Genomic DNA, 72,089 nt, shown 5'->3' on the forward strand with positions numbered 1-72,089 from the left:
AAATATTAAATTGTCAATAGGAGTAAAACAAGGTTGTCCACTATCGGCATATCTATTTATTATGGCCATTGAAATGTTAGCTCTTAAAATCAGATCCAACAATAATATCAAGGGGCTGGAAATCCAGCACTCAAAAACAAAGGTGTCATTGTACCCTGATGATTCATGTTTTCTTTTAAATACACAATTTGGATCCCTCCATAGCCTCATAGAGGATCTAGATCATTTTTCTAACCTCTCTGGATTACAACCAAATGATGATAAATTTAATATATTACGTATTGGATCAATAAAAAATATAACTTTTACATCATCGTGTAAAATATTTAACTTTATCTGGTTTGCCAATCCCCAAAAAGTTACATTATTATTTTTTGCATGATTTTAAAAAGGCTTCTGGTGGAATCGGTACTTAAGACCCATGAATAAATGTGTAAACTGCGACCTCTCACTAGAGAATTTGTCAGTGTAATCTTCCCATGGATGTATAGGTGTTACCCTCTACACCAGTAGTCGCCAACTGGTCGATTGCAATCAACTGGTTGATCTTCAAGGCATTCCAAGTCAATCACCAAATATTTCTGTAGAAAAGCCAACGAACGACAAAGGCTTGCACTCCTTTTTAAAATCGTGTTGAGCTGTTTCCGGTAGGTGCACTTGATTTAAAAGTCCTGCGCACCGGGTAAGCAAAGTGTTCCCATGAGACAAGCTCCGCCTACCCAGCAGACCGGCAAATCTGTGACTAAATCGAGTGCATCTACTGCGCTACCCAATCGGATATTTCAAATCACCGTGGCTACAGAGATTCCACGACCCACCGCCAACTTTAAATGGCTACTAGCCTACGTAAGATTTAATAACTTTTAAAACCATGACCACAGAGAGACTGTCAATGAATACAGAAAAGACCTTCTGTTTTTATGAGTGAGTTCATGTTTAAGTTTATATTCAGCACTGTCTTTATTCAACATTATTACAAAACTCGATTCTCCGTACTTCCACTTGGGCTGCAGATGCAATGAATGAGTAGCCAAGTATCGATAGCCATGCGTTTTATTATTATTAGCAGCTCGTCGTGTTGATTTTAATATTAAGGAATATTTCACTTTCTCTGGTCATAAGAATATCATGAATTTGTGCATGAGGCAGATGCGGTGCAACTCGTGTTTCGCTTTCAGGTGGAAGACGGTGTCCCCTCTCTCTGGTCAGTCTCACCGGAGGAAAGGAAGGAGAGAGCAGGTGGAAGACGGTGTTCCCTCTCTCTGGTCAGTCTCACTGGAGGAAAGGAAGGAGAGAGCAGGGACCGTGAGAGGCGGTTGGGAAAAATAGTTTTGAATGGTCATCCAACTCGGAATTACAAGTCGGAAACTCGGGCATCTTTCTTGAGCTCCAACCTTTCAACCTGAAGATCACTGACGTTGTGATTTGACCTCGTTGACCATCAGATGCAGGTACCATCAGTCCAGTAAAATAAAAAAGCTAATTATTTCAAATCATCATAGCTCCACAGTACCTCACAAGTTCTAAACCCACTGATCAATTTTGTTATCAAAGCTTGAGTTTTAAAATATAATATGGTCTGATTAACAATATTGGCAGGCCAATCATATAGCCAATATGCTGTGATAATGTTTTAGGCCTACTGCCCAAACCTCATTCCTACAAAACTGTTTGTGTGAGGTTAATGTAAAAAAAAAATGTTTAATTTTTTTTTTTTTTAATCTGAGCAGTAGATCTCAGCTTGCTTTTTGACTGCAAAAGTGATCTTGACTCAGAAAAGGTTGTTGACCACTGCTCTACACAGTTTGAAAATACTATCTATTTTGCTAAGTTTCGATCAAAGTTAATAGTTGCAAGATCGCTATGAAATGTATGAAATTATTGATATGTTCATGTATTGGGCCTAGTTGTGGTGTACAAATTATTATAATTATTTTCCAGAACCCAGACAATTCGCTCCGACAAAAACCTAAATCTAGTTGCTTGCCCCTGGTTTATGAAACTACCCACATAGAATCAGTTTTCTTTTCTCACTGAATATCACACAATTAGCCCATGTCAGCTAACATTTTATAGATTTTTAGTTAAGTTAGTCTAGCCAGTTATCTAAACCTTGTACATGGCCGAATTACTGACCGGGCACGCAAGGCACGTGCCCACGGTCCCTGACCTCTACGGGGCCCTATTGTTTTTGTTAGTAATTGCATAACTAAGTCATGGCAAAATGTGTAGAACTGCAGGTAATTAGCTTTAAAATGGAACAATTTTCTCTCCATCCTATAGCAAAATGTTTAGAACTGCAGGAAATAGGCTCAAAAAAAAAAATGTACATTTTTCTCACAACCCTACAGCAGAATTTGTAGAACTTTCATTAATTCTGTCTTTGTTATTCACAACCCATGGATAACAATGTGTGGTGCTGCCATTATCTTCACTAAATCTAAATCCAGCATTAAGACTATCTGAGTGGATACGTTTACTCACGTGTGTGTGTGTGTGTGTGTGTGTGTGTGTGTGTGTGTGTGTGTGTGTGTGTGTGTGTGTGTGTGTGTGTGTGTGTGCACATTTTCCACTCAGATAGTCTTAATGCTGGATTTAGCTGGTAAAAAAAATATATATATAACCCACAAGGATAAACCAGCAGATCAGTTGATCTCCTGTTGTTACCGTGTCAAGTAATTATGATACCAGACACCTAGGTTTAGGTTCTCTACTCCCACCCCCAATGAAATATCAACCTATCAGGAGCATCAGAAACTGTAAGGTTAACGAATGTAAAACTAGTTATTAGAGTATAAGAATATAGAGTTAGTAGGCCTATATTTATTCAAACGTTCCACATTCAATGGTAAAATAATATAATTCATGTCATTTGAAATGTATTTATGAAGCCCTTTTTACATCAGCAGATGTCACAAAGTGCTTATACAGAAACCCAGCCTAAAACCCCAAACAGCAAGCAATGCAGATGTAGGAGAACGGTGGCTAGAAAAAACTCCCTAGAACGCAGGAACCTAGGAAGAAACCTAGAGAGGAACCAGACTCTGAAGGGTGGCTAGTCCTCTTCTGACTGCTGGTTGGGGATTATAGGAGTACATGGCCATTAAGGCCAGATCGTACTTCAAAATATTCAAATGTTCATTGAAGACCAGCAGGGTCAAATAATAATCACAGTGGTTGTAGAGGGTGCAACAGGTCAGCACCTCAGGAATAAATGTCATTTGTCTTTTCATAGCCAAGCATTCAGAGGTTGAGAGAGAGAGAGAGAGAGAGAGAGAGAGAGAGAGAGACGGACGGAGAGAGAGACTGACTGACTGACTGACTGACTGACTGACTGACTGACTGACTGACTGACTGACTGACTGACTGACTGACTGACTGACTGACTGACTGACTGACTGACTGACTGACTGACTGACTGACTGACTGACTGACTGACTGACTGACTGACTGACTGACTGACTGACTGACTGACTGACTGACTGACTGACTGACTGACTGACTGACTGACTGACTGACTGACTGACTGACTGACTGACTGACTGACTGACTGACTGACTGACTGACTGACTGACTGACTGACTGACTGACTGACTGACTGACTGACTGACTGACTGACTGACTGACTGACTGACTGACTGACTGACTGACTGGGGAAAAGAACAGCCAGGAGTCCTCAGGCCAGATAGTCCTGAGGCATAGTCCTAGGGCTCAGGTTCAGAGAGAGATGGGAGAGAGATGGGAGAATTAGAGGGAGCATACTTAAGTTCACACAGGACACCAGATAAGACATAAAAATGTAACCAGATAGGACAGACTGACCCTAGTCCCCCGACTATTGTAGCATAGGCTGAGACAGAGGGGGTCGGGGGACACTGCGGCCCTGTCCGTTGATACCCTCAGACAGGGCTAACCAGTATACCAACAGACCACAAACTTTCGACCCTGAGATAAGGCTGAGTATAGCCCAAAAAGATATCTTCGAACCCGAGGGGGCGCAACACCGGAAAAGAAGATCAGGTCAGTGACTCAACCTATTCAAGTTGAGTATAGCAAAAAAGTCCTGGCACGACATGACACACCCCTCCTAGGGACGGAATGGAATAGTACAAGTAAGCCAGTGACTCAGCCCCCATCATAGGGTCAGAGGCAGAGAATCCCAGTGCAGAGAGGGGAGCTGGCCAGGCAGAGACAGCAAGGGAGGTTCGTCACTCCAGTGCCTTGCCATTCACCTTTGCACCCCTGGGCCAGACTACACTCAATCATAGGACCTACCGTGTCTGCGTCCCTCTAAATGACTTCATTAGCCTACATTTTCATTGAATAAAAAATATAAATATAGATGGGGGGTGCAACTCTATAATAGGAAGGTGTTCCTAATAATTGGTATAGTCAGTGTACACCATCACTGATGTTTATGTCTAAAAATGTCCCTCTCTGTTAGACACCCTAAAAGAGTGCCCCACCTCAGCCTGCTGTAGACAACATCATTTAAATACACACCTTCCAACCATCCCTCCGTCCCTCTCTACCTTCCTCCCTCCACCCATTCCTCCCTCTCTATGTCTCTCCATCCATTCCTATCTCCCAGGTCAATACCCCTGAATTATTTAACTCCTCCCCAGTTAATTAGATATTTAATTGACTATCTGTAGACAAATAGCTGCCCCCCCCCCCCCCACACACACACACACACACATATACAAACACACACACACACACACACACACACACACACACACACACACACACACACACACACACACACACATGCACACACTCATAAATTCATGCAAATGAAGGCCCACTTGACCCAAGGGTAGATTAAGCGGCGTAGTCCTCAGGGTTAGAGTTCAACTAGAGGCTGCCAGGGTCAAGCCTGCAGCTTGCTCACTAATCACTACACTGCCACTGGACATGTGTATCAGTGGACAATGGAAGGATTATTCAATCAAACCTGGGTTTTAAAACTATTTAGGGTTATTTCAATTACTTTCAAAGACATTATTTGTTTATTTTTCAAATACTCGTTTAATATTGGAATGTATTCGGAAATACAGTATCGGCATGAAACTACTTGCATGTGTTTTGGCATGTATTTTCAAGTACAAATTATTAAAAAGACATGTATTTGAACCCAGATCTGTTGACAACACAAGCAAGGATCTAGTGTAACATCCACATCCTGCTCCCCAAAAAAACAAGATCTACAGTAACTTCCACATCATGCATCCCCAAAAACAAGATCCAGTGTAACGTCCACATCCTGCCCCCAAAAAACAAGATCTACAGTAACTTCCACATCCTGCTCCCCAATAACAGAGATGCCATCACAGGTGTCTGGGAATAAAGCTATGGTCATGGGAGAGATCAGGAATACTAAGCACATAATGGGGTTTGACAAAGTGAAAATTAACCCAACTCTCACAAACACATACTCCTTTCCTGCTGATAGCTGGTGTTGTTGATGCCCTAGTGATTAGGCTTTGTGTCTGAGAATATTCCCACCTCTTTCCCTCTTTCTCTCAAACACATACACAGGTTCACACACAAACACACACACACACCACCCTCTTCTGTCTCCACACCAGCCTTCTCTCTCATTCTCACCCAGACACTTACGTTGTGGTGTCCCCCCTCCTTTCCCCTCCTCTCCTCCAGCTCCCCTCCTCCCTCCATCCCTCCCCCTTTCTAGGTGTTTGTGTCCTCGGCATAAACATCCCTCTATCCCTCCTCCCTCTCTCTTTTCCCTTCTTCTCCACTGACTCCGCTTGCTTCAATGGACTTTCATGACAACTCATTCCATAAGGGTCCTTTTTTTTCTCTCCCTCCCTCTCTTTCTCTCTTTCTCTTTCTCCTTCTCTCTCTCCCCAGGTGAAATATTGATGGGTTTTTTATGAATAGCTATGAAAAATTCATTCAAATTCTGAAATGAAAAAGCGTAAACATTCCTGCATCTTTCCATGCCTCCTGCATTCATTATCCTCCACACCACCCTCCCTTTTCTTCTCCTCCTCCCTCCTTCTCCTCCCTCCTTCTCCCTCATCCCTTCCAGTCTACCTGGAAATGTCATGCCAATCTGTCTCTTTTCCCGCCACTTGGCCTAATTGCTTAATTTGACCTGCTTTCTCATCAATTAAAAGTCTGTCAGAAGGAGACAGATGGAGAATGGAGGGATGGGGGGGTTCGACGGACAGATCAATGACAGAAGAGATCAATAAGTGAATAGAGATTGGAAAAGGAAATGAGAGAGGAATGAAAAGAGGAGGAGAACAAATTGAACAGGCTTGTCTTGGCAAACAGCTACATCATCTACAAACTTTCTCTCTTTCTCTCTCTCTCTCTTAGTCTGTCTTTCTGTCTCTTTCAATTACATTTCAATTTAATAAGGGGCTTTATTGGCATGGGAAACATATGTTAACATTGCCAAAGCAAGTGACTTAAGTAATAAACAAAAGTGAAATAAACATAAAAAATTAACAGTAAACATTACACTCACAAAAGTTCCAAAAGAGTAAAGTAATTTCAAATGAGTTTCCACCTCATTTTGTGGGCAGTGTGCACATAGCCTGTCTTCTCTTGAGAGCCAGGTCTGCCTATGGCGGCCTTTCTCAATAACAAGGCTATGCTCACTGAGTTTGTACATAGTCAAAGCTTTCCTTAAGTTTGGGTCATTCACAGTGGTCAGGTATTCTGCCACTATTTACTCTCTGTTTAGGGCCAAATAGCATTCTAGTTTGCTCAGTTTTGTTGGTAATTCTTTCAAAATGCTTGGGACTAATTTGCTTGGGTCTAATTGTGTTGCTGTCCTGGAGCTCTGTGGGTTCTGTCTGTGTTTGTGAACAGAGACCCAGGACCAGCTTGCTTAGGGGACTCTTTTCCAGGTTCATCTCTCTGTAGGTGATGGCTTTGTTATGGAAGGTTTGAGAATCGCTTCCTTTTAGGTGGTCGTAGAATTGAAAGTCTATTTTCTGGATTTTGATAATTAGCAAGTATCGGCCGAATTCTGCTCTGCATGCATTAATTGGTGTTTTACGTTGTACACAGTGTCTTTTTCTCTCCCTCTCTTCCTATCCTTCTCAATTCAATTCAAAGAGCTTTATTGGCATGGTGAACACGTTTACATTGCCAAACAAATGGAATAGACAATAAACTAAAGGGAAACATTAGTAAACACTGCACTCACAATTTTTTTTAAAGAATATAGACATTTCAAATGTTATATTATTGGCTATGTGAGGTGTTGTAAATTGTGCAAGTAGTTGTAGTATGAAATGGAAAATAAATGAACAGATGCATTTGCATTCAAAACAGAGATTTTCACAATGTTGTTTGTGCTCCACTACACCGGCTCTGACGCTCGTCGGATGGCCTGGGCGACTGTGTGATCACGCTCTCGTCACGCTCTCCGTAGCCAATGTGAGTAAGACCTTTCAACAGGTTAACATTCACAATGTCACAACCTGATCTGTTTCACCTGTCTTTGTGCTTGTCTCTCCCCCCAACCAAGTGTCTACCATGTCCCCTCATTATCCTCTGTGTATTTATACCTGCGTGTATTTATACCAGCGTTTTCTGTTTGTCTATTGCCAGTTCGTCTTGTCTCGTCAAGTCCTACCAGAGTGTTCCCGTGTTTCCTGCGCGCTAGTTTTTGTTTTTCTTAGTCTTCCCATTTCTGACCTTTCTGCCTGTCCTGACCCTGATACTGCCGCCATCCTATACCTACCTGACTCTGATATGGATTACGACCGTTTGCCTGCCTTGACTTACCTTTTGCCTGCCTCTCGAACTATAAACAACTCTAAGACTCATACTATCTGCCTCCTGTGTCTGCATCTGGGTCTTAACCTGAGCCGTGATAGTACGAACTGGCCATGACTGACCAGCAGACTCAGACCAGCTCCACAACACTGTTTCCCAGCAAGGAGCCACCATTGGAAGACACAATAAGTTACTGCAATGGCTTATGGAGGGACTCCACACCCTGGCAGAACACCATGACCATTGATGGAGCAATTCCGCGGATTCCCTACTAGGCAGCAAGCCACACCAGTAATCCCCCCGCAACCAGCAGCGCTTCTTCCCAGCCTACCCCGTGTTTCCCGAGAACCTCGCTTACTTCCTCTGGAGCGTTACGCTGGAAATTCTGGTACCTGCCAGGCCTTTCTCTCCCAATGGTCCCTCAAATTTGAGCTGCAGCCTTCTTCGTTTCCCTCGGACTGCTCAAAGATAGCGTACCTCATAACGCTGATGTCCGGGAGGGCACTCACCTGGGCTATGGCGGTGTGCAAGCAACAGTCCAACGTTTGCCTCAGTCTGGAGGAGTTTGTGGCTGGGGTATGTAAGATGTTCAATTCTCCGTGGTCAGGGAAAGAGGTAAGCTGCTCCAGCTATGTCAAGATTCCCTTAGTGTGGCAGACTACGTGGTGGGTTTTCGTACGTTGGTGGCTGAGAGTGCCTGGAACCCTGAAGCATTGTTCGACATGTTCCTTCATGGATTATCGGAGGTGATTAAAAACAAGCTCGCAGCCCGGGAGCTGACCATGGACCTCGATTCCCTCATAGCCTTGACTATCCAGATCGATGGGCGGCTATGGGAACGTAGGAGGGAGAGGGAATCTGTTCCTGTTGCCCTCGCTCTTCCTCGATTCCCACCTCGCCTCTGAGGAATCAACGAGAGCTTTATGAACACTACCCTGATGTTGTAGCTGGGCATCTCCACTCAACCCCTTTGCATTCAGATGGACATCAGAGCTCTCTATTGCGAGTGTCAGGCAACCACAGTAAATCCATGCAGTTTCTGCTCCTGGAGTCTCCTCATGTACCCATGGTTTTTGGGGTTTTCATGGCTCCAGAGTCACAATCCCCTTATGGACTGGGTTACAGGGTCCATCATGGGCTGGAGCCCATTTTGCCATGTTAATTGTTGGAAGTCGGCACAACCTGTCCCGGGACATCTTCTTGCTGGCTTGGGAAAAACCTTGGATCTCTCCGCCGTTCCCGCGGATTAACAGGATTTACGGAAGGCTTTCAACTCTGCCCAAGCCAAATCTCTTCCGCCGCATCGACCCTACGACTATGCTATCAACCTTATCATAGGCCCTGTTATTCACTTGTTTCTATTTCACTATCTGCTACTGCCCGGGGTCCAAAAATGTTGCTGCCTGTACTGTGTGTGCACAGAACAAGACTCCGCGGCAAGCTCCGGCTGGCCTCCTTAAACCACTCCCTGACCCCCACCACCCCTGATCCCATATATCTCTGGACTTTGCTTCCCTCTATCAGATGGCACACCACCATCCTTACGGTGGTGGACAGTTTTTCCAAATCCACCCATTTTATTCCCCTTTCTAAGTTGCCCTCAGCTATGTAGACGGACCAGCTCACGGTGCAGCACATCTTCCGGATCCATGGACTACCGGTCGACATGGTCTCCGATCGCAGTCCTCAGTTCTCGTCCCGGTTCAGGAAGGTGTTCTGCACCCTCATTGGGTCGTCGGCTAGCCTGTCCTCTGGTTTTCATCCCCAGTCTAATGGCTAGTCAGAGCGAGACAATCAGGACCTGGAGATGACTCTTCGCTGCCTCGTCTCCACCAATCACACCACCTGGAGCCAGCAATTCATGTGGGTGGAATATGCACGCAACACCCTTCCCGGTTCTGCTACGGGTCTCTCACCTTTTGAGTGTTCCCTGGGATATCAGCCCCCACTCTTCTCGGAGCAAGAGGAAGAGGTCAGCATACCTTCTGCACAGATGTTCGTCCGTTGCTGTCGCCGTACCTGGAAGAGAGCCCGGGCCGCTCATCTCAAAATCCCCTCTAGGTATCGACAACAGGGGGACCACCTGCTCCCCGCTACCGTCTTGGGCAGAGGGTATGGCTGTCCACTCGGGATCTGCCCCTCCAGGTGGAGTCCAGCAAACTCCCCCCCGGACCTTTCCCATCATTAAAGTCCTTAGTCCCTCTACTGTTCGCCTTCTGTTTCCCCGCACTCTCCATATACATCCCACTTTTCATGTGTCTAGCATTAAGCCTGTCTCACAGCACTTTGTCTCCCGATTGTGAAGAACGACCACTCTCCCCCATCTCATTAACAGCCAACCGGCATACACGGTGAGGCGCCTCATGAGAGGTGCTGTGTCCCCGCTAGTGACATCCTGCACCTAGCCATCATAACTGAGTTCCACCGCCGGCACCCCGGTCAACCAGGTATGCTCCCAGGTGGGACGCCAGGTTGTGTCCCTAGAGGGGGGGTACTGTCACACCCTGAACTGTTTCACCTGTCTTTGTGCATGTCTCCACCCCCCACCAGGTGTCTCCCATCTCCCCTCATCATCCCCTGTGTATTTATACCTGCGTTTGTCTGTTGCCAGTTCGTCTTGTCCCGACAAGTCCTACCAGCGTGTTCCTGTGTTTCCTGTGCTCTAGTTTTTGTTTTTGTTAGTATTCCCAGTTCTATCCTTTCTGCCTGTCTGACCCTGATTTGGATTACGACACTTTGCCTGCCTTGACTTACCTTTTGCCTGCCCCTTGAACTATCAAAAACTCTGAGACTTTCTGTCTCCTGTGTCTGCATCTGGGTCTTAGCCTGAGCCGTGATACACATGCCCGCAGGGCCAGACGGATGACTAGAATGCGTACTCAGAGCATGTGCTGACCAGCTGGCAAGTGTCTCCACAGTCTATATGGAGGAGTTCAGAGACCTGGCCTCTCCCCCAATGTCAGCGGCCCTTGTTTGCGGATGTGAATCGGAATTATTAGCTTTTAAGATAAAATGTAATAAATATGAAAATATTTATTGTAGGGCTAGGTTAAAAGGACTATAGCATTAAAAACCTCCCTAGGTTCTCTATTGGAATAAGCTTATACGATCCTAAAATAATTACCCTTTCACATTTAAAAAATACATCTCAAAATAAAAAATGTGAAGGATGATTATTGTTCCGATACACACCGGCAAATGGATTAGGTATTGTCAACAGGGTTGTTGTCTCTATTAGTGGTTGAACAAACACAATAACTGGCTTATGGAAGGACTTCTCTAAACGAGAAAGAGGTATGTTATATATTTCCATAAAAGCTATTTATGCTACCTTTTTATATTCTTGATCCTAATGATTTAGCCCTAGGTGTAAAACAGACGAGGTGATAGAACAACGAACAACACTGGAATAAAAAACAAAATGTGTGGGTGGAGAGGGTTGGTTTTACAGGTTTACTCACTCTGGATTGTCAGTACTGCATGTATTCTTGGCTATCGTGCCATGGCTGTGTTAGAGTCGATTGTAAGTTAAACTTGTGTATTCCTTTATGGGCAGTGTGATGCCTAAGACACATTTGTATTTGCAGTCATTAGTGGCCATTAGAACAATTTTTCAAACAACTGAATTCAATGAAGTGAGCAGGCTGGGCTGGCATGCTTATAGCCTTGCTAGGACTTTCTAATATGAGCGTTCATTTATAAGATTGTGCTGTAATTATTTCTATCAATATGGTCTATTATTGTTACTATTAATTTTTTTCTGACTGTTTTCAGGTTGTTTGGTTAGTTCTCTTAAGCACCCTCATAGATATTTATGTTATCATGGGACTGCTCATTTTTCCCTCGTTTTTCCCTCCGGCCAAAGCCATAGACATGGTGGGAGGTTTTAGTGGGTGGAATATTAGGGCAAATATTATGGTACAGCTATATTGACACTTAATAATCATGGTGCTTTTTAATGGTACGTTTACAAACATTGGTTGTGGTAAGTATAATTTAAACTTGGGTATCATTATGGTAAGTGGGGAAATAAGTATAGCCAGTTATAATTGCAATGGCTTAGCAGATCATAAAAAATATAAAAAATGTACATGGATAAAAGAGAAAGAATATAATCTCTATTGTTTACAGGAAACTCATTCTACAAATATAGATAAGGGTGGGTGGAAAAAGGACTGGGAGGGAGAAATATATTTTTGTCATGGGCAAAGAAACTCAAAAAGGGTGATTATACTAATTAATACACATTTGATCTGATTGTACAAACTGCGCAAACTGTGCAAACAGATCCGCAACAGATCCAAAAACACAAATAACAAAAAAAGGAAGGTGGATTATTTTAAATATGCTATTGGACCAAAAACAGATCTGGCGAATGAATATATATGGGCCAAATAATGATGATCCACACTATAATAATCTATTGAGCTCACAAGCAACTAATTCATCTATTATTATGGTGGGAGATTATAATACGGTTTTAAGTACCTCAATGGTTTAGAAAGGAAATAATTCTACAAACTATCACCCTCAAGCACTTAAGGAGATCACAAATATCATGGATACATTAGAACTAGTGGATATATTTACAAATGACCTACATGTACAAATTACCTCAACTAACCTGTACCCCCGCACACTGACTTAGTACCGGTGCCCCCTGTGTATAACCTCATTATTGTTATTCATATTGTTACTTTTTCATTATTACTTTTTATTTTAGTCTACTTGGTAAATATTTTCTTAACTTAAGCATTTCACGGTAAAGTCTACACTTGTTGTATTCGGAACATGTGACAAATAAAGTTTGATTTGATTTGATGTGCTATATGGAGGCTGAAAAACCTGACCTAGTGAGATATACATGGAGGAGGCTTAAACAAGCTAGTCATCTTGATTACTTCCTAGTCTCATTCTTGCTGGCATGAAAAGTTTAAAAAGTATTAATAGGAGACCGAGTGTGATCGGACCACCATCTAACTGGCCTTGATATAACTCCACATGGACGGGGATATTGGACATTTAATCAAAGCCTATTGGATATCAATTTGTTCTTAATGAAGACAAAATAATTAATAATTTACTTTCTTTTTCTGCACAACATAGGTACAGCAGATCCCTTTATTGTAAGGGACACTTTTAAATGTGCTTTTAGAGGCCATTCAATACAATACTCAACATTAAAAGAAAAGCAGTTTAGGTCAAAAGAGATTAGACTAATAAAGGAAATATAGGAAGTAACAGCACAGGTAGATGGTAATGGAAAGTGTACTATAGAGGCACAGAATAGGTTAGAGGAACAACACAAAGAAATGGAGGTACTTATTCAATAACGATCAAGTGTAATGTATTACAAAAATAAAGCTTATTGGATGGAAAATGGTGAGAAATTCACAACATTTTTCATTTTTCATGAATCATTGACATAGAAATTATACCAGGAAGAATTTACAGAAACTCGTTAGAAATCTTGGAGTCATCCATGATTCACCAAATTCTATTTTGAAAAAGGAAGCAAAATATTTTAAGCATATGTTTTCTTTTCAATCTCCTCCATTTCCACTGAATGGTGTTAGCTGTAAGGATTTATTTCCTAATAATAATAATGTAAAATTAACACATTTTACAGAAAGACCTGTGAGAAGGCCAACTTACAGAAAAGGAACTTTTTGAGTCTAAATCTTTTCAGTCTGGAAAAACCCCAGGGCTTGACGGTATACCAGTAGAGGTATATCAGACCTCTTTAGCATGTTTTAATTACTATACAAATGGTAGACTTTCTGGTACTCAACAAGAAGGTCTGATTTCATTACTACTAAAACAGGACCCAGGTGGTAAGTATAAAGATCCAGTCAATTTAAAAAACTGGAGGTCTCTAAACACTTCAATGCTGTGATGTGAAAATCCTGACGAAATGCATAGCACATAGAATAAAAAAGTTTTTACCAGATATTGTTCATCCTGATCAGACAGGTTTTTACACGGACGATATATTGAAGATAATATATGACAATTACTTGAAACAATTAAACATTATGAAACATCAAAGATACCAGGCCTGGTCTTCATAGCAGATTTTGAAAAGGCGTTTGATAAAGTACGACTAGAATATACATATAAATTGCTGGATTACTTTATTTTTGGTGAATCTCTTATACAATGGGTTAAAGTTATTTACAGCAACCCCAGATGTAAAATAGTAAATAATGGTTACTTCCCAGAAAGTATTGAGCTTTTAAGAGGAGTTAAACAAGGCTGTCCATTGTCTCCATATCTATTTATTATGGCCATTGAAATGCAAGCTATTAAAATTAGATCCAACAAAAACATCAAGGGGTTAGAAATCAAGGGGATAAAAACAAAAGTGTCAATGTATGCCGATGAATATAGTTCTTTCTTAAGTCTGCAATCTGGATCCCTGCACAGTCTCATTGAAGATCTTGATCACTTTTCTAGCCTATCTGGATTAAAACCTAAAAAACCTTAAAAAAAAATATTACCTATTGGATCGTAAAAAAAAATACAGTGTTTACTCTACCTTGTAGTTTACCAAGAAAATGGGCAGATGGTGAAGTAGACATACACTACCGTTCAAATGTTTGGGGTCACTTAGAAATGTCCTTGTTTTTGAAAGAAAAGCACATTTTTGTCCGTTAAAATAACATCAAATTGATCAGAAATACAGTGTAGACATTGTTAATGTTGTAAATGACTGTTGTTGCTGGAAACTGCAGATTTTCTATGGAATATCTACATAGGCGTACAGAGGCCCATTATCAGCAACCATCACTCCTGTGTTCCAATTGTACGTTGTGTTAGCTAATCCAAGTTGATCATTTTAAAAGGTTAATTAATCATTAGAAAACCCTTTTGCAATTATGTTAGCACATCTGAAAACTGTTGTTCTGATTATAGAAGCAATATAACTGGCCTTCTATAGACTAGTTGAGTATCTGGAGCATCAGCATTTGATGGTTCAGTTACAGGCTCAAAATGCTTAGAAACAAATAACTTTCTTCTGAAACTCGTCAATTGACTCTTGTTCTGAGAAATGAAGGCTATTCCATGCGAGAAATTGCCAAGAAACTGAAGATCTTGAACAACGCTCAGAACAGTGCAAACTAGCTCTAACCAGAATAGAAAGAGGGGTGGGAGGACCTGGTGCACAACTGAGCAAGAGGACAAGTACATTAGAGTGTCACAGACACTGGACAGAGGAACTCTGCCTAGAAGGCCAGCATCCTGGAGACGCCTCTTCACTGTTGATGTTGAGACTGGTATTTTGTGGGTACTATTTAATTAAGCTGCCAGTTGAGGACTTGTGGGGCGTCTGTTTCTCAAACTAGACACTCTAATGTACTTGTCCTCTTGCTCAGTTGTGCACCGGGGCCTCCCACTCCTCTTTTTATTACTGCATTCCTCTTTCTTTTTCTAAATTTTTCGATTTTCTTTCTCTCTGTATTGTTGGGAAGAACATGTAAGGATTTCACAGTTAGTCCACACCTGTTGTGTCACACCTGCTCCCGCTCTTCCCCCCTGGTGCTCGAGGGCGCCTGGCTGCCCTGCATCACGCACTCCTGCCATCATCTATTACGCGCACCTGCCTTCCCTCGCATCAGCGATATTGGACTCACCTGGACTCACTCATCACCTGTTTATTACCTCCCCAATTCCCCAGCTCTGTACCCCGCTTCCGCATTCATTATTATTTGTCTGTGTTTCCCGCGTGCTGACGCTGTTCCTGTCTCGTTCTGTGTCCGTGTTGTCTACGAAGCATGTGACAAATAACATTTGATTTAATTTATCAAGCTAGTATTTTGTTTTTACAATAAACTTTTTAGCAGTTTTGAACTGCATCTATCTATTGTTGATATGGAAATTACATTAGAACCCTATTTATGATACGTGTCTGTAATAATATTTCACTTAATAATATTATGATAGGTGTGTTTGTGTGCTTGCACGCACCGTGTGCGGTGCTTTGGAATAATTGTCTGAGCTGTTGAGCCGTGTGTAGTTTTTCTTAATGATATGAAATATGCCGCCAACAGATGATACCGCTTATGTATTTTGGCTACATTGGTATTTACATTTGGTGAAAATTGTTCGACAATTTCGGTTAATAGCCTATATCACTCTGGTTGTTGGAGTAATCTGTTGTATGGTGAACTTGGGCTTAAGGTGTATTTTTGAGTATATCTGGCTTTGATTATAGCCCGTGTCTACCCAGCCACCGACCTCGCTGCATGTCACTGCTGTAGATTTACGTCACGTGTCTGAATGCATGTGATTTATTGTGGTGAGAAATACATCTCCCAATCCATAAAAGGAGGATTTCAATCAATGTGTCGTAGTGATGCTGTAAATCAGTATGTGCCTCCCACATACTCATTCACACATGCACAGACACACACACACACACATGCATGTAAAGTTGCACATGTAGATTATGAACAAACACACAAAGCACTTATACACACGCATATACAAAGACAAAGACAGGAAATACAGATACAGAGACAGATGGAGAGAAAAAATAAAAGAGAGTAAGGAGGAGAGAGAGAGAGAAAGAGACAGAGCAAGAGAGAGAAAGAGAAAGAAAGACATAGAGCAAAAGAGAGAGAGAGAGAGAGCAGCCAGGTTGTTCAAGATTGAAATTGGATGTCTATCCATGTCCTGAGGATGTCGGGAAATGCCTTAAAAACTGGCCACTGGGGCTACAGTGAGGCGCTGTTACCATCAAGTAGGCTTCAGCTTTGCTAGGGTGTTGTGGGGGGTTGGGGGGGGGAGAGAGAGAGAGAGAGAGAGAGGGAGAGCGAGAGAGAGCGAGAGAGAGAGAGAGAGAGAGAGAGAGAGAGAGAGAGCGAGGGAGAGCGAGAGAGAGCGAGAGAAAGAAAGTTGTGTTATTCTCCTCTTCATCACCTTGTTCTAATTAGTCCTCTCAGGAGAGTGAGACTCAGACCAATTAGAGTGCGTTATCAAAGAGGGTCTGGAGCAGGGTGCAGGCCCACCCTGACTCCCTCCCTCTACCTCACCCCTAGGGATAGGCCCTCATGAAAGGGCTCTCATACACACACACACACACGCACACACAGTCACACACGGTCACACACACACACAATCAAACACACACACAGTCACTTGCACGTGCATATTATTCACAAACACACACACACACACACACACACACACACACACACACACACACACACACACACACACACACACACACACACACACACACACACACACACACACACACACACACACACACACACACACACACAAATACAAACACACATACTTGAACAGACACACTGTGATAGCATCATACAATGAAATTATCCCAAACTACACTACTGTGAAATGCTGCAGAAACTTGTCTCCCAGGCAGGCAGGCAGGCAGGCAGGCAGGCAGGCAGGCAGGCAGGCAGGCAGGCAGGCAGGCAGGCAGGCAGGAAGGCAGGCAGGCAGGCAGGCATATTGTATTGAAAAACAGTTGTAGTAAGACCATCTCCAGTGTCCTCTCTCTGGGGCAAAAGCTGCCCTGACCTTTCATACTCTCTATTGAAGCCTCTAATAATGGAGACACTTCAGGTCATGAAGAAGAATTAGGTTATGAAACACTCATTCAACGTAGGCGAAGACTTGGCTGTGGAGACAATAGCATGAACAACATAGTGGAATCAGCCAGGAGGCCCAGGACACATGCACACAGACGCACACCCATGCATGGACATGCACACACACCTGATACGCATACACACACACACATGCAAACCCTCACACTTCCACACTCCAACACAAGGACACACACATCCCTGTTGACACGAGAGACGGATAAAAGTGTTGAATCTAGTCTGCGCTGGGAAACACAACCGTGTGTGTTTGTAACAGCTAGCTTGGTAACTATAGACAAATCATAAAGTAATTTTGTAATAACAGCTCTCAGTGATATGATGGCGTTCAGTGATTAGATTGTGAAAGGATGATAGCCCATATTGGTGTGGTTCCTCAGGGCTGCATATAGAAAGATGGTTCAGGGGTGACACTCCATGGGATCAATGTCACTCATAACAGCCATATTGAACAACCTATAGCCTTGCCTAGATAGTAAAACTCGCCCGGTGTGGGAGTGGGGAGGGTGGAGGCCCAAATGGAGCACCCACACAGAGTGAGTCTTTCCCCATCCAGGAACAACTCTGCTGGGCCAGAGTGGCAGGCTCTCAGGTGGTAGATGTGTAGAGGGGCCAGAGAAGTGACTTCCCTCAGACTTCATTAAAGTAATCATGGCACCGATACTAACCATGTTTGGGAGAGGGGCTGAGGGCAGCGCTGAAAAACGAGATGGAGTCTTATTAGATCATCAGCCAGAATAATCCTTTTTCCTCCTCATCACAACACACACACAGACACATCGAAAAACACACACTCCTTCAAATCAGAGAGACTAGGGAGATAATAATAAGGGATAGAAGAATAGGGAGATAGGTTAGGGAAAAGAGTGAGGCTGGATGGGAGAGACAGTGGAGAACAAGTGGGATGAAGGAGATCGAGAGAGAAGTTGGAGAGGGAAGGGGGGATGAGAGAGAGTATTTGTGTATGGGGGGGGGGGGGGGAAGAGGAGAAGGGAGTGCCATGTCGTTGTTAATCAAGTTTGTCTGTGGTAATCGTGTCAATGTCACTCTCAATCAGTGAGCCACAACTAGGGCTAACCAACTCCACTTTGATTGGCCTAGGCCTTGTCTTTAAAACGACCTCTACAGTGAGAGAAAGACAGAAGAAAGGAGAGAGAGAGAGAGAGAGAGAGAGACCGAAGGAGCTAGAGAGAGACCGAAGGAGATAGAGAGAGACTGAAGGAGATAGAGAGAGAGAGAGAGAGACCGAAGGAGATAGAGAGAGAGAGAGCGAAGGAGATAGAGAGAGAGAGAGAGAGAGAGAGAGAGAGACAGAGAGAGAGAGAGAGAGAGAGACCGAAGGAGATAGAGAGAGAGAGACCGAAGGAGATAGAGAGAGAGAGAGAGACCGAAGGAGATAGAGAGAGAGATAGAGAGAGAGAGACCGAAGGAGATAGAGAGAGAGAGACCGAAGGAGATAGAGAGAGAGAGAGAGAGAGAGACCGAAGGAGATAGAGAGAGAGATAGAGAGAGAGAGACCGAAGGATATAGAGAGAGAGAGACCGAAGGAGATAGAGAGAGAGAGAGAGAGAGACCGAAGGAGATAGAGAGAGAGAGACCGAAGGAGATAGAGAGAGATAGAGAGAGAGAGACCGAAGGAGATAGAGAGAGAGAGACCGAAGGAGATAGAGAGAGAGAGAGAGAGAGAGAGAGAGAGACCGAAGGAGATAGAGAGATAGCTAACCTCACCTGTCTGTCAATCTCAGTTTTGTTTCTTTCATTTCTTTGCTTTGTTACTGTGACAGTATCGATTACTCTCTCTTATTACTAAAAACAATAAAGGGTAGAGAGGAGTCAGTCTGGGTGTGCATTTGTGTGTGCGTGCGCATGAGTGTGTGTGTGTGGTGTGCACGGTATGCTTCACAAAAGCCTATATCCATTACCAGCAGACAGATAATTTCTTAACTCCACATAGCCAGACTCTTTGATTCTGCATAAAGTGAACTTTTAAAATGTCTGCCTGTTTCTGTCTGAGTGAGAGAGAGTGAGCAGGAGAGAGGGAGAGGGACAGAGAGAGAAAGAGAGAGAGAGAGAGAAAGAGAGAGAGAGAGAGAGAGAAGAAGAAGTTGATAGTGGGTAAAGGGCCGCCAATAGTGACATTCTCAGCAGTTTTCCCCACCACAACAGTATGGTAAAGAGTTTGGTGGGTTTTGGCCAAATTTGCTGGAATTGGCAGATTCACTTCCCTAGAACGTGCAGCCAAAACTCTACTTCCCTTCAACCTCTGACGTTCTTAAATCAGTCTTTGACCACAGCTACGTCAGTGTGTGTGTGTGTGTGTGTGTGTGTGTGTGTGTGTGTGTGTGTGTGTGTGTGTGTGTGTGTGTGTGTGTGTGTGTGTGTGTGTGTGTGTGAGTGTGTGCAAAACACCTGAACTTGAATCCCAGCTGTGTGTGTTTTCTTCTCTTTTCCACTAATAGAGGCTATTTTAAAGCTTTGTTTTGGTTGTATGAGGCTCTATTCTAAAGTCAAGTGGAGGTTCCCTGTCAATTTCGTTTCAATTAATCCTCATGCTGTGGCCTTCTCAGGAAACACCTTTCCACGAAAACAGACACACGATTTCGCACACACACACAGTCACACTCGCACTCACATACACACACATTTCCTCCCAGCCTACTCCCCTGTGCTCTAAATCAAGGGCAGTCCATAACCATTTAAAACCAGTAGATGGCGATTTCGCTGATGTCATCCACATATTCCTATGGAAAAGTCCCGATGACACATAAAGCCGGAAGTATTCGAATTTGAAGCACGCCATATTGCTGAATGGCGTTGAAGGGCACCGAAAAATCATTAAGGATCATGGTGAAAGTGGCTGGAAATAGCAAAGGATCATGGTCGATGTAGTCATTTTCATCCTCCATGAGATAGTCAACCGGGAGCCTCCTTGTAGGATTCCGGCCCGTGATTGGTCTGTGTCAGCATGTGGTCCTGTAAGTGGTCCTGTTGTCTGAATGGATCACTATTTTATGCAATATCTCCATTTGTAGCGAACTTTAAAATACTTCACCATGGGGTTTGAACTTAATCAAAATAAACTGATTTTAGAAGCCAAAATGGCAGTCTAAAAATATTGTTAGGCCATTCTGTTGATCATAATTTACATAGGCTTTCTAGGGCAGACCAGGACTTTTGGCACTGCTAGGTTGCTATGCAGCAGCCAACCAGCAGAGCTCATGACTTCACACTCCAGACCGGACATTGGGGCAGCCAGGCTAATGCATGGATCTATACTGCACAGCTCTGGCCTGAGTGAAATAAGGTTAGTAATAAGACATAATGGCTTTGATTGATCCTCTATGTCCCTGTCCACACCAGAAACTGGCAGGAGCTGGGGCTGGAGATGGGAATGGGGCTTGGGCAGGAACTGGGACAGGAACTGGGGCAGGAGCTGGGACTTGGGCTGGAGAAGGAGCTGGGGCAGGAGCTGGGGCTGAAGCAGGAGCTGGGGATGATCCTGGGGCAGCAGCAGGGGTTGGGCATGGGAATGGGGCTGGTAGAGAAGCTGTGGCTGGGACAGGAGCTGGGGCTGAAGCAGGAGCTGGGGATGAGCCTGGGGCAGGAGCAGGGGTTGGGCATGGGAATGGGGCTGGTAGAGAAGCTGTGGCTGGGGCTGGGGCTGGGACAGGAGCTGGGGCTGAAGCAGGAGCTGGAGATGAGCCTGGGGCAGGAGCAGGGGTTGGGCATGGGAATGGGGCTGGTAGAGAAGCTGTGGCTGGGGCTGGGACAGGAGCTTTGGAGGGGGCAGGAGGTGGGGCTGGGTATAGGGTATAAGGTATAGGGTATGAAGTATAAGGTAAGGGGTATGGCCTGTGTAATATAGTATGGGTGATATAGGGTGGGGTATAGGGTGAGGCCTGTGTTATGTAGTATGGAGGGTATAGGGTAAGGCCTGTGTTTTATAGTATGGATGGTATAGGGTGGGTTATAGGGTGAGGCCTGTGTTATGTAGTATGGAGGGTATAGGGAGGGGTATAGGGTAAGGCATGTGTTTTATAGTATGGAGGGTATAGGTTGGGATATTTATTTTTATTTTGTTTCACCTTTATTTAACCAGGTAGGCAAGTTGAGAACAAGTTCTCATTTACAATTGCGACCTGGCCAAGATAAAGCAAAGCAGTTCGACACATACAACGACACAGAGTTACACATGGAGTAAAACAAACATACAGTCAATAATACAGTAGAAACAAGTCTATATACGATGTGAGCAAATGAGGTGAGATAAGGGAGGTAAAGGAAAAAAAAGGCCATGGTGGCAAAGTAAATACAATATAGCAAGTACAACACTGGAATGGTAGATTTGCAGTGGAAGAATGTGCAAAGTAGAAATACAAATAATGGGGTGCAAAGGAGCAAAATAAATAAATAAAATAAATACAGTAGGGAAAGAGGTAGTTGTTTGGGCTAAATTATAGGTGGGCTATGTACAGGTGCAGTAATCTGTGAGCTGCTCTGACAGCTGGTGCTTAAAGCTAGTGAGGGAGATAAGTGTTTCCAATTTCAGAGATTTTTGTAGTTCGTTCCAGTCATTGGCAGCAGAGAACTGGAAGGAGAGGCGGACAAAGAAAGAATTGGTTTTGGGGGTGACCAGAGAGATATACCTGCTGGAGCGCTTGCTACAGGTGGGTGATGCTATGGTGACCAGCGAGCTGAGATAAGGGGGGACTTTACCTAGCAGGGTCTTGTAGATGACATGGAGCCAGTGGGTTTGGCGACGAGTATGAAGCGAGGGCCAGCCAACGAGAGCGTACAGGTCGCAATGGTGGGTAGTATATGGGGCTTTGGTGACAAAACGGATGGCACTGTGATAGGACCAAGTTCTCATTTACAACTGCGACCTGGCCAAGATAAAGCAAAGCAGTGCGACACAAACAACAACACAGAGTTACATATAGAATAAATAAACGTACAGTCAATAACACAATAGGAAAAAAATCTAGATACAGTGTGTGCAAATGAGGTAAGATTACGGAGGTAAGGCAATAAATAGGGTATAGGGTGGGGTATAAGGTAAGGCCTGTGTTAAATTGCATGGAGGCTATAGGGTGGGGTATAGGATAGGGTGAGGCCTGTGTTATATAGTATGGAGGGTATAGTGGGGTATAGGGTAAGATATGATTTATATAGAATGGAGGGTATAGTGGGGTATAAGGTAAGATATGATTTATATAGAATGGAGGGTATAGTGGGGTATAGGGTAAGATATGATTTATATAGAATGGAGGGTATAGTGGGGTATAGGGTAAGATATGATTTATATAGAATGGAGGGTATAGGGTGGGGTATAGGGTAAGATATGATTTATATAGAATGGAGGGTATAGTGGGGTATAGGGTAAGATATGATTTATATAGAATGGAGGGTATAGTGGGGTATAGGGTAAGATATGATTTATATAGAATGGAGGGTATAGTGGGGTATAGGGTAAGATATGATTTATATAGAATGGAGGGTATAGTGGGGTATAGGGTAAGATATGATTTATATAGAATGGAGGGTATAGGGTGGGGTATAGGGTAAGTCCTTTGTTATTTATAGTATGGAGGGTATAGTGGGGTGTTAGGTAAGGTCGTTGTTATATATTAAGGAGTTTATAGGGTGGGGTATAGGGCAAGGCCAGTGCTATATAGTATGGAGGGTTTAGGGTGGGGTGTAGGGTGAGGCCTGTTTTATATCGTATGTAAGGTATGTATATGGTGGTGTATAGAGTGGGGTATAGGGTATGATATGATTTATATAGAATGGAGGGTATAGGGTAAGATATGATTAATATAGAATGGAGGGTATAGGGTGGGGTATATGGTAAGATATGATTAATATAGAATGGAGGGTATAGGGTGGGGTATAGGGTAAGGTATGTGGTATATATTATGTAGGGTATAGGGTGGGGTATAGGGTGCGGCCTGTGTTATATAGTGTGGAGGGTATAGGGTGGGGTATAGGGTGAGTCATGTGTTATATTGTATGGAGGGTATAGTGTTTGGTGTAGGGTAAGGCCTGTGTTATATAGTATGGAGTGTACAGTGTGGGTTGCAGTGTTAGGCCTATGTTATATAGTATGGAGGGTATAGGGTTGGGTATAGGGTATGGCATGTGTTATATAGTATGGTGGGGTATAGGGTATAGATTCGGACACACCACCAGAAACACACTGGTTTGAAGAGCGAGGAACAAACACAGACAGACAGACAGACAGACAGACAGACAGACAGACAGACAGACAGACAGACAGACAGACAGACAGACAGACAGAGAGTATTATGTAATCTTTAATCATCCTTGGGCCAATAGACTGACTGAATGATAACTTGATCACACCCTACTTGGCTTGATGACACGGGACCAATAATCAGAACCATTTTGGGATGTTTTGGGAAAACTGATGAGTCCTGGAAAATGGTCAGTCATAGTCAGCGTATTAGTCTGGTTTCATGGATGTGTGATTGAGGCCAGACTGATTCACATACAGGTCCCCAAGGAGCCGGAGACACTCCATGTCTGTGCTGAATGCCGGAAGGCTACCAAGTACAAGCACACACGCAAAAGCACACACACACACATGCACACGCACATGCACACACACACACACACACACACTAGATTCTGGAGAAATATTCACCAGTTTATTAGTAACAGATTTTGTAGGCACATACACACAGAGGGACAAATAAAACTGAAAACACTGGTCAACTGGCAGACATCTAGAGACAGAAATACTTACAATTACATGTGCATGATGATCTCACCTGCTTTGCTGAATATACAATATTATGTAACTGATTCAATAATGACTATGGCTCATGGGATTGGCTCACACAGGCAGAGTGAGTGTCTGATGGACAGAAACTAACCATAACAGACACTGCACTTCCTATTCTCTGACTAACACAGCATGAGTGTGCCGGACCTCAGTGATCAGGGAGTATAATGATACACTCACACACACACTGATTAAAAAGGTAAAGAGAAAAATAATATCATAATACTGGACTATCGGACCAGCATCAAATTATCTTTGCTATCGCAACAAATTATCTGCTCAAACCCCAACCAAGGATCATCAAAAGCCGTGCTATAAATTTTCAGACAGCCCAAAGATACCTAGATGCCCTTCCAGACGTCGGAGTACAAACATCGGTTAACCACCTAACTGAGAATCTAAATGTAACCTTGCATAACACCCTAGATGCAGTCGAACCACTAAAAACAAAAAAAACTTTGTCACATAAAATTTTCTCCATGGTATACAGAAAATACCCGAGCCCTGAAGCAAGATTCCATAAAATTTGAACGGAATAGGCGCTCCATCTAACTGGAAGTCATCCGACTAGCTTGGAAAGACAGTACCATGCAATATCGAAGAGCCCTCACTGCTGCTCGAGCAATCTATTTTTCCAACCTAATTGAGAAGAATAACAGCAATCCCCCCCAAAAAAAATATTCTGTCGTGAAAGCTAACTAAAAAGCAGCATTCCCCAAGAGAGGATGGCTTTCACATCAGCAGTGATTAATGGCGTCAGACCAAGGCTCTGCATCTGTCCTCAGGCTCCTTCCTATACCTTAGTGCTTCTTTTGAAACAATTGATCACCACGTTCTTTTGGAAAAATTTGAAACACTAATTGGTATACACGGACAAGTTCTTGCCTGGTTTAGATCTTATCTGTCGGAAAGATATTTGTTTGTCTCTGTGAATGGTATGTCCTTTGTATGTTTTGGTGTTCCTCAAGGTTCCGTTTTAGGACCGTTTTTGCAGGTTCAAGGCTGACAAGGTAAAAATCTGTTGTTCTGCCCCTGAACAAGCAGTTAACCCACTGTTCCTAGGCCGTCATTGAAAATAAGAATGTGTTCTTAACTGACTTGCCTAGTTAAATAAAGGTCAAATAAATAATTAAACGAATGCAATGCTCTACTCTCCGGCTACCTGGATAAAGCTCAAAACAAATTTCAGTTAGTGCTAAACACAGCTGCTAGAACCAAATAATGTAATCATATTACTCCATTGCTAGCCTCTCTACACTGGCTTCCTGTTAGGGCTGATTTCAAGGTTTTACTGCTAACCTACAAAGCATTACATGGGCTTGCTCCTACCTATCTTATTTGGTCCTGCCATACATACCTACACGTACGCTACGGTCACAAGACGTATGCCTCCTTATTGTCCCTAGAATTTGTAAGCAAACAGCTGGAAGCAGGGCTTTTTCTTATAGAGATCCATTTTTATGGAATGGTCTGCTTATGCATGTGAAAAACACAGACTCAGGTCTCTGTCTTTAAGTATTTACTGAAGACTCATCTCATCAGCAGGTTGAGTGTAGTCTGACCCAGGTAGTCGAAGGTAAACAGCAATGCACTGGAGCTACGAAACACCCTTGCTGTCTCTGCCTGGTCTGCTTTCCTATCTTCACTGGAATTCTCTGCCTCTGACCGTATTACGGGAGCTGAGTCACTGGCTTAATAGTGCTCTTCCATGCCGTCCCTGGGAGGGGTGAGTCACTTGAGTGGGTTGAGACATAGACGTGATCTTTCTGTCCGGTCTTGTGCCCCCTCAGGCTTGTGCGGTGGAGGAGATCTTTGGGGGCTAAAGTCAGCCTTATATCAGGGTAGTAAGTTGGTGGTCTGTTGATATCCCTCTAGCGGTGTGGGGGCTGTGCTTTGGCAAAGTGGATGGGATTATATCCTGCCTGGTTGGCCCTGTCCAGGGATATTGTCGGACAGGGCCACAGTGTCCCCCCCCCCCCCCCCCCCCCCCTCATCTCAGCCTCCAGTATCTATGCTGCAGTAGTCTATGTGCCAGGGGGCTAGGCTCCGCCTGTTATGTTAGGTGTAATTCTCCTGTCTTATCTGGTGTCCTGTGTGAATTATGCTCCCTTTAATTATTTCTCTCTCCCTCTATCCCTCCCTCCCCTCCCTCACCTCCCTGAGGACCTAGGCCCTAGGACCATGCCTCAGGACTGCCTGCCCTGATGACTCCTGGCTGTCCCCAGTCCACCTGGTCATGCTGCTGCTCCAGTTTAAACTGTTCTGCCTGAGACCTGTTCACCGGATGTGCTACCGTGTCCCGGACCTGCTGTTTTTGACTCTCTCTACCGCACCAGCTGTCCCAAGGTCTGAATGGTTGGCTATGAAAACCCAACTGACATTTACTCCTGTTGCACCCTCTACAATCACTGTGATTATTATTTGACCCTGCTGGTCATCTATGAACATTTGAACATCTTGAAGAACAGTCTGTACTCTTATAATCTCCACCCGGGACAGCCAGAAGAGGACTGGTCACCCCTCAGAGCCTGGTTCCTCTCTAGATTTCTTCCTAGGTTCCTGCCTTTCTAGGGAGTTTTTCATAGCCACTGTGCTTCTACATTAAGATATATTTTTGTTTGGGGTTTTAGGCTGGGTTTCTTTATAGCACATTGTGACATCTGCCGATGTAAAAACAGCTTTATAAATACATTTGACTGAACATTTGATTGAAAAACACACACACAGGAAGATAGACAAAAAATGAAATACAGAGACACAAACAGAGACACATAAACAAAAACACACACACACACACACGCACACTCACACACACACACACACACACATGCACACACATTCACAAAAAATACAGAAGAATACAAAAGGCACCCACACACACATATTAGTGGGCCAGTAGGACTATTTCTGTATTTTACGGAGTCACAAAGACTGTTCCCCCAGCACCATACTATTCTCATATCAAATATCTGTTTACATGCAGACACAAAGCTTTGAAAGTGGGCCACAGCTCATAAAAACCTCTTTATATCTCTCACCACAGAAGAGCGAAACAATACATGAGCGCTCCAATGTGTTCTTATGTGATATTGTATATGCTGTGTATGCTGTAGGCATGTGTGTATTATTGTGCGTGCGCGTGTGTGTGTGTGTGTGTGTGTGTGTGTGTGTGTGTGTGTGTGTGTGTGTGTGTGTGTGTGTGTGTGTGTGTGTGTGTGTGTGTGTGTGTGTATTTCCCCCACTTTGAGTATAATAAAATGTGTAGGTGTTGTTTGAATACTCTCCACTGATTTTTACCAATCTTTTTTCCAGCTGACAGAATTTCCAGCCTCTCCACTCAGCTAACAGCCCTGCCTCAGCTTGGCTTCCTGAATCACAGCCTCTCCACTCAGCTAACAGCTCTGCCTCAGCCTGGCTTCCTGAATCACAGCCTCTCCACTCAGCTAACAGCCCTGTCTCAGCCTAGCTTCCTGAATCACAGCCTCTCCACTCAGCTAACAGCCCTGCCTCAGCCTGGCTTCCTGAATCACAGCCTCTCCACTCAGCTAACAGCCCTGCCTCAGCCTGGCTTCCTGAATCACAGTCTCTCCCCTCTGCTAATAGCCCTGCCTCAGCCTGGCTTCCTGAATCACAGCCTCTCCACTCTGCTAATAGCACTGCCTCAGCCTGGCTTCCTGAATCACATGTAACCTAATCACTAAAACCATCTGTTCATTATGTTCATACAAAAAAGACTTGGCTGCTATTCACAGCTATTCACTGAATTAGCAAGCCCTCTCTCCTTTTTGTTCTCTCTATCGTTCCGCTCACTCTCTCGCTCTCTCTCTCTGCCTTTGCCCCCCTCCTACCTCTACCCTCATTGTATTCCTTGTCCTTTCTCTCTACCCCTAACCATACTCCATCTTACACATCTATCTCCTTTCTCTCACTCCCTTCACTCCACTCCACTCCACTCTATCTCTCCATCTCTCCACTATCCCCCATTTCCTCTCCTCCTCACCGTATCCCTCCCTACCCTTTTTGTCACCTCTCTCCCTCTCCCCAGTGGGTGATTACTCTGTAGTACCTCATTGTTGTGCTTTTCCCCCTCTCTAACTCTTCCCCCCTACGTCCTTCACTTCTCCGCTTCACCTCTCTCCCATCACTTCTCCCCCTACACATACTGACAAAGTATATGTCCTCTCTCCCCCGGCACTCACAGTCCCCTCTCCCCCTCCTCACACAGTCCTCTCTCCTCCCTCTCTCTCGCCTCTCTCCCCTGGCACTCACAGTCCTCTCTCCTCCCTCTCTCTCGCCTCTCTCCCCTGGCACTCACAGTCCTCTCTCCTCCCTCTCTCTCACCTCTCTCCCCTGGCACTCACAGTCCTCTCTCCTCCCTCTCTCTCGCCTCTCTCCCCTGGCACTCACAGTCCTCTCTCCTCCCTCTTTCTCGCCTCTCTCCCCCGGCACTCACAGTCCCCTCTCCCCCTACTCACACAGTCCTCTCTCCTCCCTCTCTCTCGCCTCTCTCCCCTGGCACTCACAGTCCTCTCTCCCCCCTCTCTCTCGCCTCTCTCCCCTGGCACTCACAGTCCTCTCTCCTCCCTCTCTCTCACCTCTCTCCCCTGGCACTCACAGTCCTCTCTCCTCCCTCTCTCTCGCCTCTCTCCCCTGGCACTCACAGTCCTCTCTCCTCCCTCTCTCTCGCCTCTCTCCCCCGGCACTCACAATCCCCTCTCCCCCTCCTCACACAGTCCTCTCTCTTCCCTCTCTCTCACCTCTCTCCCCTGGCACCCACAGTCCTCTCTCCTCCCTCTCTCTTGCCTCTCTCCCCTGGCACTCACAGTCCCCTCTCCCCCTCCTCACACAGTCCTCTCTCCTCCCTCTCTCTCGCCTCTCTCCCCTGGCACTCACAGTCCTCTCTCCTCCCTCTCTCTCGCCTCTCTCCCCTGGCACCCACAGTCCTCTCTCCTCCCTCTCTCTCGCCTCTCTCCCCTGGCACTCACAGTCCCCTCTCCCCCTCCTCACACAGTCCTCTCTCCTCCCTCTCTCTCGCCTCTCTCCCCTGGCACTCACAGTCCTCTCTCCTCCCTCTCTCTCGCCTCTCTCCCCTGGCACTCACAGTCCTCTCTCCTCCCTTTCCCTCGCCTCTCTCCCCTGGCACTCAAGGTCCTCTCTCCTCCCTCTCTCTCGCCTCTCTCTCCCGGCTCTCACAGCCCTCTCTCCCCCAGCTCTCAAAGCCTTCTCTCACAGTCCTCTCTCACCCAGCTCTCACAGCCCTCTCCTCACAGTCTTCTCTCACAGTCCTCTCTCCCCCTCTCACAGTCCTCTCTCCCCCGGCTCTCACGGCCCTCTCTCCCCCTTCTCTCACAGTCCTCTCTCCCCCGGCTCTCACAGCCCTCTCTCCCCCTTCTCTCACAGTCCTCTCTCCCCCTTCTCTCAACCTCCTGTCTTCTCCTGCCCCCTCCTCTCATCCACCCTCCCCCTGTCTCCCTCCAGAATTCCATTGAGACAGAGCAGATCCCTGAGCTACGGGAGGAACTCCCCAAAGGTTTTGAAGCCAACTTATTTTTGTTAATGCTATCGACCCACTCGCTTCCTTAATTGATATTCACAATGCTAATCTGGGTTTATACATCTGAGCCAATATTGATCCAGAGAAGAAGACATAATAAATGTTATCCCCTCCACCAATGCACAGCATAAGCGTTATTGTAATGCTGGGACAACATCATTTAATAGTGATATTGCCATGGTAATTTTATTACGGCCATCGAGCGGCCGGCACACAGAGACATAATCAGAGTAGTAAGTAGGGCTCATGGCAGCGGGGCTGTCCCCAGGGAGGCCTAGCTCCAAGATGAAGCCTGGGGGTGGAGTGGGCAGGCTGCCCAGGCACCACAGCACATTCTGGGGTACCGAGACCAGGTTTAACCTCCTGTTTGACTGGCTCTAAGTGAAAAGACTGGAGAGGATAGATAGGGTTCAGGTTATAACATGGAAACTTACCAGAGAGAGACGAATGGGGGAGAAGGAAAGAGATGAAAGAGAGTGAAACAGAAGTTTGTGTGTGTGTGTGTGTGTGTGTGTGTGTGTGTGTGTGTGTGTGTGTGTGTGTGTGTGTGTGTGTGTGTGTGTGTGTGTGTGTGTGTGTGTGTGTGTGTGTGTGTGTGTGTGTGTGTGTGTGTTTTTTTTTTTACTTAACCTCTTAATTGCAACATACTTTCCATAGCAACTCTACATCACAGTTTATCAATGGAAGATCAATGAACAACAGCAAGATTCATCATCAACTAACAGATAGTAACAGGAGTTTGAATGGTAGACATTAAAGGGGTACTTTAGGATTTTGGTAATGCGGCCCTATAACTACTTCCCCAGAGTCAGATTAAGTTTTGGATACCATTGTTATGTCTCTGTGTCCTGTGAAGTCTATGGATATGACAAATCACAAAGTATCCCTTTAAAGTGGAACTGGCAGTGTTTTAACAACATGAAATATTATTCAAATCTGTTCATATACAACCCCAGGAAAAAAATTACACCTTTTCTTTATATTTTCTGAGTCATTTTCACATTTTCATACATTTCTAGAATGTTTGGGAATGACGTATGCTAAGGCATTTCTACAGCAATTCTATAGCAAAAATTCTATAGAAATATAGAGTGGGAAAGTGGCTGTGCATTTGGAAAATGAATAGACACGGCGGTAAATAAAACCTAAAAAAACATCTGTCTTGTTCAGGAGTCTACACAAACCGCTACGCAATAGCTTAGAGAATGTTAGGCTATCTGTCCTTCAACTGAAGCTCAACAAAAGTCAGGTGATGCAACAGGACAACAACCCAAAACACAGAAGTAAATCAACAACATAATGATTTCAACAGAAGAAAATACGCCTTCTGGAGTGGCCCAGTCAGAGTCCTGACCTCAACCCAATTGAGATGCTGTGGCATGACCTCAAGAGAGCAGTTCACACCAGACATCCCAATAATATTTCTGAACTGAAACAGTTTTGTAAAGAGGAATGGTCCAAAATTCCTTCTGATCATTGTGCAGGTCTGATCTGCAACTACAGAAAATGTTTGGTTGAGGTCCTTACTGCCAAAGGCGGGTCAACCAGTAATTAAATCTAAGGGTTCACATACTTTTTCCCACCCTGCACTGTGAATGTTTACACGGTGTGTTCAATAAAGACATGAAAACGTATAATTGTTTGTGTGTTACTAGTTTAAGCAGACTGTGTTTGTCTATTGTTGTGACCTAGATGAAGATCAGATGACATTTTATGACCAATTTATGCAGAAATACAGGTATTTACAAAGGGTTCACATTCTTTTCCTTGCCACGGTATCACTGTAGGCTATGTTTCATCTTACAACAGCTACATAGAGGCAGTATTTAGTCAAATGTTACCATGTACGCATCAATATTAAACTAATTGGCACAATTTTAATTTCAGATAACATCAAACAAAATGTGGGCACACTTTCAGTTCTTGTGAAAACGTTCATCACCTTTCAATGCCTTAGCTCTGAAATGTAAATGTTTATACATATTCAGATCAGGTTATCTTCCTAAAATGTGTATAGTGTCTCAAGTTATTTAGCTACATGTATTTACCACCACAGCATGGAGAGGAAGCAGTGGAGTGAGCTGGACATGTGACTATCCGCCAGGCTGCCAAGGTTAGGCATCTTTCATTTTTAGGAGATTACCATGTGTATGTACATTTTGTCTGCTAGCAACAGTTACATTTTCTTATCTACCAAGGTGGATGGTGTACCTCAGCAGACACTGGCGGACAGGCTGAGCGGCCGGGTGACCCATGGTTGTCACAGTGAACCACCCACATTGCTTGCACCAGGATGAAAAGGATAATTTCTCTGGTGCAGTACTGTATCTACTGCGTCAGCCATGGGTTCCCCTTCACCAGACAGAGGCTGATGAAATACTCTGACAAAATAAGCAGGTATTTGGTGTTCCATGTGTTTATGTATGTAGAATGACTGTTCTCAATGTGTGTGATGTAAATGTGGATGTGTATGGTGATGCCAAAACAAACATTTCCATCCTGATGGACAATTTTATATTTTATTCTATTGTAGGTTTCTGCACCCAGGGGAAATAATCCCACCACCTGGGAAGAGGTGGGAAATGTTTAGGAGGAGGCACAATAACCTGAGCATGAGGAGGCAGGACACCCTGGACAGGGGGAGAGCTGAGTGTGCCACATGTCCGACGATGGATACCTTCTTCACTTCTTATGAGAAGCACTTGGAGGAGAGTGGGTTGGGGGAGAAACCAAGACACATCTATAACTGCAATGAGTCTGGATTTTGTAGTGACCAGAGCAGGCACAAAGTGCTGGTTCCCCGGGGAGCAAAACACGTGTACCTGCAGGCTCCGGGGACCAAGGAGCACATCAGAGTGCTGGCCTGCTTCAATGCTGCTGGGGAGGATGTCCCCCCATTTATCATCTACCACATGTGTTTCCCCAGTTGTCCCTACACACTACAAACAGTGGCTACATTGACGGGGACCTGTTCGGGAAGAGGTTTCAGCACTTCATTGAGCATGCAGTGAAGAAGCGTCCTCTCCTTCTCCTCTTTGATGGGCACAAGAGCAACATGGAACCGGAGGTGCTCGCGGCGAAGGGGTTATACTTCATTGTCTTCCACCACACTGCACCCATGTCCTGCAGCCGCTGGACATGGCATACCTTAGCCCTTAAGGCTGAGATCTCAAAGGTAGCTAGAGGCCTTAGCCATTTTGACAACTCCTACATGGTAAACAAATCAGAATTTTCCAGAGTATTCCGCTACCCGTACTAGCGCTTCAAGGATGTGCTATGTGGTGGAAGGGATTAAGAAGTATGACCTGTTCCCTTTTGACCCTTCAGCCAATGAAGGGTCCCGTTTAATGCCGTATCGGTCCCTACTGTGTCCCACCACCGCCTCTCCTGGAACCAGCAGCATTGTGCCGTCCATCAGCACCTCCTCCAAAGCGACCACAGGAGGATCCTCAGCCCATGTTCCAGTCCCAGTCCCTGATCCAGTCTCAGCTCTAAAACTAGCTCTAGAAGAGTACCCCCTAATAGAGGAGGGTCTGATAGCGAAGGACCTGGGGCACATCCTTACTGTCCTGAAGAATCGGATAGACTGATACAGAAGACTCCCTGTGGTCGCTACATGCCTCACCGGGGAGGAATACACACTCCAGTGCCAGGAGAGGGGTGAGAAGGAGAAGGCCGAGGCAGAGGAGAAAGAGCTGCCATGGATGAGACCATTGACGCAATTGCCTCTGCTGGACCCCCCCCCACCCCCCCGCTGGAACCACTCCTGAAAACTGCATCGCCTCCCAGTGTGCAACACCTAGAGGAGCCGCCGAAGTCCCCAGCTGCAAAAGAAGGCCACTCAACCCCACCATTATAAACACCAGCTGCTCCAAGCCATCATTGGCGGTTTCGTCCACCACCACCACCACGATGCACACCGCACCCCCTGTCTGTCACCACCAACGCAGCCTACTCTGGACCACATCCCTCCTCCGTCTCCCCTGGTCACACCACCATAGCAGTCTCGTCTGGACCAACTCCCTCCTCCGTCTCCCCTGGTCACACCACCATAGCAGTCTCGTCTGGACCAACTCCCTCCTCCGTCTCCTCTGGTCACACCACCATAGCAGTCTCGTCTGGACCAACTCCCTCCTCCGTCTCCTCTGGTCACACCACCATAGCAGTCTCGTCTGGACCAACTCCCTCCTCCGTCTCCCCTGGTCACACCACCATAGCAGTCTCGTCTGGACCAACTCCCTCCTCCGTCTCCCCTGGTCACACCACCACAGCAGTCTCGTCTGGACCAACTCCCTCCTCCGTCTCCTCTGGTCACACTACCATGGCAGTCTCGTCTGGAGTCCCTGCCCCCTGCAATTCAAATACAGCCACCTCCACAGGTAAACACATGTTAAATTACATAAAATGAATGTTAGTTATGTTTTATAAAACTGCAATGTTTTTTTTCCTCTCTTTACATATCCACAGTCCATAGCACAGCCCTCAAGGCATGTCCTCCTCCTCCAAAACTTCTGCAGCTTCCTCCAGAGGTATTGATGTAAGAAAGTCAAAAAGTGTTTTCATGCTCTGTCTGACACTACTTTTACTCTCAACTGCAGAACAGAAAAGGAAGAGAAAAGCTCCACCGGCCTCCTCTGTCACGCCACCCAAGGCACCACTCTCAAGTTAATCATCATCTGTTGGTTTGTCCTCTCTCTCAGTTGAATCAATTACTATTGTTGCTGTAGTACTTCCACATTTTGCACAACCATGATAATCAATGTTGTTGTTTTTTTTTATTTAAGAGCGTGATCCACCTGCAAGCTCACTGCAGGAGTGTAGGTTCGAGGTGCCATGGGTGTGCTGTGACTTCTGCCAGCTCTGGTTCCACTGCAGGTATGTGAAGTGGGGTCCAGAGGTGGCAGTAGAGCTGGATTTTTATTGCGATTTTTGTGACATTATAGGGATGGAGGTCGAGATTTAATTGTTTGTTTTGTTTGTTTTCATATGAAATTATTTATTTGTAAAAAAAATATATAGAAAATATATTTATTCAACCCATCTTGTGTATTTCTTCCTTTACTTTCCAAGTGCATCTCAGCAACACAAACTCTGTCACGACTTCCACCGAAGGTGGCTCCCCTGCCTGTTTGGGTGTCGCTCGGCGGTCGTCATCGCCGGTCCACTAACTGCCACCGATCCCCTTTTGTGCTGCTTTTCTGCTGGCTTGTTTTCAGTTAGTCGAGGTTGGTTACGTGTTGTGTTCCCTGTCTGTTTGTGCCCAGTTTTGGGTTGGACACTTTTGTCTTCGCCTGTTGATTTTGGCGTTAATTGTGGATACCGCAATAAAGTTTAGTTACCCCAATTTTCCTCTGCTCTCTGCGCTTGACTGCACACCCACCACTCATGGCTGTGTGACAGAAGCCCGCACCATTACCCATGGAGTCAGCAGGAGCAGCTGCACCCCCTCTCCCATCCGTGGAGGAGCGTATCCTCCATCATACGGCCATTCTCCACCGAATCGGGTCAGCAATGGATCAAATGATGGAGAAAATGGACCGATGGGAGAGGAGTGGTCTCCCTACCTCACCCCCAGCTCCTCCTCCGCTGGCTCAACCTACTCCTCCGGCGGCGTCCGGATCCATTGCTCTGCGTCTGGCGCTCCCCAGGGAGTACGATGGAACGGCGGCTGGGTGCCAGGGGCTCTTACTACAGTTTGGAATGGCCCAGACTCTGCGAGGGTCCATTATCCAGAGTTCACCCGCCGGTTCCGGGCCGTGTTCGACCACCCACCAGAGGGCCGAGCTGCGGGTGAATGGCTGTTTCACCTTCGTCAGGAGACGAGGAGCGCAGGACTTTGCGCTGGAGTTCCGGACCTTAGCCGCTGGAGCGGGGTGGAACAACAGGGCCCTGATGGACCACTATCGATGTAGCCTCCGGGAGGACGTCCGCAGGGAGCTAGCTTGTCGGGACGCCACCCTCTCCCTCGACGAACTCATTGACAACCTGCTGGCTGAACGGGCCCTGTTAGTTCCACCTCCTGGCTCTCCCGCTCCAATCCCTATGGAGTTAGGGGTGCCGCATCGGGAGGGACCGGAGGAGGAGGCTCCTCCTGCACCAGGTGTGGTCGGAGAAGACACACTGCGGATCGGTGCTGGAGGAGCTCGTCTGTGAGTCGAGAGGGCAGGCAGAGCACTTCTCGGTCACCACAGGTGAGTCAGCACCAGCTCCCTGTTGGTCACATGTTCTTACTCATTTCTTTCTCTGAGTTTTCTCTCTCTCTACAGCATAAGGCGCTAGTCGAGTCAGGCGCAGCTGGGAACTTTATGGATCGTGGACTCGCGTTAAGGCTTGGGATTCCGCTGGTGCCGCTAGACCAACCCTTCCCCGTGCACTCCTTAGATAGCTGACCATTAGGGTCAGGTCTGGTCAGGGAGGCCACGGTTCCACTGGACATGGTAACGCAGGGAGATCATAAGGAGCGGATTAGTCTCTTCCTTATTGATTCACCTGCGTTTCCGGTGGTGCTGGGGATTCCCTGGCTGGCTAATCACAATCCTGAGATTTCATGGAAACAGGGGGCTCTCCAAGGGTGGTCAGAGGAGTGTTCAGGTAGGTGCAGAGGAGTTTCCATCGGTGTGACGACGGTGGAGAGTCCAGACCACATTTCCACTGAAAATGCCGATTTGGCTGTCACTCTCTGTAAAAAGAAGGCAACCCAATTACCATCTCATCGACGAGGGGATTGTGCGATAAACCTCCTGGTAAATGCTGCACTTCCCAGGAGTCATGTGTACCCGTTGTCCCAGGAGGAGACAGTGGCTATGGAGACAGACTGAATCTCTAGGACAGGGGTACATTCGGCCCTCCACGTCACCCGTCTCCTCGAGTTTCTTTTTTGTGAAGAAAAAGGAGGGAGGTCTGCGTCCGTGCATTGATTATAGAGGTCTAAATTCCATCACAGTGGGGTTTAGTTACCCGCTACCTCTCATCGCCATGGCGGTAGAATCATTTCACGCAGCGCGTTTTTTCACAAACTGGACCTTAGGATTGCGTATCCAGGAGGGAAGGAGATGAGTGGAAGACTGCATATAGTACACATCTTGCCATTATGAGTACCTCGTTATGCCACATGGGTTGAAAAATGCTCCAGCCGTCTTTCAATCTTTCGTAGACGAGATTCTCAGAGACCTGAGTGTGGTTGTGTATGTTGATGATATACGGATCTAATCTGCCACACGCATGCGTCTCTGGTGCATAAAGTACTTGGGCGACTGCTGGAGCATGACCTGTACATCAAGGCTGAGAAATGTGTGTTCAAACAAGCCGGTTCCTTCCTGTGACCGCATTACAGCCGTGGGTAATTGGCCGACTCCGACCATGGTAAAGGAGGTGCAGCGATTATTAGGGTTTGCCAATTACTACCGGAGGTTTATCCGGGGTTTTGGTCAGGTGACTGGTCTCATTACTTCACTGCTGAAAGGGGGGCCGGTGCGTTTGTGGTGGTCTGCGGAGGCGGACAGAGCCTTCAGTCGTCTGAAGGAGCTGTTCACCGACGCTCCCGTGCTGATTCATCCGGACCCCTCTTTGGCGTTCATAGTGGAGGTGGACATGTCCGAGGCTGGGGTTGGAGCCGTGCTGTCACAGCGCTTGGGCATGCCACCGAAGCTCCGCCCCTGCGCTTTCTTTTCGAGGAAGCTCGGTCCAGCGGAGCGGAACTATCACGTGGGGGACCGGGAGTTGTTAGCTGTGGTAAAAGCACTGAAGGTGTGGAGACATTGACTTGAGGGGGCCAAGCACTCTTTCCTCATCTGGACTGACCGTCATAATCTGGAGTATATCCGGGCAGTGAGGAGATTGAATCGCAATTCAGGCAAGGTGGGTCATGTTTTTTACCAGATTCGGTTCACGATCTCCTATAGGTCAGGCTCCCTTAATACTAAGGCCGACGCGCTGTCGATCCTTCCAGCTTCATGTCTGGTAGCACCGGTGGTATGGGAGGTGGACGCGGAAATCAAGCGAGCGTTACGGTTGGAACCTGAGGTCCTCAGTGTCCAGCGGGTGTTCAGTACGTTCCGCTTGGTGTTCATGATCGTTTGATTCGATGGGGCCATACACTACCCTCTTCGGGTCATCCTGGTACTGAGAGGACAGTGCGGGGACTTACGGGGAGGTACTGGTTGCCCACTTTGGCCAAGGACGTGAGGTTTTATGTTTCCTCCTGCTCGGTGTGCGCTCATAGCAAGGCTCCTAGACACCTGCCTAGGGGGAAGTCACAGGCCCTCCCCGTTCCACAACGGCCGTGGTCGCATTCGTCATTGGATTTTCTCACCGACCTTCACCCGTCTCAGGGGAGCACCACGATCCTGGTCGTTGTGGATTGGTTTTCTAAGTCCTGCCGTCTCATCCTGTTGCCCGGTCTCCCTACGGCCCTACAGACTGCGGAGGCCCTGTTTACCCACGTCATCCGGCACTACGGGGAGCCTGAGGACATCATTTCTGATCGGGGTCCCCAGTTCACGTCCAGAGTTTGGAGGGTGTTTATGGAGCATCTGGGGGTCTTGATCGGCCTGACCTCGGGTTTTCACCCCGAGAGTAATGAGCAGGTGGAGAGATGAACCAGGATGTGGGTATGTTTCTGTGGTCGTATTGCCAGGACCGGCCAGGTGAATGGGCGAGGTATGTCCCATGGGCGCAGGTGGCTCAGAATTCACTCCGCCACTCCTCCACTAACATGCCACCTTTCCAGTGCATGTTGGGCTACCAGCTGGTCCTGGCCCCATGGCATCAGAGCCACACCAAAGCTCCTGCGGTGGAGGAGTGGGTGCAGCACTCGAAGGAGACCTGGAGAGCCGTCCAGGAATCACTTAAACAAGCTGGTGGATGGCAGAAGAGGAGCGCTGACCGTCACCGCAGTGAGGCCCCCGTGTTCGCACCGGGGGACCGGGTTTGACTCTCGACCCAAAACCTGCCCCTCCGCCTGCCCTGCTGGAAGCTGGGGCCACAGGGTGTGGGGCCATTTAAAGTCCTGAGGAGAAACGAGGTGTGTTATAGGTTACAGCTTCCTTCTTACTATCATATTAACACCTTGTTTCATGTGTCTCTCCTCAGGCCAGTGGTGGCTGGTCCCCTGCAGGAAGGTGAGGTGCCGGAGGTCCATCCGCCCCCTCTGGACATCGAGGGGTCCCCGGCGTACACTGTACGTTAAATTCTGGACTCTATAGACTGCAAGGGGCCTACAGTACCTCGTGGACTGGGAGGGGTACGGTCCGGAGGAGAGGTGCTGGGTACCGGTGGAGGACATCTTGGATCTATCACTACTGAGGGAGTTCCACCGCCTCCATCCGGATCGCCCTGCACCTCGCCCTCCGGGTCGCCCTCGAGGCCAGCGGCGGCGCGCTGCAGGAGCCGCGCGTCGGGGGGGGGGGGGGGGGGGGGGTGGAACTGGGTGGAACTGTCACGACTTCCACCAAAGGTGACTCTCCTGCCTGTTCGGGTGGCGCTCGGGGGTCGTTGTCGCCGGTCTACTAGATGCCACGATCCCCTTTTCCTTTTCTGTTTGTTATGTCTTATTGGTTGCACCTGTTTCTTGTTTGAGTTTTGGTTCAGGACTATTTAACCCTGTTAGCCTGCTTTTGTGCAGGCTTGTTTCTGTTAGTCAAGATTGGTTGCGTGTTGTGTTCCCTGTATGTTTGTGCCCAGTTTTGGGTTGAACACTTTTGTCTTCGCCTGTTGTTTTTGGCGTTAACCTGTTGCGTCTACCAAACCCGGATCCGGGATTCTATTTACAGACCTAAGCTCATTACCATAACGCAACGTTAACTATTCATGAAAATCGCAAATGAACTGAAATAAATATGCCATCTCTCAAGCTTAGCCTTTTGTAAACAACACTGTCATCTCAGATTTTCAAAATATGCTTCTCAACCATAGGAAAACAATCATTTGTGTAAAAGTGGCTAGCTAGCGTAGCATTTAGCGTTAGCATTAGCGTGAGCATCCAGCACGCAAGATTTCAACAAAAACATAAAAGCCTTCAAATAAAATCATTTACCTTTGAAGAACTTCGGATGTTTTCAATGAGGAGACTCTCAGTTAGATAGCAGATGCTCAGTTTTTCCAAAAAAGATTCTTTGTGAATTCGAAATAGCTCCGTTTTCTACATCACATTTGGCTACCAAAAAAAAAACGAAAATTCAGTCCTCAAAACGCGAACTTTTTTCCAAATTAACTCCATAATATCGACTGAAAACATGGCAAACGTTGTTTAGAATCAATCCTCAAGGTGTTTTTCACATATCTCTTCAATGATATATCGTTCGTGGAAGCATGGTTTCTCCCCTCAATCAAATGGAAAAGTACAAGCAGCTGGCGTTTGCGCACCGAATTCCACGCAGGACACCAGGCAGACACTTGGAAAATGTAGTCTCTTATGGTCAATCTTCCAATGATATGCCTACAAATACGTCACAATGCTGCTAACACCTTGGGGGAACGACAGAAAGTGTAGGCTCATTCCTTGCGCAATCACAGCCATATAAGGAGACAATGGAAAACAGAGCTTCAGAGATTCTGCTCATTTCCTGCTTGACACATCATCTTGGTTTCGCCTGTAGAATGAGTTCTGGGGCACTTACAGACAATATCTTTGCAGATTCTGAAACTTCAGAGTGTTTTCTTTCAAAAACTGTCAAGAATATGCATAGTCGAGCATCTTTTCGTGACAAAATATTGCGCTTAAAACGGGAACGTTTTTTATCCAAAAATGAAATAGCGCCCATAGAGATCCAACAGGTTAATTGTGCATAAAGCTCGGTTTCACCCATTTTACTCTGCTCTCTGGCTTGATTCCGCACCCACCACTCCTGGCTGTGTGACAAACTCCAACAGTGTTTTAATTGTTTATGTCACTGCACAGATGTTTTGTTATGTATTTGATGTAAATTATTCATACTCATTTGTATTTTAATATTAAACTGTTATCTACTTTCTCAAAACATAAGATGAATAGGTAAAATAAATTATAAAACATTATTTGGTCAAAACACTGAATATGTTGGTGAATAACCATTTTTTAAGAGTCCACAGGAGGGCGGATGGACTACGCAATGAAAAGTTGACAGGAAAGAACATTTTTTTACCTGGAAGGCTAGCCAACTGGTCAACTATCTAGTAAACCCTTCGAATATGAGGTTTGTGTCTCATTTTTGAACAACATTTTAATTGATATATTTGTAATTGAACAAGATACTAAAGTGGCCAATAACTGGGAACCTCTTATCAAAAAACTGATAGTAGTATTTCCACTGAAATGTCAAACATGCTAGTTGCTAACCCATTAGCTAAAATTTTTACAGCACCAATAATCACAAAATAACACTGTTGAAGGTAATATATTTAGATAAGGCTGTTGCATATGCCGGGGTGGTACACTAACCAAATTATACCTGCATCTCTAGCTGTAGGCACTGTAAAATGATATTAGGGGGAAAAGTCGGTCACTCCCCCAATGACATGTTATCCTCCTAGCAGCTAGCTAGCTAACGTTAGGCTACGTGTTTATAGCTTGCAAAATAAATAGCTAGCTACATGAACAGATACACTAGCTCGGGGGTGTCAATCAGCGCATGGGCCATATTGAAAAAACATGTCACTTCTTCACCCATTCCCCCTCTCAGGTGCTATACGTCGCCGGGCTACTAACCACCAGTCCTGGCAACCCGTCATCATGCACACCTGATAACCTTCATTGTGCACACCTGCGCCTCATTATAAGGTACACCTGGACTTCATCACTTCCCTGATTACTACCCCTTTATCTAGCACTCCGTTATTATCACACAACAGGCAGTATTGTGTCTGTGTTCATGTTCAGACACTACTCACGCTATGTTCATTCTTATTAAACTCACCGACTTCACCTGCTTCCTGACTCCCTGCGTCTTCGCTATAGAATAATGCCTCACAAAAATGAAGCAGCAGCCAAACAAGACATCTCCCAGATGGTCGGCAAACAGGGAGACCTACTTCGCCTCTACCATGACCAGCTGGTCCAACTGGGGACAGCTATGGATGAGGTCCTCCGCATTCTTCAACATCTAGATCTTCCTCAAGGGTGTCACCTTCATCGAGCAGAGGATCCTCTACCATAAGTCGACTCAGCAAGCCAGCACTTCAGCCCATTCAACAGTCTGCCAGGTCAGCGATGCTGATTTGTCCATCCAGGACAAATATGACGGGACTACATCCAAATGCCGGGGCTTCCTCCTCTAGTGCTGTCTCTATTTCACTCATAAAATGGGAGCCCACACCACGAGAGGTCCAAGGTTGCCACAGTTATTTCCCTGCTAACCGGGCGATTGTTGGAGTAGGCTCCGGCTGTAGAGGAGGAGCTGGGTTCCTAGGAAAGGTTAATGTCTTGAATCTTCGATCATCCACCGAGGGCAGAGAGGGGGGAAAGTGCCTACTCCAACTATGGCAGGAGGGCCAGACGCCCGCGGACTACACCCTCACCTTCCGTACAGTGTCAGCATTTAACAGATGGAATGAGCCGCTGCTCCACACATTATTCAGAAGATAATTGCATGAAGAGGTCCAGAGAGAGTTGGCATGCCAAGATGACACCCTCTCTTTGGACGCACTCATGTCGTGGACAGCTGGAGCTCTGTCCCTATTGTGGTCAGGAAGGGCACCAGCTTCAACGGTGTCCGTTACGTCCCAACCCAGGAGCCACTAGAGCAGCGGTACGGCCCCGTGATCATCCATCTCCTGGGGTAGGTGTGAGTATTCCATCGTCACTCTCCACCAAACCCTTTATAGTACCGATTTCACTAGCTGGTTGTCCGTCGTGGTGTTTCTACAGCAATAGAATATAATATACAGTCGTGGCCAAAAGTTTTGAGAATGACACAAATATTATTTTCCACAAAGTTTGCTGCTTCAGTGTCTTCAGATAATTTTGTCAGATGTTACTATGGAATAATGAAGTATAACCACAAGCATTTAATACGTGTCAAAGGCTTTTATTGACAGTTACATGAAGTTGATGCAAAGAGTCAATATTTGCAGTGTTGATCCTTCTTATTCAAGACCTATGCAATCCCACCTGGCATGCTGTCAATTATCTTCTGGGCCACATCCTGACTGATGGCAGCCCATTCTTGCATAATCAATGCTTGGAGTTTGTCAGAATTTGTGGGTTTTTGTTTGTCCACCCACCTCTTGAGGATTGACCACAAGTTCTCAATGGGATTAAGGTCTCGGGAGATTCCTGGCCATGGACCCAAAATATTGATGTTTTGTTCCCCGAGCCACTTAGTTATCACTTTTGCCTTATGGCAAGGTGCTCCATCATGCTGGAAAAGGCCTTGTTCGTCATTGAAACAGTGCATCTCGAATGGTTGGAGCCAGCAAACAATGTACCAGGCAATCTGTGATTTACAACCTGATAGCAATCATTTTTTGGATAACCAATGAATATATTGGTGAATTATATTAATCATGCATTGAACTGCATCCATCTATTCTGCCAACAATGCTTTGGTGTACATCATGGAATTTTGAGTCAAATATAACTTGTTTTTAAAACCTCAAAGTTATTTTTACCTTTAACTAGACAAGTCAGTTAATTAAGAACAAATTATTTTTTCAATGATGGTCTAGGAACATGGGTTAACTGCCTTGTTCAGGGGCAAAACAACAGATATTATTCACCTTGGGGATTCGATCTTGCAACCTTCCGGTTACTAGTCCAGCAGTCTAACCACTAGGATTTAAAGCATAATTGTCTGTTTGGTTCATATCTGCAAAGTAGTTAAAACGCTGTCAGTTCCACTTTACACTATGCCAAAGGAATGTTCATCTGCTGGTCAACATATAATACTATGGCGATTGATCTAGCTTTGCCCAGTTTATTTCCATTTTCAATAAAGCTTCATACCAACTTGCTGTACATCTTCGTCTAGTTGCAATAACAACATAGCTTTACGGTGGTTAACGTAGGTCTTAATTCTGACGTATTAAATAAATAACCCAAGAACATGCATCATCAGTCAGTGGTTTTGAAAGGTCTTCACTATATTCCAATGTCCAATCACATCTTGTCAGATTATTTCAAGTTAGTGTGTGTGTGTATGTAGCAGTGGACATGCAGCTGTTTTGTGGGTTAATATGACTAACAGAAGAGACGGATATAAAGAAACCCAGACACTTTTCATCCATACCAAAGTTAAAAGGGGGAAGGAACAGACACAAACAGCACTCACAAACAAAGAAGACAACATGTAACTATGAAGTCACGGGACAAGAAATGCCATATGCACAGAAACCCCACAGCAGAGAGAACATACAAGAATATTCAAGACTTACTGTTATGCTCCTTAGTGAAAAGTTGAATCATAATCACCCACACCCTTTCACACAAACATACAACCACTCACTCTTCAAAGGATGGCTCTCATAGTTTTCCAGGGAATTTTCCCTGCTGACGGTAAGCAGCACATCCTTTTCACCTTTGCCTCTCCCCTTACAAATACAGCACAGAGAACAAAGCAAACAGAGCAGTCAGAAGGGGATTTCACAGGGCCAACTCTATGATGATAAAACAGCAATATGACTGGGGTCTGGGGTCAGGACAAGGTGACAACCTCATAATCCAACAGTCACCCGTCCTGCAACCCCAGTAACACACACACACACTGCCGCCCACACCTACACACACACAGTCTTTTGCTCTCTCTCTCACACACGGACATTTGCACACACACACCTCACACAGCCCCTGCTCTGGCCTCCCACAGCTGGTGTAGAGGGCGGTAGTTGAGGTGAAACTCTGGGTTTTTTACACTTGGCCGTGAATATTGTTTATCCTCTGTGAGCTGTGTGGTGAGAGGTGCATGGTGGGAGGCCGGCCTGAGTTCCAGTCAAGAAAATAGAGGTCTGTAAACACAGAGCAGGCCCTGGTCATGAGACAGACCACACGCACGCACCCACGCACACCCACACTTTGTCCACACTCACACACCTTGTCCACACACCTCTCATTCCCTGCTTACTCTGGACTGCATTATATCCAAAGGTATCTGTCTTTTCTCACTCCATCTCTCAGTGCTATCCTCTGTATCCTTTGTAAGTGTGTTATGATCAGAGGATGTCCTTGGGTGTCCCACAGATTGAGGCTGGCTGGGGTACCAGCAGCAGTAGTGGGGGGGGCTTGTCCCTGTCCCTTCCCTGGGGTGAGTGGTGAGGGATAAGGGGTTAAGGAAAGGACACCCCAAAAAACAGCTGCCTGCCTGCAGGATGCCTGGGTACCCCTCTGGGCGTGGCGAGGGGGGGCAAGAAGGGGGCAGGAGAGAGCCAAGGTTGTGCCCACCTGAGGGGGCTCAGAGGAGGCTGTGTACCCTTCACCACTGGGGATCCATCTGTCTCTCCTGCTTCCCTCACCTTATCTCCTCTATCTCTCCTGCCTCTCTCGCTATCCTGCCTCTCTTGCTATTCTGCCTCTATATCCTCCTGCCTTCCTCCTCTCCTGCATCTCCCTCCTCCTGCCTCTCACCTCTCCTGCCTCTCTCCGCTATTGCCTCTCTCTCCTACTGCCTTCTTCCTCTCCTGCCTCTCTCCTCCTGCCTCTCTCTTTTACTGCCTCTCTCTCCTACTGCCTCTCTCTCTTACTGCCTCTCTCCTACTGCCTTCCTCTCCTACTGCCTTCCTCTCCTCCTGCCTTCCGCTCCTCCTGCCTTCCTCTCCTCCTGCCTCTCTCTCCTATTGCCTTCCGCTCCTACTGCCTTCCTCTCCTCCTGCCTCTCTCTCCTCCTGCCTCCCTCTCCTGCCTCCCTTTCTTGCCTCTCTCTCCTACTGCCTTCCTCTCCTCATGCCTCCCTCTCCTGCCTCTCTCTCCTACTGCCTCTCCCTAAAACCCCAAACAGCAAGTAAGAGGAGGTTATGTTATTGGTAATAACTACCAACTCACATTCTCACAGTAGCACTCACTATGAAATAACTTCAGAAAGTAAGTTCAATATTTTGCTGCTCCATCATGTAGAGTGTTTGTAACTGCAGTCAGTCAGTCCTCTCTCCTGGAGAGAGGATAAGTTACAGGTGGTGAGGAGAGGCAGTAGAGGGAGGGAGGGAGGGAGGATAAGTTACAGGTGGTGAGGAGAGGCAGTAGAGGGAGGGAGGGAGGATAAGTTACAGGTGGTGAGGAGAGGGAGGGAGGGAGGGAGGGAGGGAGGGAGGGAGGGAGGGAGGGAGGGAGGGAGGGAGGGAGGGAGGGAGGGAGGGAGGGAGAGAGAGAGAGAGAGAGAGAGAGAGAGATGGCGAGTGAGGAGAGTGTGTGAGGCCTGTTGCCAGTGGGAGTGTGTGCCAGTGTGAAATCAGGCTAAAAACACAACTGCACTTTCCAGCCCTCAAGTAAGCAGACTACTAGAGGACAAAACACAATGATATGGCAAAACAATTAAAAATTGAAAAACAGTGAGTGGGATCGTCAAGTTTACATGCACATCATTGAGTCATACACAGACAGATGCCCCCTTGGACTTAAATACATCTGGCGTCTGTCTCTCTCTCGTGAGAAATACAAGCCTTGCTGTTGGACTAAAAATAGCCACTGGCCGGTGTTCACAGAGTGGGCTAATTCAGACCATGCCTCCCTCTGATGTATCTTTCTGTGTGTGTCTATGATGTGGTTACACAGATGCTGCATGGTGTGTGTGTGTGTGTGTGTGTGTGTGTGTGTGTGTGTGTGTGTGTGTGTGTGTGTGTGTGTGTGTGTGTGTGTGTGTGTGTGTGTGTGTGTGTGTGTGTGTGTGTGTGTGTGTGTGTGTGTGTGCGTGCCATCAACTTTGGCCAGGCACAGGGGTGAGACAAGGCAGCCCACATGGAACATTACTGGTGCCCACTCTACGCCCCCGCTAAGCCAACCCACACACACACACACACACACACACACACACACACACACACACACACACACACACACACACACACACACACACACACACCATCTAACCCTCTTTCATCACATTACTCATCTCCTCATCTCTTCTCCTCTCATTTGTCTCCTCATTTCTTCTCATCTCATTCTTCTCCTCATATCTTCTCCTCTCGTTCTTCTCCTCATCTCTTCTCCTCTTGTTCTTCTCTTCATCTCTTCTCCTCTCATTCTTCTCCTGATCTCTTCTCCTCTCATTCATCTCCTCATCTCTTCTCCTCTCGTTCTTCTCATCTCTTCTCATTCTCCTCCTCCTCATCTCGTCTCATCTCATTCGTCTCCTCATCTCTTCACCTCTCTCTCTTTTCTCCTCATCTCTTCTCCTCTCATTCTTCTCCTCATCTCTTCTCTCATTCGTCTCCTCATCTCTTCTCCTCTTATTCTTCTCCTCCTCTCATCTCTTCATATCTTCTCATCTTTTCTCCTCATCTCTCCTCATCTCTTCTCCACCCATTCTTCTCCTCATCTCGTCTCCTCTCGTTCTTCTCCTCATCTCTTCTCCTCTCATTCATCTCCTCATATCTTCTCCTCTCGTTCTTCTCCTCATCTCTTCTCCTCTCTTCTCCTCTTGTTTTTCTCCTCATCTTTTCTCCTCATCTCTTCTCCTCTTGTTCTTCTCGTCTGTTCTCATCTCATTCTCCTCCTCCTCATCTCGTCTCATCTCATTCGTCTCCTCATCTCTTCACCTCTCTCTCTTTTCTCCTCATCTCTTCTCCTCTCATTCGTCTCCTCATCTCTTCTCATCTCATTCTTCTCCTCATCTCTTCTCTCATTCGTCTCCTCATCTCTTCTCCTCTTCTTCTTCTCCTCATCTCATTCTCCTCTCATTCATCTCCTTATCTCTTCTCCTCTCATTCTTCTCCTCATCTCTTCTCCTCTCTTTCTTATCCTCATCTCTTCTCCTCATGTTCTTCTCCTCATCTTTTCTCCTCATCTCTTCTCTTCTGTTTCATCTTCTCCTCTTGTTCTTCTTCTCTTGTTCTTCTCCTCATCTCTTCTCCACATCTCTTCTCCTCATCTCTTCTCCTCTCATTCAACTCATCTCTCTCTTCTCCTCATCTCTTCTCTTCATCTCTTCTTCTCGTGTACTTCTCCTCATCTTTTCTCCTCATGTTATTCTCCTCATCTCTTCAATTCTTGTTCTTCTCCTCATCTCTTCTCATCTCATTCTTCTCCTCATCTCTTCTCCTCTCTCTCTTCATTTCTTCTCCTCTCGTTCTTCTCCTCATCTCTTCTCCTCTCATTCATCTCCTCATCTCTTCTGCTCTCATCTCTTCATCTTTTCTCCTCATCTTTTCTCCTCATCTCGTCTCCTCTCATTCTTCTCCTCATCTCGTCTCCTGTCATTCTTCTCCTCTTGTTTTTCTCCTCATCTTTTCTCCTCATCTCTTCTCCTATTGTTCTTCTCATCTCTTCTCATCTCATTTGTCTCCTCTTCATCTCTTCTCCTCTCATTCGTCTCCTCATCTCTTCTCATCTCATTTTTCTCCTCATCTCTTCTCCTCTCTCTCTTCTCTTCATCTCTTCTCCTCTCTCTCTTCTACACATCTCTCCTCCTGTTGTTCTTCTCCTCATCTCTTCTCCTCATCTCTTCTCCTCTCTCTCTCTTCTCCTCATCTCTTCTCTTGTCATTCTTCTCATCATCTCTTCTCCTCTTGTTCTTCTCCTCATCTCTTTTTCTCTTGTTCATCTCATCATCTCTTCTCCTCTCATTCTTCTCCTCATCTCTTCTCCTCTCAATCTTCTCCTCATCTCTTCTCCTCTCGTTCTTCTCCTCATCTCTTCTCCTCTTCTTCTTCTCCTTTTCTCTTCTCATATCTTCTCCTCATCTCTTCTCCTCTTATTCTTCTCCTCTTCTCTTCTCCTATCTATCCTCTCCTCGTCTACCCTTCCCCTCTCTTTATTCTCTAATTTCCTCCTAGTCCTGACTCAGTGCATTTTATTGGAATGGCAATTTTCCCCTCAAGGTAGGTTGTTGGGAGAGGGCTGAGAAGGGGGGATGGAGTAGAGTTAGGGCATTAAGGGGGTAAAGGAGTTGAGGTGAGGGCGGGAAGGGAGAAAGGGTGTTTGGTTAGTGGTGTGCTGTGCTGTGCTGTGAGGCAGGGAGGGAGGGAGAGTTGGGGTTTTGGGAGGAGAGGAGAGGAGAGGAGAGGAGAGGTGAGGTGAGGTGAAGAGTGGTATAAATTCCTCTTCCTCTGACTACCACATCCTATGTCCTAACTAAGCCAGGAAAGCACAGTTGACCAGGGGGTTTCCAGACCCAACCTTCCCAGTCAGGGTGAGCCAGACTCAGTAGCTTCCACACAGTATCCACCATCCAGACTCCACACCATGCATAGGAGAGGATGAGAGGGCTGGTTAAGGGCCACTTATAGTAATTGATGACCACTGGGTTGGCTGGTAGTAGTATTGGGAAACTTTCCAAACCCTATCTAATAAAACAATTGTAACAGTCAGTAGACTTCTGATTCAGCTCCACATGTCAGCCCACATACTTCAACAGTTAGGACTGAAACATGTTGTCTTTGAGCTTCATTCCCATCCACATCATACACTCTCCTGATAACGGTCTCTGATCTTTGTTAAAAACACTCCACTGGGACCTTAAACACACACAGAGCAGCTATAAACACACGTAGTAGCCAAACGTAACTATCATTTTACATTTTAGTCATTTAGTAGGCATTCTTATCCAGAGCGACCTTTCAGTTACTGGCCCAGTGCTCTTAACCGCTAGGCTACCTGCCTCCCAACTATAGTGGCTCAACACACATGTAGACAATCACACAGGAAAATCAAAACATCCAGGACCAGTGAATCAGTAAAAACGACATCATTGTGTAAGCTACACAGAATGTCACTGTCCACAACGTAAACACATAAGGTAATAACAGGGACTGGTCTTTCCCAGTATAGCAGGCCTATACTTGTGATTGTTTTGCATTTCCTCGCTGTGATGTCTTCTTCTTCTGTTCTCCCGGGAAAAATACAAGATTAGTGTGTGTGTGACTGTAAATGGCACCAGGAGACCAAATAAAGAACCACAGACTATGGGCTTCTGCTCAGTGGAGGGGGGCAGCCTGCTCTACTCGGCCCAAGAGGGGGGCCGGAAACTTGGGTAGAGGTGCTGTAACCCTTCCCTGACCTGGAGGTGACATGGGGGAGAAACACAAACACACACAATTTCACTCACACACACACACACAAAACAGGCACACACACTGACCTGCAGTGACATGTGGAGGGTTTGTTTAGAGAAAAATACTGAAATGTTCAGCTCTGAGGCTGCTGACACAATGTTCTTATCTGAGACAGCTCACACACTCACTGAGAGCTACCACCTGACACACACACACACACGCGATCTCAAACACACACACACGCAATCTCACACACACACACACACACACACACATACACGCAATCTCACACACATACACACACACACACACACACACACACACACACACACACACACACACACACATTATACATTTAACTTTGAGAGGAAAGAGGTTTCATAACTCTGTGTAGCCCGAGGGCAGAGAAGACCCAGTCACTGTCAGGCAAAACAAAACAAAGAGATGGAAAATCGAGCAAAATAAAGGAGAGAGGAGAGACAGCTGGGCCATGATTAGAATAAACTGGGGGAGAGATGAAGGGATGGAGGGATGGAGGGTACACCCCTCCTTTAATATCTGAAAACTTCCCCCTCTCCTTTGGTTGAGGGGACGTCAGGTTTGGTTGATTTTCTAATAACCGGGCGGCCCAGGGTTATTGAGGTGTGGGGGAGGGTTGTTTGTATGTGTCTGTGTGGCTGGAGAGAATGCAGTTATCACTGGAGGATATTGTCACAACTCTGGTGGCGGACAGGTGGACAGGCGGACAGACAGACAGACAGACGGAGAGAGGGAGAGAGGGAGACAGACAGAGAGAGAGAGGGAGAGAGGGAGACAGACAGAGAGAGAGGGAGAGACAGACAGAGAGAGAGAGAGAGAGAGAGAGAGAGAGAGAGAGAGAGGGGGAGAGAGAGGGAGAGAGAAAGTGAGAGAGAAACAGACACACACGCCATCACTGTGCACTACACATCTGGATAAGTGTGTGTGTGTGTGTATGTGTGTGTGTGTGTGTGTGTGTGTGTGTGTGTGTGTGTGTGTGTGTGTGTGTGTGTGTGTGTGTGTGTGTGTGTGTGTGTGTGTGTGTGCGTGGGTGGGTTAATAAAGGCTTCAAACTAGAGGCCATGAGCAGCAGCTGAAAAGCCCCTGATACGTTTCGGGAAGCCCATTAGGCAGCTGTGAGGCTATATGTAACACACACACACACAGAGTATATCAAGCCTGGCCGACACGCACCACCAGGCAAAGAGAAGACCACAACAAAACAAACACACAGGCTGTGATCTGAAATGGGTCAGAGAGGGAGTGGGCACATAGAGGGAGTTCAATAGTGTATGTGTGTTTCATAAATGCAACTGGCAGAGTAGTTACAGGCTAATATTATGGAAGATGGTTAGATGTACTGTATGAAACCCTTTAGGCATCCAGAGCCAAACACCAGCCTTGCACCATATGGGGGAGAGTGGGGGGAAGAGAGAGAGAGAGAGAGAGAGCTCTGTAGAAGCCTGGGTCTGTACTTTGTCAATGGTAGGTTACGGGGGGACTCAGTTGTGCACCGGGGCCTCCCTCTACTATCTCTATTCTGGTTAGAGCCCGTTTGCGCTGTTCTGTGAAGGGAGTAGTACACAGCGTTGTACGAGATCTTCAGTTTCTTGTCAATTACTTGCATGGAATAGCCTTCATTTCTCAGAACAAGAATATATTGACACGTTTCAGAAGAAAGATCTTTGTTTTGGGCCATTTTGAGCCTGTAATCAAACCCACAAATGCTGATGCTCCAGATACTCAACTAGTCTAAAGAAGGCCAGTTTCATTGCTTCTTTAATCAGGACAACAGTTTTCAGCTGTGCTAACATAATTGCAAAAGGGTTTTCTAATGATCACAGGAGTGATGGTTGCTGATAATGGGCCTCTGTACGCCTATGTAGATTTTCCATAGAAAATCTGCCGTTTCCAGCTACGTTTCCAGCTTAGTCATTTACACATTAACAATGTCTACACTGTATTTCTGATCAATTTGATGTTATTTTAATGGACCAAAAAAATAGCTTTTCTTTCAAAAACAAGGACATTTCTAAGTGACCCCGAACTTTAGAACGGTAGTGTATATATGCCGAATTAGGAATCATCACTAGGGATGTTAACAGTTAACCTGTAGTCGGTTAGCTGATGAAAATACATTTGTTCAGTCATGCTTATCGGTCTATAGTGTCATGTCTTTGGCATCATTAAACTGAAGATTAATATCAAATGACTCTCTGTAATTATTATTACGCGATTCAACTGATTAATCATGTAACTGTAATTAACTAGGAAGTTGGGGCATCAAGGAAAATATTCAGATTATAAAGTTATAATTTTCCTAATATAACTTTCAGATATTTTCATATGTGATCAATAGTCTTCTGATGAATGAATTTGTCTTTACCTCACGTTAGTCTCATTCCAAACGTCGTAAATTGTTGGTTATCTGCACAAACCAAGTCTTCACTATGAGTCATCCATAAGTTAATTGACTTAAATCTTTATTTACTAACTAAGTAATTCACAGAAATGCATAAACAAACAGTAGATAGTTACAAGGAAATGATAAAGGAGTTTCCCTAGTGGGATAAACCGGTATCGTGGCTTGGTGGACAAAAAAGGGAAGTGGGGGTCAACTGAGATGAGACACTGTGAAGTTGATAATTATAACAATTGAAATGCTAATCCTTCGCACATGAACGCTCACTCATTCGGGAATAATTGCAATCAATATATATATTTACGCTCAGTGTGTCGTCGGGATCTCTGTTGAAAAGTTTGTTTCTGTTGGAGAGTCTGCCCGCCCTCGTGGTTAGAATGAATAGTTCAGAGTGACATTCATTCATGTCGTTATAGAACAGATGTTTTGGCGGTTGTCGGTCTTCGCGTTCAATGATACCGAATTCCTAGCAGCAGACTAGTAATTAATATCAAAGACTTGTTCTTATTCTGCCTGTATCGATAGTCTAAGAGTTTAAAACCTGTTATGGCAAGGCGATCCCCAAGGGGAACTCCATCCACCCCCATTCAGCTGAAAAGGTGGCGCAGGGAACTCAAAAATATTCTTTAGAAATATTTAACTTTCACACATTAACAAGTCCAATACAGCAAAATGAAAGATAAACATCTTGTTCATCTACCCATCATCTCCGATTTTTAAAATGTTTTACAGCGAAAACACAACATATATTTATGTTAGACCACCACCAAATCAAAGGAAAAACGCAGCCATGTTTTTCAGCCAAAGATAGTCACAAAAGCAGGATTAGAGATAAAATGAATCACTAACCTTTTGAAAATCTTCATCAGATGACACTCATATGACATGTTACACAATACATTTATGTTTTGTTCGCTAATATGCATATTTATATCCACAGATCTCGGTTTACATTGACGCCATGTTCAGAAATGCCTCCAAAATATCCGGAGGAATTATAGAAAGCGACGCCAGATAACAGAAATACTCATCATAAACTTTGACTAAAGATACATGTTCTACATATAATTAAAGATACACTGGTTCTTAATGCAACCGCTGTGTCAGATTTTTTTTAAACGTTACGAAAAAAGCCTACCATGCAATCATTTGAGACAGCGCTCAGACGTAAAAGTATTTCTCCGCCATGTTGGAGTCAACAGAAATACGAAATTACATCATAAATATTCCCTTACCTTTGATGATCTTTCATCAGAATGCAGTGCAAGGAGTCCTAGTTCCACAATAAATCGTTGTTTTGCTCCATAATGTCCAATACTAGTGTCCAATTAGCTGCATTTGCTAGCACTTTCAGCTCACGTGCCCAAAAGCTGACGCTGGTCCAGGACAACTCGCACGAAAACTTCAAAAATATATAATCGAATAAACTGGTCAAGCTAAGTAGAGAATCAATCTTCAGGATATTATTTTCATATAATAACGTTCCAACCGGATCATACGTTTTCAGCTGCAGCCAAATGGAACGACGGTGGCACCCACAGAGAAATGCGCCACAGGGAAATTGCATTCTGCCAAGACCGTGACTATTTCCCCTCCCATTCGGTCAAAGTTCACACCAAAAGCTCCATTCCACGTTCTACTGAATGAGGACATCTAGTGGAAGGCGTAGGAAGTACTACCAGATCCATATCTTGTTGGGAAAGGAAGGGGCGATGACGTCAAAGTTGACCCACATTCAGAATTTCACTTCTTGTTTGGAAGATTGCCTGCCCTATGAGTTCTTTCATACTCACAGACATAATTCAAACAGTTTTAGAAACTTCAGAGTGTTTTCTATCCAATAGTAATAATAATATGCATATATTAGCAATCTAGGACAGAGTAGGATGCAGTTCACTATGTGCACGCAATTCATCCAAAGTGAAAATACTGCCCCCTATCCTCAACAAGTTTTAACTTCTTGGTGACTGGGGGGCAGTATTGAGTAGCTTGGATGAATAAGGTGCCCAGAGTAAACTGTCAGCTCATCAGGCCCAGTTGTTAATATATGCATAACTGTTTGAATGATGTCTGTGAGTATAACAGAACTCATATGGCAGGCAAAAACTTGAGAAAAATCCAACCAGGAAGTGGGAAATCTGAGGTTGGTCATTTTTCAACTCATTCCCTATTGAAGATACAGGTGGGATATTGGTCATGTTACACTTCCTAAGGCTTCCACTAGATGTCAACAGTCTTTAGAACTTTGTTTGAGGCTTCTACTGTGAAGTGGGGCCGAATGAGAGGGGATTGAGCCAGGTGTCTGGCAGATTGCCACGAGCTCGTGACGCGCTGTCATGTGAAAGTTAGCTTGCGTTCCATTGCTTTTCTACAAACAAAGGAATTCTCCGGTTGGAACATTATTGAAGATGTATGTTAAAAACATCCTAAAGATTGATTCTATACTTAGTTTGACATGTTTCTACGACCTGTAACATAACTTTTGGGACTTTTCGTCCGACCTTTTAGCTGGACTTGCACGCGCGTTTGGATTTGTTTACCAAACGCCCTAACAAAGGAAGGTATTTGGACATAAATTATTAACTTTATCGAACAAATCAAACATTTATTGTGGAACTGGGATTCCTGTGAGTGCATTCTGATGAAGATCATCAAAGGTAAGTGAATATTTATAAATGTATTTCTGACTAATGTTGACTCCACAACATGGCGGATATCTCTTTGGCTGTTTTGGTCTCTGAGCGCCGTACTCAGATTATTGCATGGTGTGTTTTTTCCATAAATATTTTGTTTAAATCTGACATAGTGGTTGCATTAAGGAGAAGTTTATCTAAAGTTCCATGTATAATAATTGTATCTTTTATCAATGTTTATTATGAGTATTTCTGTGAATTGATGTGGCTCTCTGCAAAATCACTGCATGTTTTGGAACTACTGAACATAACACTCCAATCTAAAATGAGTTTTTTTTATATAAATATGCACTTTATCGAACAAAACATACACGTAATGTGTAACATGAAGTCCTATGAGTGTCATCTGATGAAGATCATCAAAGGGTAGTGATTCATTTGATCTATAATTCTGCTTCTTGTGAAAAATGGCTGTGTTTTTCTGTAACTTGGTGGTGTCATGACGTTGGCCTGGGGGTAGGTTTATGACAGTCATAAATACCTCTTTCCCCCTTTTTCCTCTCTCTACCCTACTGATGTTACATTTGCAAACACCTTGGTTAACATAGAGATTCTGGGAACATCAGAAGGTGGGGGGAAATTAACTATATTCTGGTAGTCCGACCAATTGAACATATGCGGTGGTACTTCATGAATATGATGTCAGTTCGGTTGTCATCTGAGACATTCTCATCAATGATAAGATGACATAAACTCTACAGTGGAAAGTCTACACATCAGAGTTATCGGATTCACGTGGAATTGTTGTTCGATTTAAATGTTTGAATACAAAATTATTCGTGATGGGATGAGATGTGATTTTAGCTTCTAAAATGTGAGATTTGGGTTTTCATGAGTGAATTAGGCCCAACTCAGTGGCCCGCCCAAGTGAAGAGACATGGGTTGTAAACTATGAAACACACCCATTTTCTCTCTTCCTATATAAAGCCTTGACGACAATATAACCTCCTGTTCTGAGGGTGTGAGGATGACGGTCCGATGTCAGAATGGTTCAGATAATAACTACAGAAGGAAGCCAACATCAGCGTGAGCTTTGGTTGCGAATGGTATGAACTTTGAACTCTTATTCACTACAGAAGTGATACCTCCTAGCCGTTGAGTTAGCAACAGCAGCTGCTAACGCAGGTTAGGAAGGAACAGACAGAGTATCCCATCTATCACACAACGACGTTACTACAACGTATCCAATTGACCACCAGAGACATTCTTCAAAGGACTCGGTTTGGCAACACCGCCTTCCATCTATCACCAACATACCGAAGCACAGCTCAGAGTAAATATTTATTGCATTTTCCTTTTCCAAATGGGTGGTAATTTAGAATGCATAAGATACTGTATTTACGATAGCACAGCTTCGCCCTTTGTTCCTCAGTCTTCCCGCTCTTTCACTCAAACCCAGTCCCTTTTCTTGGCTGTCATATCTGTTCCGCCCACTAGGGACGTTTTCCTTTATGACGTAATTTGTAATCAAGTTATGATTAATTATGTGTATGTGTAATTCTGTGTGATTAGCTAGGTATTTAGTAAATAAATAATTAAACCCAATTTTGTATTGATGATGCAAATTGTTAGCCAGGGTTCATGAAGATAACCAAGAATTTACAACTTTCAGATGAGACTGAATTAAGGTGACTATTAATATTGATGTAAAATATTACTAGGTCTTTAAGAGTTTATTCGGAAGATAACAGCTCTATAAATATGATTATGACTCTCTAGTTAATTACGTTTACATGATTAGCTCAATCAGGTAATATTAATTACGGAGAAATTATTTTATAGAATAGCATGTCATATCACTTAATCCGGCATAGCCAAAGACACGACAGTGGTGACCTAACATAATCATTTGTGGTACTTTCGCTGTAAAGCCTTTTTGAAATCAGATACTGTGGCTGGATTAACGAGAATTTTATCTTTAAAATGGTTTAAAATACTTTTATACTTGAGGAATTTTAATGATGAGATGTTTGTTGTTTTGAATATGGCGCCCTGCACTTTCACTGGCTGTTGGCGGGGTAGGACGCTACCGTCCCGAATATCCCAGAGAGGTTAACCACGTGGGATGGTTAAAAGATTCCGCAGTCTGGTCTCAAACCTTGGCCCTCTTGTTATCGAGGTAAGCTGGTCTGCAACCTTTGTCCTCTCATAATTGAGAAACATGGTCTCTTGAGAAATTCTCAAGGTGGGGATTTTATTTGGAAGAGCAGAAAGGGGCCTGTCCCAGGACACTGTGCTCATGGATGGCCCTCTGATTTAGTTAAACTCCAAAGGGAATTGGAGTTTCCTTCGTTAAACAGTCCAAAATCACATTACAAAATTTCACAAACAGTATCATTCTCACATCCTCACAGTATGTGTTATATTACATTTATTAACATTTTTGTAATTTAATAATATGAACTGGACGAAGTCAATGAAATGCTGAGAAAATTGTAGGTTGGACCAGTATACTTTTGGATTTAGTTTGTGCAGCTCTGAGCTGCATTGCTGAACTAATGTGTAGCAGAACTCATTCATCTTATACAACAATTAGATGTAAGCCTCATAAACAGCGTTATGGTAATGTGGCCGTATTGTCTCCCATGAGTTTCACAGAATTGTACCAAACGGACCAGTTCATAGCTGGATTCTTCACCAATCTTTTATACCTTCTCCAGAACATAAATGTTGTTCGAACCTCAAGTTCTGTGAGGTGGAAGAAAATCCTTTGTTCTCTCTATGAAAACTCACTCTCTCTCTATACTGTGGCCATGAGGAGATAATCTCCTCCAGGAATTTACGACCTCTCTGACCACAGCAGCCTGGTTGTAGGAGACAGAGAGAGGGGGATGTGCTCTCTGTACCCAGAGAGGGCAACGTCATAACAATAGGTTATAATCTAGTGGAATTAAATTAGCGTGTGTGTATTTTCTTTAGTTCATCATGTATCTTATTTATCACATATCGCATACAGAGCCTCTCGAAATATGACCAGTTACTGCTCCCACTCACAGCTCCTCCTCACAGCAACATGTGTTCTTATAAACCCAGTAGCATTTCTACATGAGATTGAGCTTGAAAGCAGAGTTTTAATGTCCACTATTAAAAATAGGAGGATCTCAGCTGTCTATTGTTACAGGGCCTAAATTTATTTCTCAACTATTCTTAATATTAATAAGCAACCACCATTAGAGTGCAGGCATATGGTAGGCTATCATCATCACATCACCCACCACCTTGCAATCTGAGTTGAGAACATTAATTGTTTGGTACCTGGAAGTTTAACTTCATAGCCTATTATGAGGCAAGTCGTGAGAATTCTTACACAGGGACTCTCGAAGTCAATCTTAAACCAATCATTGTTTATTTGTCAGCGCGGGAGAGGTTCCAACCAACTCAATGCATCATAGTGCACATGTCAATCAGGAGCTCTCCTTGGGCAGACCCAGCAGTTGTCTTATATACGGCTATACACAGACAAATTATATTTGCAGGATTTAGCCAAATTAATTCATCAGTACCGTTTTGTTTCATTCATTTGACCCAGCAATACTGTTTCATAACATGTGACAGACCAACACCTCACAAGGCTTCTTCTCTCTAAGCTGAGAACTTGAAACTGAGATATCTTTAGTTCGTTCTCAAAACACGGTCTTCGCGTACGGCCAAATTGCAGCCATTGATAAGTGAGGATTTGTACAGTCAGCCATTTGTATGAACACATACACTACATTGGTTATTAGAACAGCACATGAATAGAATACAGAATATGCTAAAAGAAAAGCACAAACATTAAGATTCCCTGACACATTGCTTCAAAGTAGCCTAGCCAAAATCAGACCATAGGAACATTTATGTAATCATTTTTTAAAGACTTCTTCACATGCCATTGAAACCAGCATTCTTTCCTGTTCTATTGGTTTTCATATCAACTTTCTGTCTTTGTCCAACAGCCAAAGGCACAATACTGGTCATTTTAGCAACCCACCCTAGGTCCAATGCCATGCAGGGTGCCCCTCAAAGGGGTATAGCGACAGACACAGCTATACATCGCTTTATAAATAAGCAACACCAGCTCAGAACAATTCCAAAATGTAATGAAATTCTATTATATATCATATTATACAGTGCATTTGGAAAGTATTCAGACCCCTTGACTTTTTCAACATTTTGTTACATTACAGCCTTATTCTAAAATTGATTAAATAAATACAAATCCTACACACAATACCCCATAATGACATTTTTGCTAATTTATTAAAAATAAAAAACAGAAATACATTATTTACATAAGTATTCAGACCATTTTCTATGAGACTGGGAATTGAGCTCAGGTGAATCCTGTTTCCATTGATCATCCTGGAGATGTTTCTACAACTTGGAGTCCACCTGTGGTAAATTCAATTGATTAGACACGGTTTGGAAAGGAACACCTGTCTGTCTATATAATGTCCCACTGTTGGCAGTGCATGTCAGAGCAAAAACCAACCCATGAGGTAAAAGGAATTGTCCATAGAGCTCCGAGACACGATTGTGTCGGGGGAAGGCTTCCAAAAACTTTATGCAGCATTGAAGATCCCCAAGAACACAGGGGCCTCCATCATTCTTAAATGGAAGAAGTTTGGAACCACCAAGACTCTTCCTAGAGCTGGCCGCCCGGCCAAACTGAGTAATCGGGGAAGAAGTGCCTTGGTCATGGAGGTGACCAAGAACCTGATGGTCACTGACAGAGCTCCAGAGTTCCTCTGTGGAGATGGGAGAAACTTCCAGAAGGATAACCATCTCTGCAGCACTCCATCAATCAGGCCTTCATGGTAGAGTGGCCAGACGGAAGCCACTCCTCAGTAAAAGGCACATGACAGCCCCTTTGGAGTTTGCCAAAAGAAACCTAAAGGACTCTCAGACAATGAGAAACAAGATTATCTGGTCTGATGAAACCAAGATTGAACTCACGTCACGTCTGGAGGAAACCAGGCACTGCTCATCACCTAGCCAATACCATCCCTACGGGGGAAGCATGGTGGTGGTAGCATCATGCTATGGGGATGTTTTTCAGTGGTAGAGACTGGTAGACTAGTCAAGATTGAGGATGAACTGAGCAAAGTACAGCAAGATTCTTGATGATAATCTGCTCCAGAGCGCTCAGGACCTCAGACAGGGGCAAAGGTTCACCTTCCAACAGGATAACGACCCTAAGCACACAGCCAAGATAACGCAGAAGTGGCTTCGGGACAAGTCTCTGAATGTCCTTGAGTGGCCCAGCCAGAGCCCAGACTTGGTTTTGGTTTTTGGTACATCATCGTCGAAAAATAGTCATGGTTTATTATTTGTTTTAATCTGCAGGATTGCATGGGCCCATTGCCCTCGTGCAAGCTCCGCTTCTGTCCTAGGCATAGAGAATTATGCGGGTGTCATTTCCTGGTATCGTCATGAGTGAGGAGAAGGGTTTTATTATGTAATTTAATGTATTTTTGTCCTTCAGCTGTAATTGTCTAATAATATTCTGTATTTTCTCATGTTTGATGTGGACCCCAGGTTAGAGTAGCAGCAGCTTTGTATACACAGTTTAGCTCTCTCTCTCTCTCTCTCTCTCTCTCTCTCTCTCTCTCTCTCTCTCTCTCTCTCTCTCTGTCTCTGTCTTTCTGTCTCTCTCCATCTCTCTATGTCTCTCTCTCGCTCTGTCTCTCTCTCTCTCTCTCTCTCTCTCTCTCTGTCTCTCTCCATCTCTCTCCATCTCTCTCTCTGTCTCTCTCTCTCTCTCTGTCTCTCTCTCTCTCTCTCTCTCTCTCTCTCTCTCTGTCTCTCTCCATCTCTCTCCATCTCTCTGTCTCTCTCTCTCTCTCTCTCTCTCGCTATCTCTCTCTGTATCTCTCTCTCTCACACACACACACACAAAATTACAACAGAACTACCATGCATCTTATGCTCATTAGAATGGAATGTGTGCCTTGGAAAAACCCCAATAAGACGTTGAACAACATTCTGCTACACATTAGTTCAGCAATGCAGCTCAGAGCTGCACAAACCAAATCCAAAAGTATACAGGTCCAACCTACAATTTTCTCAGCATTTCATTGACTGTATGAAAAACATACAGGACAAATGTTGAGATTTTGGTGGATATATCCTGAGACTAGTAATAGAACATGTGGCTAGTTCTATAAGTGATTCTCAGTCTGCCATGAAGGGAAAAACCTAGCTCATCAATCCAATACTTACCAACTGACTCACAATGATGACATCACCATCCTATGTACACAAGACCTTACCTGCTGACTCAGGTTGATGACATCATTACTGCCATTCTGGACATCAAAAGACACAAAGAAAACATGTGGGTGTGCTGGTGTGACTGTGGAGAGGAGGAGAGGAGGACAGGAGAGGAGGACAGGAGAGGAGGTGAGGAGAGGAGGTAGTATGACTGTGGTCCCAGGGTATCAGATGATCATTCGGTCATAGCCTGCAGGCCAACAGGGAGGAGGAGAGCCCTGTCAGCAGATCTGTGTGTGGTAATGCTGTGTGGTGACTGGGTCTGTATGAGGGTGCAGTTTATTGCAGTAATATGTGTGTGTGTGTGTGTGTGTGTGTGTGTGTGTGTGTGTGTGTGTGTGTGTGTGTGTGTGTGTGTGTGTGTGTGTGTGTGTGTGTGTGTGTGTGTGTGTGTGTGTGTGTGTGTGTGTGTGTGTGTGTGTGTGTGTGTGTGTGTGTGAGAGAGAGAGAGAGAGTGGGTGGGTGAGTGTGTGACAGAGAGTGTGTGAGATGTGGTCAAACCAACTTGAACCAGAGCACACACCAGCCCTTATAGCCAAGACCCTAGCCCAGGCCAGACCAACACAAACAGCCCCTATAGCCCAGCTCTATAGCCCAGGCCAGACCAACACAAACCAGCCCCTATAGCCCAGCTCTATAGCCCAGGCCAGACCAACACAAACCAGCCCCTATAGCCCAGCTCTATAGCCCAGGCCAGACCAACACAAACCAGCCCCTATAGCCCAGCTCTATAGCCCAGGCCAGACCAACACAAACCAGCCCCTATAGCCCAGCTCTATAGCCCAGGCCAGACCAACACAAACCAGTCCCTATAGCCCAGCTCTATAGCCCAGGCCAGACCAACACAAACCAGTCCCTATAGCCCAGCTCTATAGCCCAAGCCAGACCAACACAAACCAGTCCCTATAGCCCAGCTCTATAGCCCAGGCCAGCATGCATTGACTGTGTGTATATGCACCAGCTGAGCTTTGGACTCGGGGTTCAGTGGGGTTGAAAATGAGACTGGAGACTGGAGACTGTAGACTAGGGACTACCATGGTCAGAACTCAACATCATATTCATGTAAAATGCTAAAACACCCACATGATAGATCAAGGCTTGACGTTGCAAAACAAACGATGTGTCCTGCCTCAAAAATGAAAACAGCCCAGCAGAAATGAGTAGGAAATGAATTGGATATGACTGCAGGTGAATCACCATCTTGGTATAGAAGTGCTGTCCTGTCTCTTTCTTATTGCTAGCCAGTCCATATAGACACGATAGCACATATGCTTCCAGGCATCCTGGACTAGTATGTTTCCAATCAACTTGATGAGTCTGTCCCCAGTTCCCTTTAAACTACTCATCCTATCATCCTAACACACACAAACACACCCCACCAAAACACGGCACGCACAAACACACATGCTTACACACACAAAAACACACAAGCCCTAGTGTTTCAGTCACAATATTCTTGCCTAGCCACAGGGCAGACAATTTATCCTGAGCTTGCATTCTTCTCTTGGTTGTCAAAGAACCTGACCACCTGTCAGTTTCCCTAAGCAACGCCCCTAACAACCACCACAGTGCCCGGGCAACGGAACACAACACAGAGCCCAGGATTGGCCAAGACCCATGAGAGTGTGTGTCTGTACATGCTTCTCTCCCACACACGCACACGCAAGCAACGCATGCACACACACACACACACAGTGGTGAGTATGTGTGGCAAAGGTCCATCCATTAATCCATAAATTTCTTCAAATAGAAGGGACACTAAACTACAGAGAAGAACACACTGTGTTGCCTAGCCAATTCTATATGATATTACACAATGCATGCAGGGCACTCATATATAAAGTGTTTGTGTGTAAATGAGGCCTAGCAGTCACACACCAGACAGGGAGAGGAAGAGAAGGAGAGAGAGAGGGAGAGAGAGAGAGGGGGAGAGAGAGAGAGGAAGAGAAGTAGAAAAAGAGGGAGAGATAGGGAGAGAGAGGGAGAGAGAGGGAGAGAGAGACAGGGAGAGGGAGAGGGGAGAGAGAGAGAGAGAGAGAGAGAGAGAGAGAGAGAGAGAGAGAGATAGAGAGAGAGAGAGAGGGAGAGGGAGAGAGAGAGGGAGAGGGAGAGGGAGAGGGAGGAAGAGAAGTAGAAAAAGAGGGAGAGAGAGGGAGAGAGAGGGAGAGAGAGAGGAAGAGAAGTAGAAAAAGAGGGAGAGAGAGGGAGAGAGAGAGGGAGAGAGAGAGGGAGAGAGAGAGGGAGAGAGAGAGAGAGAGAGAGAGAGAGAGAGAGAGAGAGAGAAAAAAAGAGGGGGAGAGAGAGAGAAAGAGAGAAAAAGAGGGAGAGAGAGAGACAGGGAGAGGGAGAGGGAGAGAGGGAGAGATGGCTGAGGAGAGTGTGTGAGGCCTGTTACCAGTAGAAGTGCAATAGTGTGTTCATCCTGGTCCTCTCCAACACCACCTGTCCATTATCACCATTCCCTTAAAACCTGTTGAGGACATGGCAGATTTATGCCCCCTTTGGAGGAATTGGGTACCCCTAGTAAACTGAAAAAAAAATTGTCAAAAATTGCTAATATATGCATATAATAATTATTATTGGATAGAAAACACTCTAAAGCTTCTAAAACCGTTGGAATTATGTCTGTAAGTATAGCAGAACTCACAGGGCAGGCATTCTTCCAAACTAGTTTTGTGGTCATGAAAGTTGGAGCAAATTTGATGGGGGGGGCGTGGCGTTCCTCTAGAGGAACTCCTGGCATCAACAGGTTTCTCTTTACCTGCCCCCAGTACCTCACAGGAGACATGTCCCCTTTCTGCTCCCTCGCTCGCTCCCTCTTTCACTTCCCTCTCCCTCTTCTAATAGTCTAATTACCTCGTCTTCCCTCTATCCTGCCCCAGGGTCCCAATACTGACTGGGGATGGGACTGAGGGGCAGGGGCTGGGACTGAGGGGCTTAGGGGCTAGGGATGGAACTGAGGGGCTGGGGATGGGACTGAGGGGATGGGGATGGGACTGAGGGGCTGGGGATGGGACTGAGGGGATGGGGATGGGACTGAGGGGCTGGGGATGGGACTGAGGGGCTTAGGGGCTGGGGATGGGACTTAGGGGCTTAGGGGTTGGGGATGGGACTGAGGGGCTGGAACTGAGGGGCTGGAACTGAGGGGCTGGGGATGAGACTGAGGGGCTGGGGATGGGACTGAGGGGCTTAGGGGCTGGGGATGGGACTGAGGGCCTGGGGATGGGACTGAGGGGAGCTTAGGTGCTAGGCTTGGGACTAAGTGGCTGGGGATGGGACTGGGGGGCTGGGGGTGGAACTGAGGGGCTGGGGATGGAACTGAGGGGCTGGGGATGGAACTGAGGGGCTGGGGATGGGACTGAGGGGCTGGGGTTGATACTGAGGGGCTGGGGATTGGACTGAGGGGCTGGGGATGGGACTGAGGGGCTGGGGATGGAACTGAGGGGCTGGGGATGGAACTGAGGGGCTGGGGATGGAACTGAGGGGCTGGGGATGGAACTGAGGGGCTGGGAATGGAATTGAGGGGCTGGGGATGGGACTGGGGGAATGGGGATGGGACTGAGGGGCTTAGGGGATGGAACTGAGGGGCTGGAGATGGAACTGAGGGGCTTGGGATGGGACTGAGGGGCTTAGGGGATGGGGATGGGACTGAGGGGCTTAGGGGCTGGGGGTGGGACTGGGGGGCTTGGGATGGGACTGAGGTGCTTGGGCTGGGACTGAGGGGCTGGGGATGTGACTGAGGGATTTAGGGGCTGGGGATGGGACTGAGAGGCTGGGGATGGGACTGGGGGTGGTTAGATGGGAAATAGAGCTGAAGAGGCAGCATTATACATTTGAAGTTGAGAGGGTCTACCCCTAGAGCAATACCAGCCCTGCTGTTCAACCCTTGTGACCTTTCTCTCTGTCTCTCTCTCTGTCTCTGTCTTTCTGTCTCTCTCCATCTCTCTCTCTGTCTCTCTCTCTCTTTGTCTGGACCCCCTGCTCTCTGCACTCCGCCTGGACTCTGGCAGGCTTAAGGTAGGTCACGCATGCACGTTATTATTAGCTGAGAAAAGTTTAGAGGTTTGATCTCCATCTCTCTATGTCTCTCTGTCTCTCTCTCTCTGTCTCTCTGTCTCGCTCTCTCAGTCTCTCTCTGTCTCTCTGTCTCTCTCTGTCTCTCTGTCTCTATGTCTCTCTGTCTCTCTCTCTGTCTCTCTGTCTCTCTGTCTCTCTGTCTCTCTGTCTCTCTCTGTGTCTCCCTGTCTCTCTCTCTCTCTGTCTCTCTGTGTCTCTCTGTGTCTCTGTGTCTCTCTCTCTCTCTCTCTCTCCCTCCATCTCTTTCCCTCTCTTTCCCTCTCTCCCCCTCCCTCTCCCTCTCCATCTCCTCTCTCTCTATATTTCTCAGGTCTGCACTACCATGTTGTTCTAAGCAGCAGCTTGTAGCCCGCAGGGATTTCTGTGTTTCTGAGTGTTTGTTTGTTTATCTTTGTTTACTTCACAACAGCTGGATAAGGTTTACTCTTAACTGGTTTATATTCCACTTCTCTCTGTCCTCTTTTCTCACCCTCTCCACCTGCTCACCCTCTCCACCTGCTCACCCTCTCCACCTCCTCACCCTCTCCACCTCCTCACCCTCTCCACCTCCTCACCCTACTCACCCTCTCCACCTCCCCACCCTCTCCACCTCCTCACCCTCTCCACCTGCTCGCCCTCTCCACCTCCTCACCCTCTCCACCTCCTCACCCTCTCCACCTAATCACCCTCTCCACCTCATCACCCTCTCCACCTCCTCACCCTCTGCACCTAATCACCCACTCCACCTCCCCACCCTCTTCACCTCCTCACCCTCTCCACCTGCTCACCCTCTCCACCTCCTCACCCTCTGCACCTAATCACCCTCTCCACCTCGCCACCCTCTTCACCTCCTCACCCTCTCCACCTCCTCACCTCCTCATGTGTAAAAAATACAGAAAATGTTATAGAAAATCTGAAATCTGAAATGTGTTTGGAAGAAAGTATTTTCAGCAAAGAAAGAAGACCTGTGTGTGTGTGTGTGTGTGTGTGTGTGTGTGTGTGTGTGTGTGTGTGTGTGTGTGTGTGTGTGTGTGTGTGTGTGTGTGTGTGTGTGTGTGTGTGTGTGTGTGTGTGTGTGTGTGTGTGTAAGAGAGAGAGATCAGTGTGTACAAGCAGAAGGAGTAGAGTGTTGTGATTCTTAATAAGTGTACTCTCAGTACAGTACAGATTCCTACACGGTGGAGGTAAATACGCACTCGTCCCTCAGCCCTCCTATCCTCCCCATCCCTCCATCTTTCTCTTGTCCTCCTACACATCCTGGCCCTTTCATGTGCAAAACAGATGTAGTCAATTGACATGCTAATGAGACAAGGGCTGCTTCAGAGCAGTCCTGAGCCACAGTGCACACACACACACAAGCATACACACACACACACACACACACACACAAGCATACACACACACACACACACACATGCACGCATGCAGAAACACATGCACACACACACACACACACAGACACACACACACACACACACACACACACATGCAGAAACACATGCAGTAACACACACACACACATACACATGCACGCATGCAGAAACACACACACACACACACACACATGCACACATGCAGAAACACATGCACACACACACACACACACACACATGCACGCATGCAGAAACACACAACACACACACACACACACACACACACACACACACTATAAGAAATGCAAGTTCACACAGACTGGTAATTGCCTAAATAAAGGAAACAGTAGAGTAAATGAGGGGTACGAAGTGAAAGAAGATTCCTCTACAGGTGTGGTTCCTCAGTTACAGTTTTTTACAATCACTTTGGCACTAATTTCAGAATCTTGTGGTCTTTTTTCAAAACTCTAGACACAAAACTCAAAACGGTCATCACTTGTAACACAGGCTGTCCAATGTTCAAAACATTGCATTGTGCATTCATATCTTTAAAGAAACCTTGCACTTGCAGAATCATTGGTTCAAATAACTCATTTATCATGAAATACCATAGGAAGATTCATTAAGATCACCCACCCCAAAGATACCGATAGTTTCACTGTGTAGTTGTTCGTACAATCATTAAATATTGTAGTACAAAATATGTGACACATGTTTCATCATGCTACTACACATAAATACATCACTGTAAAAGGACTAGAAGAGAGAACACAGTGGAATCACTGAACAAAATATGACATTATTGATGAAATACAATAAAATCACAACATAGGTTTCTTTGAATCAAAGCAAAAATAATTAGCTACAAAAAAAGAAAGAAACTACAGTAAATGTCAACTGCAGTGTTCCTCACCTGGCTTACTGTAAAACATCACTGCAGTGTTCCTCACCTGGCTTACTGTAAAACATCACTGCAGTGTTCCTCACCTGACTTACTGTAAAACATCACTGCAGTGTTCCTCACCTGGCTTACTGTAAAACATCACTGCAGTGTTCCTCACCTGGCTTACTGTAAAAAGCAAAACACAGCATTGATTACTGTACTTCTATATTTCCCTCAACCCTGTCTTGTGGATTTGGCCATAGATTATCATTCACCACACAATGGATGTTTTCATTAGCCAAACATCTTGGGAAGACTCTTCGGGCATGGCGAATCCAGGCCTGACACTGGTCTGCCATGATGTCATAGCATGCGTCATCCATGGCCTGGAGAAGGGCGGCTTGTTCGTGAGGGCGCCTATCATATACCTTCCACCTCCATGTGGAGAAAAATTCCTCAATCGGGTTAAGGAAAGGAGAGTATGGGGGTAAGTACAGGGTGGTAAATTGTGGTTGGGCCTGAAACCATGCTTGCACCATTCTGAGCATGGTGGAACCTGACATTATCTCACACAATGACATAGGGCATGCCATCAGCTCTACAGACATGGTTTAGCTCATCAAGGAAGGTTACATTCGAACAGCGAATCATGTGGCTGCCTGCAACTCAATATATAGAGTATATAGAGAGAGCTTTAGATGTTGTTCGACCAAACATTAGAACAGGCAAGATGAGTAATCTAAGCAGATTTGACTGTGGTATGATTGCTGATGCCACACATGGTGATTCCAGCATCTCAGAAACAGCTCCCCTGCTGAGATTTTTACACACTTTACGTCTCTAGAGTTTACAGAGAATGGTGCGATAAACAAAACACATTCAGCGAGTGACATTTCTTTTTTTTATATTATTTTTTACCCCCTTTTCTCCCCAATTTCATGGTATCCAATTGTTAGTAGTTACTATCTTGTCTCATCGCTACAACTCCCGTACGTTCTCGGGAGAGACAAAGGTCGAAAGCCATGCGTCCTTCGAAACACAACCCAACCAAGTTAGTGCGCGATGAGACAAGGATATCCCTACCGGCCAAACCCTCCCTAACCCGGACGACGCTAGGTAAATTGTTCGTCGCCCCACGGACCTCCCGGTCGCTGCCGGTTGCGACAGAGCCTGGGCGCGAACCCAGAGTCTCTGGTGGCACAGCTAGCACTGCGATGCAGTGCCCTAGACCCCTGCTCTACCCGGGAGGCCCAGTGAGTGACATTTCTGTGGGAAAAAAACCCTTGTTAATGAGAGAGGTCAGATGAGAATGTCCAGACTCATTCAAGCTAACAGAAAGGCCACAAATGCTCAAATAACAGCTGTTTAAAACAGTGGTGTGCAGAATAACATGTCTTAACGTACAACATAATGAATAATTCAGGCTGTTGTGGAGGCAAAAGGGGGTCCTACCCAGTACTAGATAGGTGTACTTAATAAAGTGGCCGGTGAGTGTACAGTAATGTCAAATCTGAAAACATGGTCTGGAAAAGTGATACATGGGACCATAGAAACAGTGTCTGATAAAGAATGATGATGAAAGATAATAGATTTATAGTCCAATTGGTTCATATTCCACGGTAATTGGTTTCAATGGATCTCGTTACCCTGAAACTTTCATGATCTAAACATGGTATATTGTTTGTCGGTTTCCATAAAACTATGCATTAAGAGTAATGCAACAGTTACTTATCATTTTGAGCAGTTGTATCAATTGATAGTTAGATCATTGTAATGAAATGAATAGACAGACATCTCAGATGTAATGTGTGAATTGCATTTTGAAATGGTAATACTTTGATGTTAAGATGTGTCATTTTGAACAGGTGATTTTAGTTCAATGAACAAATGATCTTAGCTTTACGTGTATTGTATCCAAGCAATTGGAAAAAGTGTTAGCTTTGAAAAATGTGCATTTTGATCATTGGTTGTGATTTTTGTGTCTAGAGTTTTGAAAAACCTCCATCCTCCACCCTCCATCCCCCTTCCACCATCCTCCTCCCTCCTCCACCCTCCATCCTCCACCCTCCATCCCCCTTCCACCATCCTCCTCCCTCCTCCATCCTTCACCCTCCACCCTCCACCCTCCATCCCTCTTCCACCATCCTCCTCCCTCCTCCACCCTCCATCCTCCACCCTCCATCCCTCTTCCACCATCCTCCTCCACCCTCCATCCTCCATCCTCCATCCTCCACCCTCCATCCCTCTTCCACCATCCTCCTCCACCCTCCATCCTCCACCCTCCATCCTCCACCCTCCATCCCTCTTCCACCATCCTCCTCCCTCCTCCACCCTCCACCCTCCATCCCCCTTCCACCATCCTCCTCCCTCCTCCACCCTCCATCCCCCTTCCACCATCCTCCTCCCTCCTCCACCTTCCATCCTCTACCCTCCATCCCCCTTCCACCACCCTCCTCTCTCCTCCACCCTCCATCCTCCACCCTCCATCCCCCATCCCCCTTCCACCATCCTCCTCCCTCCTCCACCCTCCATCCACTACCCTCCATTCCCCTTCCACCATCCTCCTCCCTCCTCCACCCTCCATCCTCTACCCTCCATCCCCCTTCCACCATCCTCCTCCCTCCTCCACCCTCCATCCACTACCCTCCATCCCCCTTCCACCATCCCACTCCATCCTCCATCCTCCACCCTCCATCCACCACCCTCCATCCACCACCCTCCTCCCTTTCCCCTCCAACCTCCTCCCTCCATCCCCCTCCATCCACCCCCCTCCATCCTTTTCCCTCCATCCACCCCCCTCCATCCTCCACCCTGCTCCACCCACCATCCACCACACTCCATCCTTCTCTCTCCATCCTCCACCACCCTCCATCCACCACCCTCCCTCCTCCACCCTCCATCCACCACACCCCATCCTCCTCTCTCCATCCTCCACCCTCCAACCCCCTCCCTCCATCTTCCTCCTCCCTAACACACCTAAAGTGAAAAAGATTGGAATTGAGTTTGGAGTTCTCCCCAGAGATAACTCAGGGCTACCGTCCCCACACCTCACCGCCATACACACATAACTTACTCTGTGTGTATGAATGTGCGTGTTCATGTGTGTGTGTGTTTTCCGTGTGCACATGTGTGTGTGTCTGTCTGTCTCTCTCTGTGTGTGTGTGTGTGTGTGTGTGTGTGTGTGTGTGTGTGTGTGTGTGTGTGTGTGTGTGTGTGTGTGTGTGTGTGTGTGTGTGTGTGTGTGTGTGTGTGTGTGTGTGTGTGTGTGTGTGTGTGTGTGTGTGTGTGTGTGTGTGTGTGCGTGTCTCTCTCTCTCTTCATGGGTGTCCAAGGCCATGACAGCCAGTCATCCTCTTGAGATCAGAGATGTGGGAAAAGTGAGATGAAATGAAAGCATTGCTGGGAGGACTGACTGGGAAAGACTCCTGGGATGGGACAACTAATATAAAGGATGATGAAGGATGAAGAGGAAAGGACAGATGGGAGCTTTGGGAGAGATTTGGAGAGATGAGGGAAGAGTAGGAGCAGAGGTGGTGAAAGATGGGGAGAGGTGGGAGAGCTTTGGTGTGAATGGAATGAGTGGAGAGGACTGAGCGGGATGGAGAGCGCTGGGAGGATAGGAGTGGCACTTAGGGGACTGAGAGGGATGGGGAACACTGGGAGGAGAGGAGGGGACTGAGAGGGATGGAGAGCACTGGAGGAGAGGAGCGGCACTTAGGGGACAGGGAGGAGAGGAGGGGAGTAGTGTTGAGGATAATTATTGGGGAGTAGTGTTGAGGAGTTGTGTTGAGGAATAGTGTTGGGGAGTAGTGTTGAGGAGTAGTGTTGGGGAGTAGTGTTGAGGACTAGTGTTGGGAGTAGTGTTGAGGAGTATTATTGGGGAGTAGTGTTGGGGAATAGTGTTTAGGAGTAGTGTTGAGGAGTAGTAATGGGGAAGTAGTGTTGAGGAGTAGTGTTGGGGAGTAGTGTTGGGGAGTAGTGTTGGGGAGTAGTGTTGGGAGTATTATTGGGGAGTAGTGTTGGGGAGTAGTGTTGGGGAGCAGTGTTGAGGAGTAGTGTTGGGGAGAAGTGTTGAGTAGTGTTGAGGAGTAGTGTTGAAGAGTAGTATTGGGGGAGTAGTGTTGGGGAGTCGTGTTGTGGAGTAGTGTTGCAGAGTAGTATTGGGGGAGTAGTGTTGTGTAGTGTTGAGGAGTAGTATTGGGGGAGTGGTGTCGGGGTAGAGAGGGAGTGTTGGGGGAGTGGTGTTTGGGTACAGGGCTGGGCTCTAGCCAGTAATTAAATGGATTCCCTCCTCTTATCTCTGCTGGAGGAGAGGTGTTGGTGAGTAGTGTTGGGGAAGTCGTGTTGAAGACTAGTTTTGGGGAGTAGTTTTGGGGAGTGGTGTTGGGGAGTACTGTTGAGGAGTACTGTTGAGGAGTAGAGTTGGGGAGTAGTGTTGGGGAGTAGTGTTGAGGAGTAGTGTTGGGGAGTAGTGTTGGGGAATAATTATTTGGGAAGTAGTGTTGGGGAAGTGGTGTTGTGGAGT

This window comes from Oncorhynchus clarkii, chromosome 16, assembly GCF_045791955.1.
Source record: "Oncorhynchus clarkii lewisi isolate Uvic-CL-2024 chromosome 16, UVic_Ocla_1.0, whole genome shotgun sequence".
Classification (NCBI taxonomy): Eukaryota; Metazoa; Chordata; class Actinopteri; order Salmoniformes; family Salmonidae; genus Oncorhynchus; species Oncorhynchus clarkii.